The following is a 72,089-nucleotide window of genomic DNA, read 5'->3' as shown; positions in this document are numbered from 1 at the left end:
CCCCCCTGGGTATCCTATCTTTCCCCGTCACTCTTACAGATGGGAAACACTCCCGCACAGAAGATGTGGACTTTGTCGTGATGAGGAGGCCACACCATACATACGACATCCTCTTCGGGAGAGATGGGATGGCAAGGTTCAACTCCGTGGTATCCTCAGTCCACGGCATGATGGGATGGCCAACAGCTGAGGGTGTAGCGATGATCACCGGCATTCCCCAGGTATGCATCGCATCTGTCTCATCTAAACCCAAACCAAAGATGGCTAAACCAACCATCACCGAACCAGAAAGATGGGCCTTCAACGGCAAGTACCCTGACCAAGCCGTCACCATTGGCCCAACAATTGTTGATCACACACGCACCTTACTTAAGCGCTTATTACACAAGAACGCTGACATCTTCGCGTGGACACCAGCTGACATGACTGGTGTACCCCGAAGTAAGGCAGAGCATAAGCTCAAATGCGATCCGGCTGTTACGCCGATCGTACAAAAGCGCAGAGTAATGGGGCCAGAACAAACTAACGCGTGTAGAACCCAAGTCAAGGAACTCCTTGACGCAGGCATCTTACGCGTTAGTAGATATCAAACTTGGGTTGCAAATCCCGTTATGGTACCGAAGAATGACAAACAATGGCGCATGTGCATAGATTTCAAGGATTTGAACAAAGCATGCCCCAAAGATTGTTATTCGTTACCTGAAATTGATCTTAAGGTGGATTCGTTGGCACCATTCCGCCTTAAATGCTTCCTGGACGCGTATAAGGGGTACCATCAAATCCACATGGCCGTTGATGATCAGGACAAAACCGCTTTTCGGACGCCCGATGGCACATTTTGTTATCAAATGATGCCATTCGGACTTAAGAATGCCGGGTCCACATACCAACGCCTGATGGACAAAGAGTTTCATTCCCAAATTGGGAGGAACTTGGAAGTCTACATGGATGACTTGGTCATCAAAAGCCCTGACCCAGAAGCGATGTTGAAAGACATCGAAGAAACTTTCAACACGCTCAGGAAAATAAACATGAAGCTCAACCCGAGCAAGTGTGCCTTTGGAATGGAAGAAGGGAAGTTCTTGGGGGTCATCGTCACTAAAGATGGCTTCAGAGCGAACCCTGAAAAGGTCGAAGCCATTATCAAAATGGAATCACCTACTACCATCAAACAGGCTCAGACACTGAATGGACGACTAGTGGCACTTAATCGCTTTTTGGCAAACCACGCGGATAAGTCGTTTCCATTCGTGTCAACATTGAGAAACTGTTTAAAGAAAACGTACTTCCGTTGGACACCAGAAGCGAAAGCAGATTTTCAGGAGATTCGGTCACGCTTGATCGAACTCCCAACGCTGACAGCACCAAAAGCGGGAGAGGAGTTAATCCTATACCTTTCCGCAACTGATAGAGCAACCGGGGCAGTCCTGCTAGTAGAACGAAAAGGCATCCAGATGCCAATCTATTACGTCAGCCGTATCCTAACAGACGTAGAAACCCGGTACTCTACCCTCGAAAAATTAGTCTTAGCACTTATACACGCTTCACGCAGGTTAAGACGATATTTCCAGGGTCACCCAATCACCATTCTCTCCAACTTCAAACTTGCAAACGTTCTAGGCAAACCCGAGTTATCGGGACGCCTAGCCAAATGGGCAATTGAGTTGGGGGAATACGCGATAAAGTATAAGCCAAGACCAGCCATAAAAGGCCAGGTTCTGGCCGACTTTATTGCAGAAGTGCCTGCATCGCGGGAAAAAGAGTGCCAGGAAGAGGCTCAACCCTCTCCAGCACAAGACATCAATGATGTCTGGCGACTCCACACTGATGGGGCAGCCAATAACGAGGGTTCAGGCGCAGGGCTAAAGCTAACCAACCCAGCGGGCCAAGAATACACTTACGCTATTCGATTGGATTTTCCAAGTACGAATAACGAAGCCGAGTATGAGGCATTCCTGGCTGGGCTGAGAATTGCGCGTAAGATGGGAGTGAAAAACTTGGAAGCCCACGTGGATTCCATGTTAGTGGCCAATCAAATCAACGGCACGTACACGGCCGTGAACGATACAATGGCCCTGTACCTCGCACAAGCAAAATCCCTTATGCGCGATTTCAATGACTGCAAAGTCATACACGTCAAGCGAAGTGAAAACAAATCTGCGGATGCGTTAAGCAAGCTTGCATCATTAGCCTTCACCCACTTAGGAAAGGATATCCGCATTGAACTCCTCGAGACACCATCGGTCCCGCACAAGGAAATTTGTGTCATCCAAACCGGCACGGAAACGTGGATGACACCAATAATAAAATACCTTGCGGCAGGTACACTACCGGAATCCAAAACACAGGCAAGAAAACTACGCTGTAAAGCACTGAACTATCAACTCATCGATGACATCCTTTACAGACGTAACTTTCTTGGCCCACTCTTAAGATGCGTGGACAACCAAGATGCTGACTACCTCCTAAGGGAAGTACACGAAGGCATCTGTGGAGTACACGCAGGTCCCCGCGCTGTTGTAGCCAAGCTAAACAACGCGGGATACTTTTGGCCGGGGATGCATACGGATGCACTGGCATACATCAGAAAATGCAGGTCTTGCCAGCTTTACGCACCCAACACACACCGCCCGAAGAATGAACTTGTTCCAGTCACGTCTTCATGGCCATTTCAGAAGTGGGCCATCGATGTGACAGGCCCATTTCCTACAGCAGCAGGAAATGTTCAGTTCCTAGTGGTAGCCATCGACTACTTCACCAAGTGGATAGAAGCAAAACCTTTAGCCCAAACAACCGCGAAACATATCAAAAAATTTATTTGGGAATTTATTATTTGTCGTTTTGGACTTCCACAGAATTTGGTGAGCGATAACGGCACCAACTTTGCTGACAAGAAGCTACAGCAGTGGCTGAAAGAACTTCAAATCACCCACACCTTTACCTCTGTGGCACACCCGCAAGGTAATGGTGAGGTGGAAAGAGCAAATAAGAGCATCGTCGAAGGCATAAAGAAAAGACTCTTGGAACACAGATCCGGCTGGGTGGACGAGCTTCCGCACGTCCTTTGGGCAAACAGAACGCTGAAGAAGGCCAGTACGGGAGAAACCCCGTTCAGTCTCACTTATGGCACTGAAGCCATGGTCCCGGTCGAAATTGGTTTACCCTCACCAAGGATCTTGATTCAGCCAGAAGACAATGATGCGGAAAGACGGTTGGACCTTATGCTAACCGAGGAACGCAGAGACTTAGCCGCAGTGCGTGAAGAGAACTACAAGCGACAAATGCAAAAGTACTACAACACGCGGGTAAAACTCTGCAACTTCAATGAAGGAGACTACATACTGCGTAACAACGAGGCTTCGAACCAAGAACGCCCAAGAAAGCTGGCCCCGGTCTGGGAAGGGCCATACATTATCAAAGAAGTCCTGGGAAAAGGCGCATACCGGCTCGAAAGGCTCGATGGCACTCCCATCCCAAGTACATGGAATGGAGCTCAATTACGCAAATGTTATATGTAGATCAATTCCAAAACTTGTAAAGAAAAGGCCTAGAGCCACTTCTAATGGAAATGATTCTCCTTTCATAATGTGTTAACTTTACCTCTATACTTATGAACTTCCCACACTGGTGCCGGTATTCACCGCATAAATGGGGAAGAAGTAAGTCGTTACGTGTGGAAGGCGACAAAACCCGCATAAACACAACGCTAAAAATAAGGAAAACCTACACGCAGGTCAGATGTAAGTAAAGTTTAGCCATCCTTGTAAGTGCAAGTGACGGTCTTACCCGCACAATCACGAACAAGGAAGCAAAACTTCAACCTATCATCTACCACGTTCAAAGGTTATCCTAAAAAAGGATGAGGAAAACCTACACGCAGGTCAGATATGGGTAAAGTTTAGCCATCCTACTAAGTGCAAGTGACGGTCCTACCCGCACAATCACGAAAGAGGAAGCAAAACTTCACACCTATTATCTACCACGTTCAAAGGTTAACTTATTCTAAAACACTTGGAAAATTGCTAATTTAAACTAAAGTATGCAAGTCATATAACGTTTATAAAGCAAGGAATCCAATGAAAGAAGCGTTCTTAGCCGCACAAAGATTTATATTTCATAAATATTCGTTACAAGAATGGCCGGGTAACTACCCGCCTACAAGAAAGTAAATCTATACAAACTAAATCTATCCTAGCAGCGGGAAGGGATCTATCCTAGCAACGGGAAGGGATCTTCAGGATCAGGCTTCAGGGCCACTTCCACTTGGACCAGCGCCGTCAGTAGAGCGTGGCAGTTCAAGGAAAGCCTTAAGGATAGCTAGCCCATCATCAGCAGCAGCAACTTCATTCACCTTCTCCACCACCGGATGCGGGAAGGCAGCATACTGGTTCACTGCTTGGTCGTAAATAGCTTCAGTATCCACATTATACAAAGGGAAGTTGGAAGGCGGGACGCCTTTCTCAACGAACCCTAGACCAAGCAGGAAGCCGGCCCGTTCCCCATCCTCGTGAGAAGCGTTGAGGGCTGCGCTCATAGCATCGTCGTAAGATGTCTCTGAGAAGACCCGATGCACAACCTACAAAAGAAAATATACAAGTGTCAACACCCTTTCTATTTACAAAGAAAAGCGTAAAGACATGAAAGCTTACCTGAGACAACGCTTCTCGAAGAAGCCATTCCTTGGCAACCAGAGCTTCTTGGAGGGCAGCTTGAGCTTCGTTACGGGCGCGTTCGGCTTCACTCTTGTTAAGGTTGGCAAGCAACACTTCTTTAGCCGCAGCCTCTTCGACGCCCTTTAGCTTCCGCTCAGTATGGTCAAGCACCCCCCTCTGGTCCAAGATCTCCTGGAGCTTTTTGGCGTCTTCCATCGCCAAGGCATCATGAGCCTGCTGGAGAGCCTCTAATTTGGCTTTAAGTTCTTCATTCTCCACGCGCAGAGGCTCAGCAACAGCTTCAGCCTTGGTGGCCCTCTCGGTTGCGTTCCTCGCAGTTTCCTTAGCCAGCCGAAGCTGTTCATTAACAGCTTGGGCAGCCTTGGAACGGGCCTCGAGTCGAGCCTGAACTTCAACCTCAAGGGCCTTGAAGGTCTTCTCCTTCTCCGCAGCCACTGCGGCAAGTTTTTGGTTCTCCACCCGGACAGCCCGCGCCTGAGCTACTTCCTTGAGGCGAGCTACTTTTAACTTGTCGTTTTCACGACAAAGCAGCTCGACGCGCGGCTGCATCCGGGCCAGGAGAACCCGAAGCTCATTGGTTAGCCTACCCTCCTGGTAGCTAGCCATGGCTTCCCCCAACGCACCACTGGGAGCAGCGTGACGAGCCCATTCCACGCACTCCACAGGGGTGCGAAGGGTTGTTCCTCGGCGAATGTTCCATCGTGGAACATACACTTCATTGGAATCCGACACTGCAAAAAACACAAAGAAGTTAGGAAAAGATGATAAAATATATATGTATAAAATGGGCCAGAAGAACCCTACGCACCTGTAGGGTCAATAACAGGCCGATAGCCGCCGAACCCATCACCTGAACCCAAAGGAAATCCATCCAAGAGGTCAGGCAGATGGGAAGGTGGCAAAGATTGGCGGGAAGCCCCATGCGTACCTGATGGACCGGCCGTCGTTGCCGATCGCGGGGGCATGGTAGCAGCCGCCGTGGTCGCCGCCGCGGTCGCTGCCGCGGTCGCTGCCGCGGAATCCGCAACAATAATAACCGCCGGCTCGGTGAAGGATGCTGTAAAAATCGCACTCGCAGCCGGCGGTGACGTCATCTCGGCTGGAATAGTCGGCTCAAAGGAGTGAGCAACTGAACCAGCGGAAGCAGGCGTAGGCGCCTGGGTCGACGCCTCAGGTAGGCTGACCAAGCCTACCGTCATTGGCGGAGAGGTACTACTCGGCGCTTCACCCTGGAATGCGCCAACATCCACGCCTGCGTAAAGAAGAAAAGTGTTAAAAGATTAAGCTATGAAGATAAAAGCTAAAGGAAAGTTGTACTTACGGGTTTTCTTGAGCCTAAAGGTACGGAGAGGCGGGGACGGACCCGATGGAGCCGGCCTCTTTGCGCCGGTCACCGTCGTCTTCTTTGGCTCTCCGGAGGTGACAGTCGCAACCTCCGGAGCGGTGGTCTTATCACCACCGGGATTCCCCGCCACCTCTTCGCTCTCGGTCTCCGAATCAGACCGAGGCGCTGGATCGGCAGTGGAGGCCTTCTCTTTCCCCTTCCCGCCGGCAGCCTTCTTCTTCCGCACCAACGGAGGACCATCTGCGGATTCCTCATCAGAACATACGATTAAAGGAATTCCAGCAGAGGTTTCAACATTGAGGGGTCGAGGGTCGAATAACGCCTTACCTGGCCGGCGGGCACTAAGGATCTCATGGCCTAGCGGATAGACCTCCACGAACCGATCCGCAGTTTGTTCTAGGATGGGCAACTCGTTCTCGTCTAGAGCGCGAGTACCCATCCGGGCGGGACCGTCAGCCTCCCGCGGATTAAGGAGCGACTGCAGGTCGTTCCCCTCTGAAATAAACAGGAAAAAAGTTAGAAGCAATTCAGAATCAACAATAAGAGACAAAGCATACCGTAAGGAACAGAGTTCGAACCGTATTCGAGGACGATTGGGATCTTTTGCGCATCGGCAGCCTTCCACACTCGGCTCATCCCCAGCATCACCATCCCGGACTCCGCAAACTGGTAAACCGGAGATTGGACCCGAGATATCTTTGCAAACCATTCCGCCTCCTGGTAGTTGGAGGCGTGAAGGCTGGGAAGTGCTTGCCCGTTCTTGAATTTCATGGCAATGGGGATGGCGCGAGCGGATATGAAGAAAAACTCCCTCTTCCACGCGCGAAGACTGCGCTCGGTCGCGCAGATCTTTAAACCCTTAATCCGGGTTGTCAACGTGTACCACCCCTGGATGCACCTCCAAGTGTAGAAGGTCATCAGGCGGTCAACATAGGGCTCAACGCCCAGTATCCGGCACACCCACTCAAAGTGGCGAATCTTGGCGATCGCCATGGGGTGCAACTCGGTCAAATGAACACCGTGCCTCTCAAGGACACGGTAAACAAACTTTGTCAATGGGAACCTAAGATTCCCATAGACAAAGAATGCAGCATAAACCCCGATCTTGCCTCTGGGGGCATCGTATACCGTCTGGTGGGGTTCAGGAAACTCAGGCTCGAGAGACTCGAGCATGTTAGTCCCCCCGTGGCGTCGCCGATCGATACGAGACCCGCACGAGGTCTAGGAGTGCGGAATCCTCCTAGACTCGTTAATGGTGTAAAGACAAATAACACAAACACGTACACGAATATATAGACAAAACAAATACTAGAACGGGATAAACAAATCTGCAGATTCATATATAAAATAATCACGTTACATACCGTAACAAAACAGAAAACATGACTGACCCGAGGTGAGCTCTACCTCGGGTCGTCTCACACGACTCTAGTCTCTTACTCTCTCTCAATAAACAAGCTGCTCAAACACACACTGATTTCTGGATACCTAAAACTAAACAAGACACAACTATATATAGACAAAACATTCACGGGCCTGGGCTTCAGTAGGCGAAGTTGTGCTAACTTCGCCTAAGGCGAAGTTGTGATAACTTCGCCTAAGGCAGAAGTTGTTACAACTTCGCCGTTGGCGAAGTTGTTCTAACTTCGCCTAAGGCGAAGTTGTGCTAACTTCGCCTGTGGCGTTCCGCTGGTCAGAATTGCATAGCGATGGTCACAAAATGCACCAACAGTCTCCCCTTTGACCGTTGCTCTCAATTCTAACAAAACACGAAAGATCATCTGTTACAAAACATGCACCAACAGACTCCCTCTTAACTGATGATCTTCTGTTTGCAGTCAACCAGCCGTGTCAGAAACTGTCCTGTAGCTTCACAAATCTACCAATCACCCAGCGTCTTCCATATCAGATCTCCCCTTCAGTGTAAGCTTCTCCGACTATAACGATTGAGGTCTTTGTAATGCATGCATCCCCGTGCCAATAGATCATCTCAACCAATCACGTGAGTCCATCTGACTTCACCAACACATGAAGTTGGGCTTCCTCCACAACTTCACCAACTCGTCGGCATACGATAAGGTTTAATCTTCAACTACTCAACATCAAGTGATCAATTTCATCACAAAACCACCCTGACAGAATCTAACACACGACCATTAAAAAATCTGAAGCATCTTCAATCACCAGGGATAACAATCAGGAACATAAACACTTTAATTCCCGGTTAAATCCAACTTGTTCCAGAATCTTCACTCTAATAAATAAGCATCACGTTTCAGGATCCAATTCTCGAACGCCTTGAAGATAACATAAATAATATGCTCTGACCGCAATCCAGTAATGACGAAAAACCTTCAGTTCAATTTGACTTTCTTCGGTTGGTCACCACGAACAACAACAATTTCATTGCCCACAAACACCCGAATATGTGTCAATATCCAGTTACAAACAATAACCCATTCACAACCTCAACTCCAAATCAGAGTTGACACGTATTTGTTCACACGTAAAACCAAAAGATAACAAGATCACTCGTTGACGGAACAACATCTTCGGTCTCACAATAATCGTGTACACCTGGCCATACAGACGGAAAATTCCAAGATACTTTTTTTTTTTTTTTTTTTTTTTTTTTAACTTCACCTGGCTGCTAACTTCACCTGGCCATAACTTCACCTGCCTGCTAACTTCACCTGGCCATAACTTCACCTGGCTGCTAACTTCACCTGGCCATAACTTCACCTGGCTGCTAACTTCGCCTGGCCAAAACTTCGCCTGGCCATAACTTCGCCTGGCTGCTAACTTCGCCTGGCCATAACTTCGCCTGGCCATAACTTCGCCTGTTCATAACTTCGCCTGTTCATAACTTCGCCAGACCTTATATCTTTGCTGAAACCCTACGAACAGTGACGGCAACTTCGCCTGATGAACAATAACTTCGCCTGCGGCGCTGTTCGGCCAGAAACGCACAGAAACGTGCCAGAAACACCAAAACGCAGATCTCGAACCATAGCATAAGAGCCTAAGGCTCTGATACCACTTGTTAGTCCCCCCGTGGCGTCGCCGATCGATACGAGACCCGCACGAGGTCTAGGAGTGCGGAATCCTCCTAGACTCGTTAATGGTGTAAAGACAAATAACACAAACACGTACACGAATATATAGACAAAACAAATACTAGAACGGGATAAACAAATCTGCAGATTCATATATAAAATAATCACGTTACATACCGTAACAAAACAGAAAACATGACTGACCCGAGGTGAGCTCTACCTCGGGTCGTCTCACACGACTCTAGTCTCTTACTCTCTCTCAATAAACAAGCTGCTCAAACACACACTGATTTCTGGATACCTAAAACTAAACAAGACACAACTATATATAGACAAAACATTCACGGGCCTGGGCTTCAGTAGGCGAAGTTGTGCTAACTTCGCCTAAGGCGAAGTTGTGATAACTTCGCCTAAGGCAGAAGTTGTTACAACTTCGCCGTTTCGCCTAAGGCGAAGTTGTGCTAACTTCGCCTGTGGCGTTCCGCTGGTCAGAATTGCATAGCGACGGTCACAAAATGCACCAACAGTCTCCCCTTTGACCGTTGCTCTCAATTCTAACAAAACACGAAAGATCATCTGTTACAAAACATGCACCAACAGAGCATGAACTTCCTGACGACGTACCGATATAGATCGCCAGGCAGAGCATACTGGCACTCACCAGCAGTACTCTTGTCATCAGCTGTAGAATCGATATCACGAGACATCTTGTAAAAAAAGAAGAAAACGATTTCGGGAGAATGCTTGCCTGAAAAGGATGAGTATTCGCCGGAAATCGCTTAAAAGATGAAGAGAATAGTGAAAGTGTGGATTACAAAGAACCCTCTCCCCCTTTATATACTAATCGCAATTAATGCGATGCATTTAATACGGAAGAGAGAGAAAACGAAGGTACAATGAAACTATGACACGTGGCAAAAAGCAAGCTGGCAACAGCTGTTGACAGGACGCATACCATTAATTAAGCGGCCACGCGCCCGAAAAATCGCGCCCACGCGCCTGAAAAAGCGTCTGGAATGACCATGTACTGTCACGTCACCATAACTTCCTGCACGTCCTGACACAGTCAGAAGAAACCGTCGCACGACGTTTCAGATGTTTGGACTGTTCCTATCTTTCCACCAACTCTTCGAATTTCAAAATTCAAAATTCAAAAAGATTCAAAAGTGAGCGGGAAAATACCCCTTACCTTGGCAACCAAGTAACCGTAAGACGGATGCGGGTACAGTGTTAAGGCAAAACCCTTCACATACCTAGCACCCGCAGGGAATTGAAGCCAAGAATAACTTGGCAACCAAGTAACCATCAGACGGATGCGGGTACAGTGTCAAGGCAAAACCCTTCACATACTTAGCACCCGCAGGGAATTGACGCCAGGAATACCTTGGAAGTAAAGTAACCGTAAGACGAGTGCGGGTACAGTGTCAAGGCAAAACCCTTCACGTACTTAGCACTCTGCAGGGAATTCAAACCAAGAAGGATCTTCTGGGCCATGCTTGCGGAAACGTGAATAACATTCCCGCACGACGGGAACGTCGAGAACTATATTGTTTGAAACTCCAAGATGGAATCGGTGGTTTTAGCATAATTGATCACTATGTCGAAAACCACCAAGACCCCATGGAGAATCCACACGTGGGACTCAACGCTCCTGACGTGCGAGGAGGTTACAAACCTACCCGCTTCACACCCAAAGATCAAGCAGAAAAGTCGGGAATTTCTGCGTGACATCAGGAAAACCGCGGGATGAATCACCACGGAAAACCGAAAAACTAAACCCTTTTCAAAACCCCTTGCTAAGTCCAAAAGTTCACCTCACTTATTAATAATTCATGAGAAGAACATTGGACTGGGGGGACTTGAAGAGGTAGGTCCCAGCAGAGCCCAGTTGGACCCGCAAGACTCACCTTGAACAGGGACGTCTGCGCAATGACCAACTGCTCCAGCAGGACCCACCATGCTCAAAGAACCTTACGCGCAGTACGCCAGCTGTACCCGCAGGGAAAGCCTCCCAATGGTGAAGTACCCCGCCTGTTCCCGCAGCTGCGGATACAAGCCATCAGGGAAGGCTACCCGCACTAACAGCAAGGCTACACGCACAAGGCATTCGTTCAGTAGTCACATGAAGGAATGAGCAAGGCGGGAACACTCCCGCCTAAATGAGCCAGTCCGTATGCTTCTGGAAGGTCTTTCGTACTATACCTACTAAGGTATGGGCGGAACAGACAGTTTGACCAGAGCAGCCCATGAACTAATCACAGGGTGACAGCTCACCGACAACAATACGAGGAGGAGCACCCTCTAGTACTGTTTGTCACTATTAGCCGCTGCCTACTCACCAACCCTTACGATGGGACGTGCGCAGCCTACAGTTGGTGGAACAGTGCGTAGCCGGCAGTAAAGGAACAGTATACAGCCGACCTTATTACTGTTGGCCGTAATCTATCCACCAACCAGCATGGCCTGTGCGTAGTCCACTGTTGGTAGAACAGGAATACTATTCAGCCGGCTGTACCTGCTTGGAAACCTACCTTCGGCTATAAATACTCCAACACCTTGGAATGGTAAGCACATCATCTGATATTTCAATCTTATCTAGCAATCTCTTAATATACACTTATATTCAGAGCAATCTAGTCTGATTTTCACGCCGGATGGTGGTCACAAGGAGGAACCCCCCCCCTTCTCAGTGACGAGCTTACGGTGTCTGTTTTGCAGGTCCCCTGAAGAACAACCTTCTCTGCTGGACCTCATCCGTGGGAAACATTACTTAACCCCCAGATTATCTATAATCTGCCCGTGGGTTCACTTAGTGTTTCTTCAAGTTTCCACATGCTTCATCACTTCATGCCTCATTCTTAAAGAATCTGTTACTTAGCTGGAAGTTGGTTGAACATGGGAAAATAAAATGCATGTGCAATTTTGAGGTTTAGCTTAGCTGGAATATATATTAATCTTGGTTTATTTCATACCACATTTGCTTCAAATTGAATTTACTGGTGGAATTAATATTTAGGAATAGGTTAAGCCCAAAAGTAAATGGGTCATTGTTAGCAAAATAAATGGGCTAAAACACACTCTTAAAAAAAATGGCTTGAGTTTTGGAAGGACCCATACATTTTAATAGTCTTGACTCTTGAATTGAATGATTGTAAATTTTGATATTTGTTTTGGGATGAGTAAGAACCAAGAACAACTTAATATTCAACTCCAATACTAATACAATAATATATGCAACCCACTGATTTTAAATTTTTTTACCGCTATCATGCTTACATATTTGTCTTCATTATTCCTTTTGAAAATTAATTGTTTCTATATACTATCCTTTTGAAAATTAATTATTGAATAATATCTAAACTCTCTAATAAAAGCCTACAATGGTTTGCCACTTGTCACTCTCATATTAATCCTCACAATTTAAAACCAACTAAATCTACAAAAATCCTTCATTACCTTTTATTATTTGTTAATTAATAATATTAAATAGTAAATACTAATTTGAATGATGGAAATAAATGAATAAATATCAAAATTGTTTTAAACATTACTATAGCATTTGTCTCTTAATATGCATGATAAGTTTATTTTTTTGTGTTTCGCTTAATTATTAAACATTATGTTTTTTCATTAATTGTCCGTGTAATACACGGGTCTCAAACTAGTTTAACATAAAAGGAGATCTGATTTCATTAAGTCTTCAATATTATATAGTATGAAATATAGAAAAGATACTATTGTAAAAATAATAAAAAAGAAAAATTAATATCAAATTTCTTTCCACCTAAAATCCCCTTAAACTTGCATTTACAAGGATTTGAAGTTTTGAACCAACACTTTCATTTTAAAAATAGGATTTGAAGTTTTGAACCAACACTTTCATTTTAAAAAAGAGTGAACACCATACCACTAGACTATTAGATCATATAAAAAATACTTAACTAAAACAAATTCCAAACTTAAAACCAATCATATTTACATAATTACATTGTTTTTATTCACATACCAATAATAAAAAAACCGATGGTACGTAATTACTTTTCATCTGCATCTTTGGGTTACACACCAACCAAACACCTAGGGCGTGTTCGTTTCACAAAATTCGTGGGAATTCAAAGGAATTCGAATTAAAATCCCATGACATGGCGTGTTTGTTTCATTGGAATTGAAATCTTAATTTCAAATTGGTGTGTTCGGTTCAAAGAATTAGAATTGTAATTGAAATTCAATTCCTTCAGATTCTTTTAAATTAAGGAATTCCAAGTCATTTCAAAATGTGGAGAAATCTTTTCTCAAGTGGTTTTTTTTTTTGTTTTTTTAACCGAGGACAACGAATAAAACATTTTAGCTTTTTTACTCTTTTGTTTTTTATTTATATTTTGAGTTATGAATTTTTTATTACTATTTTTGAATATTTTTTTTGAGGGGTTTTTGATATTAGGGGGCGTTTGGGATTCCTTATTTTAGCTCCTTATAGCTTATAACTTATAACTTATAAGTTAGAAGGTGTTTGGGAAAATTAGGTTTTGTGAGTGTATAAGGTATAGGTTACAACTTTGTAATTTATACCTTATGCCTTAAATAAGTTATAAGGAGGTAAAATAAGGAATCCCAAACACCCCCTTAATAAAAAACCCATAATAAAAATTTAAATAATAATAAAAATAAAATCATAACGCAAAATATAAATAAAAAACAAAAAATCTAAAAAAATTAAAATGTTTTCGCCGTTGTCCTTGTTAAAAAAAATGATTCTTATTCATTTGTCAAACGAACATATTAAGAATGTAATTGGATTTCAATTCCCTCCAATTCCATTTCTTATTAGAATGTTCAGATTCCAAATCCAATTCATTCAAATTCCAAATCCTATGCAAATTCCAATTCCAATTTCATTCCGTGAAACGAACGCGCCCTAATGTTTACAATAACAATATCCGTCCTGTTTGAGAATAATATCTTTATGCTATTAATAATGTTTTTTTGAAAGGTTTTAATAAAAGTTAATGGTAATTAACATTCCTTATAATGACCGTATTTTGATAAAAATACAATCTGGGCTGGGCCTTTGAAAAAGCCCAACTTGTGGAGATCAAAATTTCTTCAGGAGCGTATTTCCGAATTTTAAATACACCAACGGTTGTTTCCCATTCTTCAACACGCTTCTATTCTTCTTCTTCATCCAAATATATTCATAAATCAGTTCACAACGAACGCTTTCAGATCTCGTAACTCTGGTATGTATGTTACAGTTTAACCATCCAATTAGTCTAGGTATTATTATTATTATTATTATCGATTAGTTCAAATTAGCATTCGAAACTGTTCGTTCTCCATGTGTATGTAATTCTAGGATATTTTTATTACGTATTTATGCAGTATGTGTATGCTTGTGACGAGTTAAGCTCCGATTAATCTAGGTTTTAGTATCGATTAGTTAAAATTAGCATTCGAAACTGTTCGTTCTCAATGTGTATGTAATATATACGCTTGTGACTAATTAAGCTCCGATTAATCTAGGTTTTAGTATCGATTAGTTGAAATTAGCATTTCAAACTGTTTGTTCTCAACGTGTATGTAATTTTACGATGATTCTGTTTTGTGTTTCCCATACACATTACATACACATTTCAAACTGTTCGTTCTCAATGTGTATGTAATATATACGCTTGTGACTAATTAAGCTCCGATTAATCTAGGTTTTAGTATCGATTAGTTGAAATTAGCATTTCAAACTGTTTGTTCTCAACGTGTATGTAATTTTACGATGATTCTGTTTGTTCTCAACGTGTATGTAATTTTACGATGAGTCTGTCTAGTTTTGTGATGAATTTAGCTTCGATTAATCTAGGTATTAATATTGATTAATTCAAATTAGTATTCTGTGTAATTTTACAATGATTTTGTTATGTGTTTTATGTAATCTGTACAAGTTTAGTTCCAATTAATTTAGGTATTAATATCAATTAGTTTGTTGTTTCTCCATGTGTATGTAATTTTACAGTGATTCTGTTACGTGTTTATGCAATTTGTATAGTTTTGTGACAAATTCAGCTCTTATTAATCTAGGTATCAATATCGATTAGTTGAAATTATTATTCTGTATAATTTTACAATGATTGTGGTATGTATTTATGCAATCTGTATAGTTTTGTGACAAATTAATATGTATATGTTTGTGACAAATTTAGCTTTAATTGTTTTAGGTATTAGTATCGATTAGTTGAAATTAGCATTCGAAATTGTTGTTTCTCCATGTGTATGTAGTTTTACAGTGATTTTATACAATCTGTATAATTTTGTGATATATTTAGAGGATACTATGAGAGAGTCGCATGATTAGGGTTATATGATTTTCCAATTTGAGACCTTGACAATGTAACTTGTTTGAGAATTTGCAGTGTATATGGCTTCTTCCTCGAGAACTCAAACTAAACCTAGTTCAAATCCTAGCGGAAAAGTCAGGGTTGTTGCGAGGATTCGAGGCTTCAGGGATCCGGAATTGGCATCTTCCTTGGCTGTAACATCTGTTCATAAAGCTGGTGATGGTGAACACTCTGAGAAAGTTACACTTTCATTTAATGATCAAACATCTAGGTATGCTTTATGTTGAAGTTGTATTTGTTTCTAATATAGGAAGCTAAGAAATTTATTATTCTAGGTTTTTATTTAATTTATGTTTTTTCAATTTGTAAGGTGTTTTGTGTTATTTTTTCAGCCGTAAACACGAGTATGAGGTTGACTATTGCTATCATCAAAACGAAGATGCTTCTGTTATGTTCTCAAAGGAGATTAAGCCTCAAATTGCAAAGGTTTTTGATGGTGAAAACTCAACCTTTATTGCATTTGGAGCAAGAGGCAGTGGAAAGACATGCACAATACAAGTAAACCTAGTCTTGTTTTTTATTTTGTATATGTTTATTTTTGGTTACCTATAGTTAGTACTTATCTTAAGTCATTTTTTGTTCTTTAAAGGGTTGTGAAGAAAATCCAGGTTTGGGGATGTTGGCAATGGCCGAAATTCTCAAAATTGTGGGAGAAAGGCATGCGGTTGCAGTATCAGTTTATGAAGTTTTACACAATCATGTTTATGATGCATTAGATTCCAAGAACCCTGAGGTTCATGTACTAGAAGGTGCTCAAGGGAAAATAATGCTTAAAGGGCTTTCCAAGGTAAGTCGAATGTTACAATATCATGTTAATGGCAATGATTAAACTTGTGTATGCGTAGGATTGGTACAATATATCAACATTCTAACATCTAAAACTTGTGACAGGTACGAGTGAAGACAATCCTAGAATTTCAAAAGTTGTACTTTAGTGGTGATACTTCAAACAAATCAACACAAAAGATGACACTTGAATTGCCAAGAAGAAGCCATAAAGCTCTAATGATACACATTTTAGCTTGTAATGAAGGAGGAAAGTCAAAATGCATTGGAAAGATGAACTTTGTTGACTTAGCAGGTAATTGTTTTACTTTTCGGTCTTTTCCACTTGATCTCCTTTTTATATTACTCTCATTTGTGTGACAATATTGTATATGTCAGGCTATGAAAATGCTAGGAGAAATAGCAGCGAGGGATCTAGCTTTATTGAGGGTACACAAATAAACAAGTCTTTGAATGCCTTCCTTAATGTTATCCATGCGGTCAATGCCAATGAGACACGTGTCCCTTATCGAGAAAGCAAACTTGCAAGAGTGCTACAAGATTGTCTTGGTGGAAATAATCATATATCCATGATTGTTTGCTTGGTAAGTTGGTTTCCTATCTTAGTCATTGTTATTAAATTTTCTGATTAAGTATTGTATATGCTCGAATTTACTAATTCCTATTTTTTGCCTTATTTCAGAACCCATTTTTTTGCCCAGATTCTATTCATGCAGTTACTTTAGCTTCAAGGTTGAAAAATGTAAAACCCGTATCCGTATTATCCTCTTCTGTGAAAAAGTTTTCCAACACTGTTATCCAGTTATCTACAAATAAAACTTCTGGTTTAAGTGTCTTCTCTACTACAAAAAGCCAAACCAACTCAAGGCTTCCTTTATCTGCAAAGAAAACCAATGTTGTGCTAAAAGGAAGGTAATATGAATTTAATGCTTTATTGCTTCTGATTCTTAAGACTTTTTTGTTTTTTTTTATCAAGTTTGTTTATTGTTTGGGCCTGAAGGAATCTTTTTGATGGCACGGAAGAAGCAAATGGTATTACGGAGAAATTATCGAGCATGGTATACTTCTATTAGTCACAACTCGTACACATATTGTACTATTTTTTGCATAGTAAACTAATATCATGTTTTGTATTATTTATGTAAATGCAGGAAAATAATCATTCAAATGTGGTTAAGTCAGATATTTCCAGTGGTGGTTCCATTCTACCTTATGTGAAGGAGGTATAGTATTTTATCTTGTGTAATTACCTTTCTGTACTAAATAATTTTATAACTATCTAACCTAAACAAAGTGTGAAAACATCTCTTGCATGTATTGTACTATTTTTTGCATAGGAAACTAATATCATGTTTTGTATGTATTTATGTAAATGCAGGAAAATAATCCTTCAAATGTAATTAAGTCAGATATTTCCAGTGGTGGTTCCATTCTTGTACCTTATGTAAAGGAGGTATAGTATTTTTTCTTGTGTAATTACCTTTCTGTACTAAATAATTTTATAACTATCTAATCTAAACAAAGTGTGAAAGTAACCACATCCCTTGCACATATTGTACTATTTTTTGCATAGGAAACTAATATCATGTTTTGTATGTATTTATGTAAATGCAGGAAAATAATCCTTCAAATGTGGTTAAGTCAGATATTTCCGGTGATGCGAAGGAGGTAAAGTATTATGTCTTGTGTAATTACCTTTCTGTACTAAATAATTTTATAGCTATCTAATCTAAACAAAGTGTGAAAGTAACCACGTCTCTTGCACATATTGTACTATTTTTTGCATAGGAAACTAATATCATGTTTTGTATGTAATTATGTAAATGCAGGAAAATAATCCTTCAAATGTGGTTAAGTCAGACATTTCAAGTGGTGGTTCCATTATTGTACCTTATGTGAAGGAGGTATAGTATTTTTTACTTGTGTAATTTTATTATCTAATATAAACAAAAGCTGTTATATATCGTTATTAATTTCATCACATTTTCCTTATTAAAGAACTAGTTATGGATTATATTTTGTAGGATGTTTTACAGATCCCAAGCAACTTCACGGAACCCGTTCATCATTTTAATGGTAAGACCTTTTGAAGATGTATGAAAACAATAACCTTTGTCTAGATATTTCATTTAATATTATAATTCTTGATTTACAGGTGATAACATAAAAAAGAATTTGCCCGCAAATGAAAGACAATCACTATCATTAACTACGCGTTTGATTAAATTACGTGAGGAGTTAAGACCCCTTTGCTCTCCAACTCCTTTGCCTGTGAGTGTAAGCAGACCCCTTGATCTGGAACCAAAAACACCCGTGACTACACATAAGTTGGAATTTTCAAATTGTCATTCGGGAACATTTAGCAAACATAACTCGGGAATGCAGGTTAGTTAACTATATATGTAACAAATATCATCTTGAAATAATTTAGTTTTATTTAACGAGTTGCTAATCATATATTATTCGCTTGTGGTTGTAGCAATCACTTGTACAAGACTACTTGCAGTTCTTGAATTCAGCTACCAAGTTAGTATTTTTTTTATTATATTTATATTGAAATTTCCATCTGTGCATTTTTAGGGATTAAAACACGCTAAACTAAAATCATTCTATTTTTTGTCTTGTTAATAGGGATGACTTGAAAGGATTACCGGTAACACTTTATTAATATTCTAAATTTTATGTTCGCTTTAATACAATTTAAGTACTAAAAACAATAGTTATTACAGGGCATTGGAGAGAAAAGAGCTACATACATACTTGAACTTCGTGAAGTATCTCCCGAACCTTTTAAATGCGTAAGAAAACAAACAAATTATATGCTATAAACTCATATCTTCATTTTGCAATTATTGTCTTAATATATTCTCTTATGTTTTTCATTTTGCAGCTTGATGATTTAGAGGAAATTGGTCTTTCAGCAAAACAGGTAAACACCACTACTACTTGTGTATGGTTTGACATTATGTTTGATTACTAATGTGTATATATTTATTCTGGCGTGCGCGCGTGTGTATAGGTTAAGACCATGATGAAGAAGGCCGCGGCTAATCTTTTCAGCTAGGAGCTATTGTCATATTCTCATATGCTAGTCAAAAAACCATTGAATACAGTTACTGCTTGAGATGGTTTTATTTTGAGTACATGCGTGCTTATATGTATGTTTGAAAATCAACTTTTAACTGTCTGCAAACTTAAAACCATATATGCGTGTAGGCATGTTTATATATATGTTTGAAATTAACTTTTAACCGTATATCTTATAATCTTAAATACCGGTTAACCTCTTTGTTTTAAAGTTACCATTTGAGCTGGTTTTATTTTATATGTTTGGAATCAACATTTAATCGTATCAAATCTTTTGTCGCACTAAAAAATATCAGGATCCGCAATTATATTTTCTAAAATTTAAGGATGAAGTTCACAAATTATCTTAAGGACGAGCAAATGGTACCGACTACTAGTATAGTCGTTACTGATTCTGAAGAGACATGAAACTAACCCGAGATAGGCATAGCTTGATATCTCAACCGAGAGTGGATAATCATCAATCTAACCCCTGGTGGGCTCAGATTAATGTTCTCTGGTCTTCATGATAAGCAAACTCACACCTCGATCTTCTTCTTCGGCGCGCTCGAGACCTGCCATGAAAGGCGGAGGAAGCGGAGGAAGTTGTGGTGACTGCTAAGAGTTTCCTCTTGTTTACAGACACACAAATATGTTGGAGGCCAAAGGTGACCATCATGAAGAAAACCCCATGGCGACCATCATGAAGCCCTATCCTTATTGGGTCAAACCCGGTTAGTGGTTACCTCCACAACCCCCAGCCCATTGGGCCTTGGTTAGTATATACAATAATAATGTAATATATACAACACGTAATGTAATAAGTAACGGTCGTACTTGGGGTCTAGTACCCTATCTCCACATATTCGGTACCAACTATTTGATGTTTTGGGATCGGTATGCTACCAGTTTGGTTTGACACTGGTATTTACTTTACCTTTGATTATGGTATTCAATTATCTTAGTAATGGTTTTGTTTGTTCGCTTTCAAATCTCAACTATTCAATTTTGGTTTTTAATGTTAAAATATAGTTACTAACGCTTTGGCTTACGGTTTTATTTGTCAAAGCCAGAGCGTGAACTCTTTAATTGTCATATATACCAAATCTGTTATTTAACTATTTACATTCATTTTTTCACTTTAACGCCCTCTTTTTCTTAAAATTTAAAACATAAATGCAAATAAATGTTTTTGATACTGGTTTAAGCTAGTAGGTCCGGTCAAGCCATCTAAACCAATTGGTTTAGTTCATTGTTTCTCGAGTCTATAATAGTGTAAACGAGTGTTTTACCCGGCGCGTTGCGCCGGGCAGGTGGTAAAAACCCGGTGGTGATAAACCATAACGTTGTCAGTCACGAGCGTTAAGGGGACAAATCGACACAATATCATTGGTTTCGGTTACAAGTTTCTATGCATGATGTGCAAGAGTGCTTAGGTGTTGTTTTTTTGTTTGTTTATGGTACGGACTTCTAATTGGGTAAAGTTTGGACCACACATTTATCTTTGTTTGTTATTTTGTTAAAACTTTTCAATGAGTGGTCCACATCAGACTTTTCAAAAGAAAGAGAGTACTTGAGGCCTAGTAATAATAAGGATATAAAAATAAGTATGTATGAATAGATGTGTTTGAATGGGGAATATAAACTTCGATTTTACAAATATTACAAAGCTTCTGCATTAAAGTAAACTTTGCATAGCGAAACCTCATGCTAACTATTATCTTGGAAATCTATAGATGTCATAACGTTGTCAGTCACGGGCGTTGAGGCGGCAAATCGACTAGTGGCGGATCCAGAATTTTTTGTCAGTGGGTTCACAGTTCGGGTGGGCTTGATGGTTCGGATTGGTTCGGGTCGTTTCGACGGTTCTGGTTGTTTCCACGGTTCAGGTTGGTAAAGGTTTATCACTTAACAAATATGATACAAAAGGAAAAACATTTTCATTATAAACTAGCTTTATACCTATCCCAATACGGGTTTTCGAAATTAATAATAGTCAAACTTAACAAACACGTTCACACAAATAAACTTAAAAACCGATTGGATACTAACAAGTGTGATAAAAACAATTAACAATGTCAATTTATGAAGCATGATCGTGGACTTCTGCCTAAATTGGTTTGGCTTACGCAAACAACTCCTCAGCCTTAACTGTTGGCTCGATTAATTATATGTACCTGGATCCCTAAAAACTAAATATTCAATATTTCGTCAAGTTACATATAGTTAATTAACAAAAATTCATATCCTACAAAACCAAAAACATATGGATTATAAAGTAAAACAAGTGTAAATGGTGTGCAGAGGTGTAACTATGTTCAGCGTTCTAGTGTGGAGAGAGGTGGGTAATAGAAACCAGTTAGAAAAATAAAAAAAGAAACTACAAGACAGAGATTCGAACCCAGGTTTTGTTGTGTGTTTACCATTAGACCATTGTTGCAATTTATTTATGGGTTCACTCAAAATTTATATGTGGGTTCACTTTCATATATTACATAGACGTTTTTTATAAAATCCGAAACTTAGTGGGTTCCCGTGAACCCGCACCCATACACCTAGATCCGCCCCTGAAATCAACGCAATGTCATTGGTTTCGGTTACTTGAATTCGACGCGAATTCGAACATTATCGGTTACGCTCGTTACAATATAGACACCGTTGGTAAAGCCTGAACAATAAAACCCAAAAAACTTAATTCGTCAAATTAACATATAAATCAATTAAATTATTCAAAATTTATCTAGTCGGTAAACCCGTGTGGTGGTAAAAGCTAAGTGTCGTTGATCCCAGACATTGAGATTGTAACTCGACACGAGTTCGGACGTCGTTTTCGGTTACTAATTTGGTTACAGTTCCAGATCTAAAACGGGATTAAAGGTATAAAAATTTGAGGCGGAACAACGGGGTGATGTCGGTTGGTAAAACCGGGCGTTGATAAAACTCGTGTGTTATCAGTTGCGGATTTTAAGGCTGTGAGTCTACACACATTCAGTTGGTTTACGTTATGTTCGTTTCGGTACCAGAAAAAAAACTATAATGTCAAGAACCAATTTGATGCCGCCAAGTGACCCAATCGACACTTAGCGACACCAAACTTGTTAAATGTTATATATAATTAATGTCAATACCAAACAAAAAAGACTAAAGTTTTAACTACTCGTAATAATACAATAGTTATTGATCCTAAATCTCAAATAATTATTATTTCATGAGTTTATTGTCAATTTTCATATAATTGAAAAAGTTGCATATTATAAGCTGTTAAAATAAATAACAAGAATAATTATTATATTATATATAATAATTTACATGTTTGGTGCCGCAAAACCCTTATTGGGCCACTTTGCGGCACGCTATTGGTAGTATTTTTTATTTTATTTTTTGTTTTTTATAGTTTCGGCTTTTAATGAACATAATGAAAATCTACCGAATGTGAATTTTGTTTTTGTTCTTTTTTTTTTATTATTTTGTTTTAGTTACGATATCGTGTCGAACGTGATGGAACACGACCGAATTCGCGTAGACTCACCGCGTTTTGTTTTAGTTCCAGTACTGTAACGAAAACCGACCGAATGCTGATTTTTATTTCTTAGCTCCGGTAGCGTAACGAACATGACGAAAACCGACTGAATTCGCGTAAACTCAACCGCCTTAACGGCCGAGATCGATAACGGTCTTTTACCAACCGGCACCACATTATTGGTCCACCCTAAGTTTTAGAATTTTTTTTGTTTTAATTTTGTTTTAGTTTCGATACGATAACGCACGTAACATAAACCAGCCGAATTTACGTAGACTTACCATATCAACGCTGGGATTACCACCACCACCCAGGTTTTAACAACCTACGTGGCGCATACTAGTTAATATTATAATGTTAATTAAGTAACGTATACCATATGATTCACATTATTATTATTATATCAGTCTTTTTAATACTCCCTGTTTCTCCTTTTATATTTATTTTTATTTATTTATTTTCTCTGTTCTATGTTTTTGTTTTCTCTCAATTAAGATTTCGCCGACTGCTTCTTCACAAACTATACATATACATATACATACATACAGCTTTCGCAATTATTATTATTATTATTATTATTATTACGATCGACTCAGATCGCCTTCAACACCTGCACACTGGTACGTTAAACTCTCTTCACCTGTTGTTAATGACAGATCACGTGATTAATTGACGTCACTTTAAGTTTGATCTGATCAATTGCCATTCTGCGTTCTTTGTTTGTTATTATTGTCTGTAATTATCATTATTATTATTATTATTATTATTTGATTCAGTTATTCTATATGTTAATTAATTAATTAATTGGATTGTAATTGATCAATTGTTGTAATGAAAGTCTCTATTTTGAAATTGCATTCTAATTATGTAGCAATGTAGGATCTCGTATTGGTGGTTAGGTTTGAAATTGGTAGGTTGGCCCGGCATTGTAATTAGGGCGTTTTTCGGTTGATTAACATTGAAGCTGCAGGATTTGCATAATTAAGTAAAAATGTAGGATCTCATATCGGTGGTTAGGTTTGAAGTTGGTAGGTTGGTTCGGCATTGTAATTAGGGTGGGTGTGTTTCTGACTTTCTGTTGATTAACATTGAAGTTGTACGATGTGCAACTGGATAGGTATGCAACATTACAAGTTTACAGCTCCATCATTTGTGCATAAAATGATGGTTGGCATGAAAGTGGGTAGCGAAATGATATTCTACTTGTAGATGCGGATGAAAGGCGTTTTTTTGGTCGGTTAACGTTCTTTTAGTTGTCTTCACAGATGGCAGTGGGGAAATGTTATTTATCTGGATACACATTTCTGTTTTGATTATGTTCTATGTTTATTTAACTGTGAAAGTGCTTCAACGTGTCATATGTTATAATTTTGAACTGTTTTAGAGATTTTTGGGCAACCATGTTTTGGTGATAGTGTTAGGTACATAGGATGGACATCATCAAGTCTTCTTTGTGTAAACAGCTGATGTATGTACATGTACTGTGTTTCTGTTTTAGGGAAATGGAGGAATCCATTCCTGCAGCAGCCTTAAATGACCGGCAACTCATTGGACTTTAGTCTTGTGGTTATTTAGTTAGCACATTTGTAAAATGAACCTAATTCCCTTGACCCTTACATCCACCTATACCTTCTGAACAGTAAATGTGCATTTATTTCATTTGGTTTTTTGGTATTGGTGTAACTGAACATGACATGACAGGGTGATTTCATATTTCTAGAAGAAGTTTAATCATTTTTTTATCCATTATTACTGTAACTTAATCAAACTACACATTTACTGTTGCATTGTCACAGATATTATGATCAACCTGATAATGTTCAATATATCTTTTATTACTTTTTGTCAAGTGCATTCATGGTTGACATTGCTAATGTATGATCTTGTTATTCTTTTATGCAGTCCCGGTGTGGAGAAAAGTTCCTTTAGCGTAAATGCCTGTTGCAAAACTTTTGGGCGCCAGTAATCCAGATGCCATGAAATCAGATGAGGGTACCGATTCCTTGGATACTTTAATCAGGCAAGCTGTTGGGAAAGAGCCGTTATTTTCATTCTCAAGGACCGGTGATAGCCCAACTCAGTGGATACAGTTGCTTCATACATTTGATCAGCCAGGTACAAAATATATAAATATCTGTCACTAAAAGTTAACAGCATTAAAGGGTGCGGTTCATAATTTATATGTGTTTGAATGCTCTTATGAATTAGTAAACCTATGAGAATGTCTACCGTCCAGGCTTACGGTTCGTGATATCTTGAAAAGAAATATTGTTATAAGCTGACAGTGTTATCTTTTTAATGTGTATAGATCTTCCTGGTTGGCCTTTGCTGACTCCTATGAAGGTTCAGTTGCAGAAGTGTGATAAGTGTTCACGTGAGTTCTGCTCAACGATCAATTATCGGAGACATATAAGAGTGCATCGCCGGTCCATGAACTTTCATAAGGTTTCGTTGTCTTACTTGAATATACACACTAATATGTCTACCTGATTATAGTTCTATTTGCCTTGCAGTCCCTTATTCATATAGTTTTCTTTCTTTATTGTTTAGGAGCCTCAGAAGTACAGGGATTTACTAGGAGCACTTTGGGATAAAGTAATCTTACATTGTTGTATAAAGGCTTGAAAATGTCTTTTGCCACTTCCACTTTACTCACCAATGTGTTTTTTGCAGCTCGATGATGACAACGCTAAGGATATTATGTCTTTCAAGGATGTTACACTTGAGGTATTGGGCTTTAAAATTTTTCCTTGTTTCAATGTTATATTTTTATTAACTTTGGCTTGTTAATATGCCTTTATATATTAGTAGGATCATGTGGTTATATAAATTAACTTTTTGTGCTATTGTTTTTTAATGCCCCTGCCATTTAGGAAGTTCCAGGCTCTTCTATAGTAAAGAATATTGCAGCTAACTTACAAAAGCCAATTTTTCTCTCTCTTCCACAAGTATATGTGAAGGCTGGCTCTGCACTAGTGGTAAAATGCTCTTTATATTTTTTAACATTTTATTTGCTGCTTTTACTAGTTTTATACGGTTTTAATGTTTTATACGGTTACTTGCAGGATATTATTCAAGGAAGACTTTCCATGCCGCGAATCACCTCTCAGGAATTATTCAGTGTTCTTGATGATGCTAGTGAGAGAACATTCCTATGTGCCGGAACAGCCGAATCATTGAAAAGATATGTTTTCGACGGGGAAGCTGGAAAAATCGGTCTTGAGATGAAAAATTTAATTGCTTGCACAAGTTTTCTTGTTGAACAAAAATTGGTATATTATTTTATTTTCTCATTTATTAGTAACACATTATCAAGATATGATCCAAAATGAAGCTTACAACATTTTTATGATTAATCGTATATTTTGAATCTTGTTAGGTAAAGGCGTGGCTTGCAGACAAAGACGTTGAAGCATTGAAATGCCAGAAGTTGCTTGTAGAGGAAGAGGAAGCTGCTCAGAGGAGGTTTGTGTATATGCGTTTATATTTTATATAATTGGGACGGTATAATAATATATAGACTGGATCCATATTTTGATGATATTGACATAGGCAAGCTGAGTTGTTAGAAAGAAAAAGACGAAGAAAGATTAGGCAGAAAGAACAAAGGGCAAGGGATCAGTCTAATGGCCTGAAGGTGGAGTTATCCACTGCATCTGATCTGTCTGAGAGCGTCCTGTCAGCAGAGAATTCCAGCCGTCAGATCTCTCCAGATATTGATCCTCTCATTCCAGATGGAAGCACAGGTTCTCCCTTCGATCATATTCAGTTATCAACCAACGAAGAAGCCTTAGATCATTCGGATCATGCTGCTCTTGAACAACAGAAGATGAATAACAGTTCACAGCATTTCTTTGCCCGACGGCAGGTTCCAAAGTCGCAAAGAACTGGTTGTAACGGTCGTCATAATAATCAGAATGGCAGTTTTGTAAAATGGGAACCAGCACACAAGCATAGGGAACCGAGGGTTAATAATAATAATAATAATAATAATAATAATAATAATAATAATAATAATAATGGCGGTAAGATTTGGACTAAGAAACCTAAACCAGAAAGCGATGTGAAATCCAGAGTTCACAATGATGCGAATAATCAAACCGGGGAGAACAGCTGTCATCTGATGATTGGTTCCATATCTGTTACTGTGAGGAACAGTGCGAGTCAGCAGCACGTCAACAGTACGGTTGCTGAGTGTCAACAAAACGACAAGACGGAAAACAATACAAAAGGTGGTCAAAATGTCCCCAACCGAACTACTCTTAAGCTTTGGAAGGCCCGAAATGACAACAGAGGTCAATTGGCAGATGTTAGCAAAAGTCAAATGTTGGAAGAGGATGTGACATCAGCAAGAGGCGTTGACCAAACTTTGACTACTGAGAGTTGTCAACAGTCGGAGTTGAATGGAAACGACAGCGAGGATACCAATGTCTCTAACGTACAAGTGGAAGGCGGTGATAAACTAATGAATCTTTCAGTTGATGCAGCAAAAGATTTTCTCTCCCAGAGTAAGCTTAATTATTATTAGGGGTGGCAATCATGTCGGATTGGTGGGTTGACGGGTTGATAGGTTTCGGGTTGGCGGGTTAGCATGTTGTGTTTCTTCAACCCTAACCCAACCCATATTTTTATTTGTGTCGTGTCGTGTCAACCCATTTAAATTCGTGTTGTGTTCGGGTTGTGTTTCGGGTCAACCCATTTTACGTTCATATACAAATAGGAGTAATATCTATTGACTTAGTAATAAATTATTAAACAATTAATTACTATTATTCATATAAAACTTGTTAATAATTTGTGATAAATATAATTTTTTTGTGTATTTATCTTTCATTCCCTAACAAACATATGTTCACATATTTAGCTCATGATAAGAACAAACGAATGAAGTAACCCGAGTACATAGAGTTAGAACTAATAAAATGAAAATGTTGGAAGTAAAAAGTTTAAATATTTTGATATATGAAAATTTAAAAATCTAAGTAGTTAACTTTACAATTTAAACTTCTTATCTCTAAAATCAAAATATTAACTTATCTAAAATTGTTAAACGGGGTAAAATTTCAACCCACTTTTTAGCGAGTTGGGTTCGGGCTGACCTGTTTTTTAAACGTGTCGGGTTCGGGTTGACCTGTTTAAGAAAATGGGTCGTGTCAGCTGACCCAAAACCTATATTTTTTTCGTGTTGGGTTTCGGTTCGTGTCGGGAATTGACACCCCTAATTATTATACCCTATTTTTCCAAAAATGTTTTGGGTCTATGTTTTTCTCACAGTTTATTAATATCTGGTGATTGATTACGAATGCAGGATGGAAAGAGGCGGTTACAGGGGACCATGTGGAGTTGGTTCTAACAACACCAGCAGCACCTGAATCACCGGTGCAACTTGGTCATCCGGAATCAGATTCTGCAAAAGGTCAAGCGGATACTTCGTCGGTTCATGCAAATGCTAAACCCAAGTTTAGGAACAAGAGTATGAAGACCAAGTACATTCCAAAACAGAGATCCGTTTACTAGGCGTTGAATTGTTTTTTAGGTTCGTCTCTCATTATATACCTAATGAAAAATCAGTGATGTGTAGTTTGATCTATTAACTTCGAGACTGTTTGTTTACATTGTTATTAGTCAGAGGTACCGGTCGGTCTCATCTTTTCAGAAAGATTTTACCATAAAAAGAGAGAAAGCGATGTTTTCTTAGTTGATTTTTTTTTTTTTTGCTTCGTGTGCTCTCTTTTTGTTGGTTTTGCTGTCGGATAATGCTGATTTTTGGGTAGCTTCAAGTCGTTTTTATCAGCGCGTTTATGGCTGTGTTTTTCCATATGCTTGAGCCTGTAGTTTTACAGATTTATGTTGTGTTTGCCTTTTAATGTGTTTGTTGACCTGCCCATTTGTAACTTAAGGTATTATAAGCATGCCTTGGCTTTTTAAAAAGGTAATGTTTAAATGTTTAACTACATTTGATTTATATACTAAATTTTTCAAACATCACTCATCAGTTAACATGTGACTGGCAAAAACCTAGAATTTATATATTGTAAAGAGACGACAAGACGGTGAAGAACGGGTCAGATGATTTGATCGTAAATTTGATTCACGATAGTCTTAATCTTCACTTTCTTTGTCTACGGCAATCTCTCTAATGAAAATCGGTTGATATGGTTCGATCATAATGTCGTAAATTATTTTTGAATGATAAGAATTTAAGAGCATGCGGAGTTACTTCTAAGGATTAGGAGTGTTATCTTGTTTAATTGCCAGATAATAGTTTGAATTACTAAAATCTAGTTCATCTATATTTTATAAATAATTAGCAAATAGTTGTATTTAAATACATGGTCCTGGCTCACTTTTACCGAAGTTATTACACTTTATGAAAAATAGTCACACAAAAAGCATTATTTTCAACAACAAAATGTGGGTGTTCCACAAGTAAAAAAGGTTTGAAAATAACATGTAACAAAATCGAAAGTACATCTCATAAATAAAAATATTCTATTTGCGTAACATGTAACAAGCCCCATGGTAGATTTGGGTTACATTAATCTTTTTTTTTTTTCAAATGGTGTATTTTTATAAACACAAACACCCGTAATAACCTCCACAACCTGGAGAGAAGCTCAACACAAAACAACTACATGAAAACAAAATTACACTAATTTGACCATTTTATTGATCTATACTGTGTCCTATTAAAGCCAAGAGATTTAATATCCCAATTATCTCTTCAACTTTCACTTCCATACCCTTAAAAACACTTTTTCGTTTCTCGCCTTCCATATACTCCAACATGTAATGTAATCCCACTCAATACCCTCAAAAACACTTTTTCGTTTCTCGCCTTCCATATACTCCAACATGTAATGTAATCCCATGAACGCCTCTTTCTCGACCTCTCCAAGCTTGATGGACTTATGAAGCTCGCGTAAATATCTAACCAAAAGCCCGAAAATTACACCAACGACTTATGTGGTCCCACAATATTGCCGCAGCCAAGCAACCCGAAAATATGTGGTAAGCCGACTCCTTTCCAAATTCACAAAAAGCACTCACTGTTAGGGGCCTTTATATATCACACACTGGGTAGGAATGATATTCATTTATGCCTTCCAAACGTGGTTGTTACACTTCGCCGAGAGCCCAATTGCTCCACCTCATTACGTAATTGTTTTTCAATAAAGTACACTGATTTTTTTTATTTTTAATAAATGAAATTAGCAGGCTAGGCTCCATGTTTCCCCTTATTGGTACATGAATCTTAAAACTGAGTTATAGACATGAGATAAAAATTAGTTAAACGAGTGCTCGTGTTTAATACTTATGTTAAGCGCGTCATCTCTAACCTATTCAACCCTATAACACCCTATTTAAATGTAATCCAATTCTACCAATTAAAGATAAAACATAAACACAAGTGAATCAAAACTGTTGCTTCAAATAAAGTTTTGCAGCTCTAGTAGACTGCAGTTTCCATGGTGAGTTTCAAAGTCTGGATAATTTTAACTCTTATAAATTAACAAGCGCCCAATCACTAGCAGTCGCGATAAACACAAGTCAGTAAGAATAAACGAGCAAAAAACAAAAGTCGTTTAAATAAACACGACGCAGAAATCATGAAAGTTCAAAAGATGTATTCGAGCTCTTAACTATCCTATGCTTTCAATGGAGCATATAATTTCTGCCTGCATGCCTACAAAATTTAGCCTCTTTAACCTAATAAAAACATCCCTACAAAAGTAGATCATGATGCATTATGAGAAATGACGGGCTCCGCTTCTCGCCCCGCCTGTAACAACATAACACTGAATAGTTAAGACTATTTTTCGAGTTTGAATATGGCAATAAAAACTAACAATTATTATACAGTTAAACCATTGCTATTACTTCACAAGGTAAAGAAAAAATACATACCTGTTAATAAATTACTAGATGGTGTAAGGTTCCTATTTTGACCAAACCGAGTTCAGTCTTTGAGCAAAATCCTCTACTTCCCTGCACCGGAAACAAATTTCACAAGATAAATAAAAAAATTGAAAAAAAAAAGAAAAGAAAAGAGTTTCTTGATATAAATTTGAGTCGTTTAAATTAAACAAACCTGTCAAGTTGTTCCCTCAGTGCAGGATCCAACCCGTCATCAAAATCAGACTCGGCAGAAGCATATCCAAGCAACTCTGAACATATGATTTGATTGCGCGCGTCTTCAATCTCACTATTATGGGAAGAAGACAGACTATCCGTTTCCTAAATCATGCAATTAAAAGTGATAAAAGCATTACAATATAACGAAAAATTTATTTACTACCAAATTAAGGATTGGATACCAACCTTATAATTATTCTTGTTCTCGGTGTTGGGAGAAGGATCCTTGCGATGATGCTTTCTCCTACGGTTTCTCTTTTTGTTCTTGGCAGGCTTAACGCCTTTGGAATCTGAAAGCAGCAGAAAGTTTATTAATTTGCAAGTATTTCATACGGGTTGAAATAAGTTAAAAAATAGTCAGGTGGAAAACTGAACGGAAGACGCATGTAAAAACAGTAATCAACCTTCATCTCCACTGTTTATGAATGACAACAGATCATCAACAGAACGATCTTCAACAGGCTCCTCTTCAACTTCAACATTCTGTAACACACAAATGGAGTTAATGTTATAATAAAGTTTTCTGGTCAACTGTCGTTGACCCAAAATGTGAAAACTCATCCGTTTACCTTTGATTTTTCTCTAGCTTTCAACTGTTTTCTCTTTCTTGCATACAACCTATTCAAAAGACGGACACGTGAATCATCCGTTTTAAACTTAATAGGCTCCAACTTCTCTTCCTGCAATAAACAGATCCCGTTAAGTCAAATAAAACTGTCTAATCTCATATTCTTTAATGAGAAAAAAAAAACATTTTATCTTTTACCTCCGTAAGATCATCAGCAATATGAAACGTCTCACGTATTTCCTCCGCAGTTTTGCCTGAAATCATCCTAGCAATTGCACAGCTAGTAAGATCAACCAGCGGCCTAACCTGAAGGCTATCTGCAGCCGACACTAAATCACACAACTTATTCGCATCCAATCGCATAAACTTTTCATCAAAAGTTTTACGCTCCTGCAGAAACACAAACACAAATAACATATTCAACATTTAATCTTCAAATCATCAAAAGCCTAAAAAAAACGAGACAAATAGAGCGAACCATAGATTTCACAGACCTTATTAGACCGGCCTGCAACTTGATGAAACCTGCAATAATCAAGTATTAATCCTAAAACCGCAGGAGTAACTCTGTCAGGAAGCTTTATAGCATGATTTTTGGAAGATCCCATGCTTTTATGAAAGACTTCTCTACGTATCATCGGACAAAACATTGCAACTTCTTCTTCCACTTGTTGAATTAAACCATCCGATGTTTCCAGCCAAATAAAAGACTTCATCTTGATTGACATAAACAGCAAACAAAACATTTATAATCACAACAAAAAAATTTCACAAATCACAACCACATGCTGAATTCATGATGTTGTATGTAGAGCTGTAAACAAACCGAGCGTTCAAATAACTTTTCGGAGGGAAGTTCGATTAACTAAATGAACAAACTCGACCAGAAGCTATGTTCGTTCACTAATGTTCATTTGCGTCAGTTTATTAATGTTTGTTGTTTACGTCTGTTCATTAAAGGTTTTTAATTTCTTTAATAGCTTTTCTAATCCTATCATATATATATATATATATGAGTATTATGTGATTAACTTATATGCAAAATGAACACTTTTGCACATGAATGTTAGAAAAGTTCATTTCTTTAATGACCGTAATGACCGAACAAAGACAATAAATCTCATTATTTTGCGTCCGTTCGATAAAGTTCGTTACGTTAACGAACCAACACGAACAATAAATTCTGTTAATTTCTTTAATGTCAAAAAAGCTCAGTGAAGTGAATTTATATTAATTCGTATCCATTCGCTTGTGTCTGTGAACCGTTCACAAACAAGTTTATTCCGTCAACGAACCAACACGAACAATAAATTCCATTCTCTTAGTTGTTCGCAAACCGTTCGCTTGTCCAATAAAAACCTTTACAAACAAACATGAACCACAAAACCTTATTCGCTTCGTTTACAGCCCTAATTATACATAACTATTACAGTAAGTAAACATAACACCAACAATAATAATAATAATAAATAACAATAATAATAATAATAATAATAATAGTAATAATACCTCTGGTTTGAGCATAGCCATAATATGCGGTTGAAATAATAATCAATCAAAGCAATGACAATGGATTATTATTATTATTATATAATAATATAATATACGCCTGGTGAAGTAAGTGATTAGCTGCCGTTAAATTCCGTCGACGTATAATCATACAAATCCCTTGCCACAATCAATGTCAATAATATTAATAAATTAGGGCAAAATATTAGGGGATGATAAAATTATTATTATTATTATTATTATTATTATTATTAAGTAAAATGAAATTAATCGATACATATACATATACATATACATACCTTGAATTGAATTGAGATTGTAAAGGTTGATCTGGTGAAGAAGGATTTAAATTATAAATATGAAAAATGGGAAATTGATTCAAGTTTAAAATTGCAGCTAGGGTTTTTTTTTTAATTGAATTTTTTTTAAAGTTTTTGGTATTTATTTGGTTTTTTTTTTTATTGGTATGAGATGATGGGCTTTAACGTGTTGTTTTTTTTTTTTTTTGAACAAAAAAGCTTGCATATATTCATTCCACCAAACCAATCTCTAAGCAAGATGCAAAAGAGAAGGCATCACCAATTACATCACCAAAGATAGAATCAAAACAAGTTTACATCAAATTTTAACCATCTATCTATTGACAAATTTTTCCACCTGGATCTATGTTTCAGATTAAGGAATGAAGTTTCCTTGATGTCATCCAATATCTTCGAGACCGAGCAGGGATTATTGTTAAAAATTCTTTGGTTGCGGTCACGCCAAATAATCCACATTCCAACCATTACAACTGCTACCATTGATTTTTTCCTCCTGTGTGAGAATGCCGAATCCTTTATCAACTGGAAAGTGTCTTTCACCGAGCTAGTAAGAGCGAGATTTGGGCACTCCAACCAGATTCCCAAATGCCACCAGATGCTTTTGGCAGCCAAACAATTAATAAGAAGATGATCAACAGTTTCATCAGCCTATCCGCATCTTGCACATCTTCTATCTTGCAGATTTATGCCCCGGCGTTGTAGTTCCGAAACCGTAGGAATTCTACCATCCCAAGCCTTCCAAATGAACATATTGATTTTTGGCGAAATCCAATTGCACCACTTCATGACCTGATTATGGACGCTGCCAACGACATTGACTGCTATATCTTCCCTTACTGTTTTAACATTAAACTGCATTCCACCTTCAGAGACCCAGCCCCAAGTGTCTGGCCTGCTTTTTATTGGAGCATTCGAGAGGCATTTCATAAGAGCCGAGAACTCCCTCCACTCCCCCCCAGTCTGCGGTAATGAGATCCAGTTCCAATCCCATTGAATTTGCTCACCCACCCGCTTGTAGTTGTTTTCAATTAGTGCATTTTTATTAAGAGCTCTACCAAAGCAAAAGGGAAATTGATCACATAAGGGGCTGTTTCCGGTCCACCGGTCAAACCAAAATCTGGTTTTGTTTCCGTTCCCCACCGAGCAGACGAGTTTATCGGTAAGATTCATGCCCTTTTTCTGAAAGTTCCCTGCAATTGCACCAATGTTCTTTCAACTTCCTGAAGCTCCTTTTTTTAGCGGGATAACATTTTTTCTCCATTTGTTACCGTGGATTGCCTTTATAACGTGTTGTGCAGGTGGCGAGTAAGCTTGGCGGCTGGCTGGTTGTGGATAATAATTTGGGGCTTTATTTTCTTTTCTTTTCTTTCTTTCACAAACATCCTACCTAGTATTATCAACTTTTGTTAATTAAATGTTATTATTATTACTAACAAAAATTAAAAGAAAATTTTTCAAAATACCCATTTTAAAAGAAAAATATATTATTTGTCTCTTTTTATTTGGAAAAACTCAAAATGTTCAGGCGGCAACACATTTACGAGTTTCAAAAGCCAATAATAGCATGTCAGTTGGATAAAAAGAAGGTGGCGTCCGAGACTATTTTAAACTCAATTTCATCGTTCATGACGTATCTCCATATTTTGAAGTTTGTAACTTGTCTATATGATATAATTTTATTTAATATTAGGGATAACTTTGTATTCAACTTTTAATTAGGTCACACAAATTTTAATGTATCTTAATTCACTCAACTAAAGATTTTAGCTCAATTAAGTCACTCAACATTCAATTAATGTTCTAAACGTGTGGTTGGGTATGATTGGTTATAACAAAACTCGTCAATAGACGGATTTGGTTCAAAACATGTATCCACCGACGCGTTTTTGATGAAAACATACGAAATATTCAAATTAAAAGGGTCCTTTGTATTTATTTAATCTAAACTAGACTATTTTGGGATATTTTTATAATGAAAGCATTTTTAGTTTTTTTAATGTATTTTAGGGGGTGTTCATCAGTGTTTTAAAAACCGGTTCAAACCGGCCGGTTGAATCGGTTAAACCGGATTTCGCACAACAGGCTGGTATTTTGAGTCCGGTATTTTTGGCTGGTTTGCCAGAACATCGTACCGGCGGTTTTTGTCTAAAATACCGGTTTTTACCGGCAAACCGGTTTTATGTCCGAGAAATTTTGGATATTTGCGGCCCATATTTTTTAATATTACTTTTAATCCAACAATTAACATTCAAACGTGTAAACTTTAGGACTATTTTTTAAAAATTAAGTGTTTTTGCATTATTTTTTTTAATATGGATTAACTTTTGGATTATTTTTTGTTACGAAATTATTTACTTTTGGGTTATTTTTAGATTGAAACATCACTTATAGGAAATTATTAGGTAAATTATTCAACCGGTTGAACCTTCCGGTATTACCCGGTTCAACCGGTTGTACCATTTTTTAGCCCAATCCGGTACAAGTAAAATACCGGTTTTTAAAACATTGGTGTTCATCGAATCGAATATGAATTTTTATGTTAAATCGAATCGAATAATCTGAATAATTATTTATTTTATGGCATTTGCATTCGATTAAATGTTGAACTATTCGATTCGTATTCGTATTATATGCCTAATTTGGATTTTGAATCGAAATCGTATTTGAAACTCGATTTCGATTTGAATTCGAATAAATTCGATCTAATTCAAGTTCACCTATGCCAAAAGCTTTGACAACCATAATCATAATTGCAAAACACGCATATAAATTTAAAGTAGCCATAATATCACATGATAATAAGTTCAAAACTAAAGTATAAATAGTCTAAAATTCAACATATTCGAAACGAGAAGTTAATAACACCCGTAATAGTATGGGCTAAGAAACAATAATATGGCTTATTGGGTTTAATTTTAATTAATTTGTAATAGACATCTATTATTTATGGATTTGACACCAATAAAAAATTTAATTAATATGTATATATATATATAATTTGAATTCGAATCGAATAAAAAATCATAAATTTGTATTCAATTTATATACTTAAATACGAATCGAAACAAATTCAAATTTTATAATAACCGAATTCGAATCGAATTTTGAATGTTTCAAATTCGAATCGAAATTTGAACACCTTAATGTTTTGTATGTGTTTGTAACTATAAAAACTTTTGTCTCCCTAGTTCCTATATACAGTCATAACTTATTTCATGTTAAATATGAAGTAATCACTTAGTAATTACTACGTTTTATACTTTTATATTGCTATTCTATTTTAAGTCACCATTTCAACGGTTACAAGAACTAGTGACAGTGAAAAAAGAAGAAAAAAAAAAACTTTTGTGGTTTTCGGCTTTTCGCATGTTGCGGTTTTAAGGATGAATTCAAACACACGTTGGGGTGTTTCTCAATTTTGTTCTTAAGACGGGTCCCACTAAAGTCATTTGTTTTGTATGGACGCTGATTCAATAGAGAAGCTAGGCACTGACGAAACCTGGGCGAAAACACGTGGGGAGCCGGACTCAAATTATATGGAGGTTTTCATAAACGAGGGGAGAGGCTCAAATTTTTGGTAAAAAACGAGTACATTTACACTACGTATATAAATTTTCGGGTGAAAAATGGACTAATTTACACAACCACGTACAAATAAAATAATAAAGAAATCTAATGACTATTAGGTGATGTATTTCTAGTGTTATTTGTATAAAGTTTTCAAAACATAGTTTAAGAAAATACCCCATAAGCTTTTACAAGCATACATATTTCTAGTAATCATTAGTTATCCTATCATCTTATTTCTATTAAAAAATATCATATACTTTTTTTTATATTCAGCTACGTGGATTAAGGGTGTTTAAAATCGAATATTTGAAATTTTGAATTCAGATTTGAGTACGATGTTGGCGGTTATTCTTCACTATTGTTTCTTGTAGTACTTCCCAATGATCCAATTTCTTATGGTTTTCATGTATTTATTTTAAGTTTTTAACAATAGCTTGGGTAATTTTTAATGCAATTAGTCTCAACTCTCATCTATATCAAGTTATATTTATTTTCACTCATTATATATATATATATATATATATATATTTGAAGTATAATATTGAATCCATTGTAAATATAAACATAGATATTACATCAATATAGCAGGTAGGCGGGCAACAAGCTGCGCCGCCACCCCTTTCTGAATTGCAAACCCTAACATGCTAAAGACATACCCCTGCCCCTTTGGAGTCGACACATTGCTATGCACAACCTGTTGGACCCTGGTTAGGAAACGGATAGCTTCCGGTGCCAAGGAGCCAAATGTATCAAAAGCCAGAGGGACAAAAACATGTTGGTTCTCTTCGCAGGCTTTAGCATGTTTCTCCACCTTCTTCGTTTCAGCCCTTTCCATTGCTTGCCCAGCTACAAACCCATTATCCCTCAAACCAGCTAAGGGAGATACCCCTGTGAGGTCAACACAAACGTGTTTTCCCCCGGCCCAACCAAAGACGAGCAAATCTGCCGGTCGTAGAGTGAATCTCCCTTCCGTGGGGTCTGTAAGGAAGTTTACGGGGGCTTCCTTTTTAGCTGATATCCCAGCTCGCCTTAAGATGTCCCAAAGAACGTCCCGCACCCAATCATGTCGGTATTTGAACCCAGGCATCTCCTTACAATGAACCGCATGCTCTCCGAATTTATCCAGGCAAGCCTTACGGCAGATCGGACATGTTTCGTCTTCTGGGTACATTGGGACCATCAAACGGTACTTAAGAATGGCCCTATACTCGACCGCAGACATGCTTTGGCCCAAGCCATCAATCGGGATAACGGTCAGAAAATCTTGGGCATGAGGACCTTGTAAGCATTCAATAACCGCCTTCTGTCGGGGGGACAATCCAAAAACTTCTCCCAGGCTCTGAGCGATTTTGCCAAAAAGGGCATTCGCCAAAGTTTTTTGAGGCTTTGGTGGGGCGGTGTCCATATTAGAGAAACCGCCAATATCAAAGTCTGGGAGAGCGTCATTTAGGCGTTCCAGGGCCTGCACGTAGTCTGAGTCCAGGTCGACAACTCCGCTATTCGTTAAGATGTGATTCTGTAGCTTCCAAGACTGAGCCCTCGACGCTACAAAAGCGTAAACCCCAACATCATGAGCCGAAAGAAGGCCTAAACCCCCTAAGCGCATTGGTAAAGATGCAAGTCGCCACTGAAGATCACCAAAGAACGGGCCTCCACATACAACTATGTCTTCGATGGCTTCTCGTAGCCCCTTATCCAAACAGGATACCGCATCATCCATCATATGGGGGTGGCATGTTCGTAACCCAAAAAGCAACTTAGCAACCCCCATGCAAGACCTAAGCAGGAGGAGTTCGCTCTGGGGATCCCTAAGGCAAGGTAAGAGTTTCATAAGATCAACCGCACGAGATGCTCTCCGCCTCGCCAACTCCTTAATAAAGTAGGGATCTCGACTAACAGCCCCTCCAAGGAGCTTTACCCCTCTCTCAGGTCTACCAATCCCACTAGGGAAGAGCCCATCTTTGACTTTCACCCCATTACACGCTGGCCAAAAAACCTCGGTTTTCTTAATATTAAGTTGCAGCCCCAATGATGGCCCTTCCGAGTTGATAATGTCTAGGGCTTTAGCGACTTCGTTGGCACCACCAATAAAAGTCCCATCATCCAAGTACCAAGCATGAAATGGGAGGTTACAGTCATTTTGTACCCGAAGAACAAGAGGGTGTAATGCTAAGGCAAAGAGGAGGGGCCCAAGGGGGTCTCCCTGCTGAACCCCAGTAGTAGCCCCTATACAGTCATCACCAACATACAACCTAGCCGGCTGGGCATAAAGGAACTGGACCCATAGATAGATAGACGGGCAATGATGATGAACCTCCCGGAGAAAGGCTGTGCGGTCGACCATATTGAAGGCGTTGGAGAAGTCCACGGTAAGCATAGCTAAAGAGCCGTCCGCGTGAAAGGAGTTAAGAAACCGGTTCGCGCTGTGAAGCACCGCCTCTGCCCCATTAGGGGTCCCCACCCCAAACTGAAAGTCCCCTAAATACTGAGTCATTTCCTTCCCAACCATCTTCATAGCCACTTTAGAAACCAACCTACGCCAGATAGCCCCCACAGCAATGGGCCGAATTCCATTATCCGGCTTTAATAAAGGGGTAAGGGGGGCCGAAGCAATAAACTCAGCGAGCACCTTGGGGCACAGACCCCCTAGCCATAAGTTGACGACTTCAGTGATGGCTGAGAGCAGACCCATGGAAGTCACTGATCCCTCACCACTAAGAGCGTCCAACAAGTGTTGCGCCCGCATCCCGTCTCTCCCGCATGAGGTCCCTTTAGGAAATGATCGGATACATCTAAGCACACAGTCCCCATCCACAGAGAGAGTAGGCAGGGCGACAGAGCTAGAAGGCAACGACGGAGGCGGCACCACTGGGTGTTTATCAATGAGGGCTTTCATGGTTGAATATCCGAGAGGGGCAACCCCACTTGAGCATAATACCTTGACTGCAGCTGTGAAATGACCATCCCTGACTTTCCTGAGACATTGTTTAATATTGAGGCTGTTTTCAGAACCCTCCTCCCCTCCCACCTCTCTTTTAGAAAAAGTGCTCCCCCCCACGTTATCAAAGAGAGAAAGAACCAAGTCAGCAAAACCAGATCCATCTTTCCACACCGCAAGTGCTTGCTGAATGCTACTACATTGCAAAGAATTTCGATTCCCTGACCTGCGTTCCTGCCTAGTGGAAGGTTTCACCACCCTTAAAGTACACCGTGGCAACAATAGTAATTTGACCCAATTCTCAATTGAGCCTAGTGAATCCACTACCTTGCGTAAAGCGCATGCCAAAGTCTGAGCAAACGCCAAACGACAACTTGGGGGGATGCTCTTAACCGTTTGAATGGGAAGGGAGAAAACCCGTTCCACAAGGGATACATCCCCAACCACTCCTACAGATGGACCTGGATCCCTATCCACAGACACACGATTAGGTTTCTGGATCCCAACGATGAATTCTCCAGCATCTCCAGGATCCACCGGAAAAGAATAGACGCCATCAGCATGCTTGCACCCCCTGCTAAGGGCATGCAACGTCATGCACCTCCCACATAACCATTTATCCCCCGCCCGAAGGGCTTCCCCAACATCTATAAAAAGGTCCAAATCCTTAGAGATAGCGTCTTTTAAAAGGATCCCAGCATATAGCGTCTTAGAGATAGCGTCCAAATCCCAACATCTATAATACTCATTATAGTATTACTAAAGTAACATATTATGAACCAAAGAATAGTAAAGATTAAAGTACTAATAATTGCTCAAAAAAGGATCCCACCACACTGCCTAAAATAGCTTGAAAATTGAATCAATAAACAGAAGATATGATTTGGTTACAAACTTAACCACACATTGAAACTAATATACACTTAACCACACTTAATAGGCATAGTTAATCCGAAAATTAAACCTACATACAAATAGACCAATAAATAACCAAACAACCCATCAAACACTTTTAGAACCAAATCATATTATTTATGAAATCTAACTCCATGATTTCAATTTCAACTTCTTTATTCATGGCTTAGGAGGAACTCCTTATCCTTCTCAAGGTTGTCCATTGCACTTGCTTCCAAACTAATCTCAACATCAATGCCTTTTCCACCATCCTTAGATGGATACAAATAAACCATACCATCAAACCGGTTATTCGCCCCGCTCCGAACGCTTTCGGGTTTACCAAACCCGAAATCCACATCGTAGACCTTGAACCGAGGGGAACTTCCCACCGCAACACAGTTCACTCCGGCGTCCTTGTACTGAAATATGATTGGGTTACTCTCCCACTCCTTGTTTCGTGCTTCGATTGCCTTCGCGTCGTGCGTATCGATCGCTTTTTGGATCAACGATGCCGCGAATTCCGGTGGATTTGCCTGCAATTAGGGTTGTTAATTTTATCCGAAAACTGAAATCCGACATAAGAAAAATCCAAACCTGAACTAACCCAACCCGAAAAACCTGAACCCGAGAAAAAACTAAAATATGATTTATGGGTTTTTGCCCAACCTAAAAAACTTAAATAGACTATTTGTTTTTTAAAAACGAAATTTTATTAAAACAAGTCTAGCAAGATGCTAGATTACACAACAAATGAAAAAAAAATCCCCAAATAAAAACATAACCACCTAAACATCAGACACCAAATAAACTTTTTTTTAATACATGATCCTATTAGTAGATTTAGGGGGTGTTTGGGATTCCTTATTTACACCAACTTATAACTTATAAACTTTTTGAAAAGTTAATAATGTTTAAAAGGTGTTTGGCAAACCATAAAGACTTATGGTTTTTAACTTATGGCCAAGGCAAAATAAGAGAGTTTTGAAAAGTTATGATTCTCTAACTTATTAACTTAAAGGGTATAATATTCCCAAACACTCCTTAAAAAACAACTTATTAACATAAGTTAATCAAAACACTTTTATACAAACTCCTTCTCAAAAAATCATAAGTTTATAATTCCTTTTCACATAAAGTCCTTTTGGACTTAAATAAGGAATCCCAAACACACCCTTAATTGAGTTTGGTTATGGTATATGCTTTATGACTTAACCGTTTAATCGATTATGGTATATTTTACTTGATCGATTATGATATTGTAGTTATAAATCTAAGTTGTTGTTTTTTCCTTAGATACTCGAAACCGAACTAACCCAAACTAAATAAATTAGTAAAAGATTTGGGTTGGTTTTCAAGTACAGATTTAAAACTTTGAAATCCAAAAATCACCCCTACCTGCAATAATCCAGCAGTGGTGACGGTAAAGATCGCCTGAATTAAATTACCAAAGTAGCTTTCCGGCATAGGAGGATCCACTCGTTTACGACAATCAGCAAACACGGTGAACACCGTGTAATCCTCCGGTTTTAAGTTACGGGCATTAGTGACGGAGTGCCATATGTGTAGAGGTGCACAAATCGGTTTTTTTAAAAAAACCGGTTCGGTTATTAACCGGACCGGTTTTTTTCGTCCTGGAAAAAAACCGGTTCGGTTAATAACCGGACCGGTTAATAACCGGTTTTTGTGCATGAAAACCATAACCGGTCAAACCGGTTACGACCGGTTTGTGAACCGGTTAGAACCGGTTAATAAACCGGTTTTTTTATTAACCGGTTTTTTAATAACCGGTCTAACCGGTTAACCGGTTTTTTTTTTATTTTTTATTTTTTAAATAACCATTATTTTTTCACAGTATAAACAAACCGGTAACTACAAGGCAAACCGGTAACTACAAGTATTAAATCGTTATCGCATATTCGTAACTCAAAAATACATAACTTTCATTTATAGCTTTTACATTAAAAATACAAACATTAAATCGTTATCGCATATTCGTAACTCAAAAATACAAACATTAAAGAATGCTTAGACACGATTACATTAACAACTTGCTGTTTCTTACTCATTATTTTCATCGCTACCCGATCCCGAGCTATTCCTTAGGTAATCGTCGTACGCGGCTTCTTCATCGGTCATTGGTTGAGTGTGTCCTTGATTGACCTCGTCTTCATACAAGCCCGCCTCATAGTCCATTTCCCCCTCGAGTGAGCGTTGATGTTGTGCCCTATCTAAAGCGTCCAAGTAATCCTTGTAGCAAATAGAAATCTCTACAGCTGGTGGAGTGAGTCGAGTCCTCCTAATCGATATAACCCTGCCAGAAACAGAAAAAGCAGACTCCGAAGCTACCGTGGAAGCTTGGACCGTTAGTAAATCTTTGGCCATGGCAGCGAGGATCGGAAACTCATCCTCCTTACCTCTCCACCAAGCCAGCAAATCAAGACTTCTAAATTCATCTGGAGTCATGTGTTTCACAAAGTTGGTACCACCATACCTTCCAAGTTCACTGCTTGGGGTGTTTACCTTTTGACGTTTACCGGCGTCTTCCCAAATCATGTAGTACATCCCCATTTCAAGGTCGGTTTGGGATTGGGATTGGGCAACAGCTCTTAACGAGTCATGAATTTGGGAAGACGACCCGTATTTTGTAAGGTAAACATCATACATGTTAGACAAGGTGGTGTTGAAAGCATTCTTTAAAGTTTGGTTATAATAGGGGTTTTGATCGTCGTTTAACTCTAGCTCATCACAAATTTTTTCTATTAAAGCTTCAACACCACCAACATTTATGCAAGGGTTTAACGCAGCAGCACATGTCAAAACAGCGGGTAGTTGTTGAAAATATTTTCTAATTTTTTCTTTCATTTTTACACCCATATCAAAATAAGGTGCACCCCTACAATGAAGTTCACTCAACTTTGTGCACATGACAGCAATTTTTGGTAAAGCAATGGGGCTTGTTGGATAGTAAACCCCGGATAAACTAGTTGTGCAAGATTTAAAAATTTGAAGGACCTCCGTAACGATCTCAATCAATAACCAGTTTCTAGGATCGTACGGTGCACATTTACCCCTACTTGACATTATTTGATGAAACGCAATTAGTGATTCTTTTTGTTGGATGGCTTTCTCAAACATATCACAAGTCGAGTTCCATCTTGTTGGACAATCCCAATTGGGCCCCAACCATTGACAATTAGCTTCATCACAAAATTTTTTGTATCTTGAAAATGTTTTATTGTTGCTAAAAACATCTCGTAACATTCTTTTAAAATTGTTTCTTTGCGTTTCGATCACGTTTAACCCATCTTGCACGGCCAAGTTGATAATATGTGCAATGCATCGGCTATGAAAAAACGCTCCATCACAAATAGGTTTATACTTTAATTTTAAATGGCCAACCGCGGCCGTATTGTTGGACGCGTTATCAAACGAAATTGAAAAGATTTTATCTTCAATCTTGTATTGTCGAATGACTTTATCCAAGAGTTTAAAAATATTTCTACCCGTGTGCGGGTAATCAAACAATTGAAACGCAACGGTTCGTTTCATCATTTGCCACGACCCGGGGTCAACCCAATGAGCCGTCACACAAATGTATGAGTCGGGCGAACCATTAGGTACCGACCACACATCCGTTGTTAAGTTTACACCAGTTTGTAAGTTTGAAAAGTATGAAATTAGTTCGGATTTAGCGTTTTTCCAAACTTTAAGACAATCTCTTCTAAGGGTCGAACGACTTACGTGTTGGTAGCGTGGTTGAACATACTTTTGCATCATCTCCGTGAATTGAGGGTTGTCGAAGTGGTTGAAAGGAAGTGTATTTTGAATCACAAAGTTTGAAAACTTTTGACGTACCGCTTCAAGGTCGTACGTAAACACCGTTCCTTGATTCGTCATCTCCGGCTGCGAACTACTTCCCGATTCGTCCTTCAAGGCCTTGCAAAAGGGCCTTTGTACATGCGCTCTTAAAGTGGAGTTTGCATCTTTGCCATAAAACTTCAAACAATGTTTGCATCGAGCTTTTTGGGTACCGTTAGACATTTCGCATAGGTCGAAATGTTGCCAAACATCTTGGTTTCGTTTCGTGGGGATGACCCGAACGACCGTTTCTCCCGTGTTCGAGGCACCCATGTTGACGGATGAAGCAGCACTTTGGGAGGCCATGATAATCGACTACGAAATAAGAGCGTATGGAGTGGTAATGTGGTATAATTGAGCGTGAGATAACAAAATAATCGCGTATGTAATAAACGTTTAGAGCGTTTGGAGTTGTATAATCGAGTGTGATCTAACCAATACCCAACCTAAGCTATATATAGATGTTTGTGGGGGTAAAATGGGGAAAAAAAAAAACGGTCAAAAATTATAAAAAACGGCTATATGGCCGTTAATCAACGGGAAAAAACCGGTTTTTAACCGGTTAACCGGTTTTTTTATAACGGTCAAAAACCGGTTTATAAAAAAACCAGTTAACCGGTTTTTTAAAAAACCGGTTATTAAAAAAACCGGTTTTTTAATAACCGGTTATTAAAAAAAACCGGTTTTTTTTATAACCGGTTATAAAACCGGTTTTGGCTCCAAATTGTGTAACCGATATATAAACCGCCGGTTTGTAAACCGGTCAAACCGGTTTACAAAAAACCGGTTTTCTTAAAAACCGGTTTCCGGTTTAAACCGGCAAACCGGTTCGAGGACCGGTTTTTTTGACCACCTCTACATATGTGTGTGGAGAGTGACTGGAAAGTGGAGAAGGGTTTAGTAGCTCCATCAGGTGGATTGGCATTGACTTTAGCTTTGACTTTTTCGATTGCCGATTCTGAGAACCTGAATGGGTTAGCAATAACTGAACCGTTAACTGGACCGAAAACCCACGGAATCGAACCAAAATTAAACTGAAACCAAATTAACATAAGATGGTTATCTGTTTTTTTTTTTTTGTACCCTCGATTAACCGAAATTAACCGAACGAACCATTCATTTTTTAATATATTTCTAGATTTTATATCACTATTTCATGTATTTATATCTCATTTCGTTTCATATATTTATATTTCCATTTTATGTATTTATGCCTACATTTCATGTATTTATGAATGATGTACTCATACCTCCATTTCCAAATATTTCTAAGTAAAAATTCTTAACCTAAGTTTTTTTGGAGGCTAATAATCAAATCGAACCGTGCACGTCCCTACCTGAAGATCTTCTCTTTTAACAGTGTGGCTGATGGTGGTGTTGCACCGTCGCCGTTTTGTTGGGCCGGTGGTGTGAGGTCCAGCTTCACTCGTGTGTTTCGGGCTTGGGTCCGGTCCAAGAAGGGTTGAACGGAAATGGATTTGGATCCGGTGCAGAGTTCGGCCCATGAGCTCATGAAGTGCCATGTTGATGTACCGTCTAAGATTGCATGGTTGAATGTGCAGCCCATTACAAGCCCATCTTTGAGCTTGGTTAGCTGAATAAGTATTAGAGGTGAAAATGTTAATAGAAGAAAATAATTCAAAAATCTACACTTTTATTTAAAATAACACTCGAATCCTCATATTAGTGAGAAAAGACATATTTCCATCATATCTTGATACCGTTAGGCTAGCGACAATTTGGTTAATATACAAATAAAGTTACACCACCATGCTATATATCAATTTACCAGTGAACATTTGGCTAGCGGTATTAATGTATTAATAGTTAAAACTATGTTTTAAAATTAATGAGGGCTCAAGTCCTTTCAATCTTTCATTATCAAGAAGATAAAGGTAGATATGCCGTTAAAAAGAATATGCATCCGTTAATTAAAGAATATTAATTTAATTATTAATTAGTTAACTGTATTAAAGTAACTTTTTTATGATGTCAAAAAAAAGTGCCTTTTTAAAAGTTGACATTTATTACGGTTTGTTTTGAGACAAAGTTGGTAGTTGTGAGAAGTCAAAATACACATTTATTGCAATATAATTTTATTTAATGAGAATTACATTTAAACTTCGAGGAATTTCATAGATGAAATTCTGAAATCCAGATCATTATCTTTTTTTTAAAGTCTTCAAAATATTTACTTCAAGACTAATTAATTTTAGCAATTTTTGCAATCAGCAAATTATTTTCTGGCATTTTTAATTGCCTAATGTGCATGATTAGTAACATAGTTATTGATTAAATTAAACGGAAAGTTAAAAAATGTGCTGTTTTATGGTATAGTTAGTTTGTTATTTATATAGAAATAAAGGTGTTAAAGACTTAAAGGTGCAAAACTAATTAAAACATAAAATAATTATTTTGAAACAAGTTTTTTTGACATAGGAGGTTAATGGTTCAATCATATCTTTGAGTGTACATTCGGTTGTTAAAAAAAAACAGAAGTAAATATATTTGGACCATATAGACCAGTCATTGTTAACAGATTTATAATTAATGAAGTGCATTTATTTAACATGCATTATATTTAATTCACTTTAACAAAAATAAATATATTAATCAGTACAAAATAAAAAATATTTAATATCTTTGAATGATATTAACAGAGTATTAATTCACATCACCAACCTTCAACAAAAATAAATATATTAATTGGTACAAAATCAAAAATAATTAGCTTCTTTGAATGGTATTTAACCGAGTATTAAAGAATAATGGCTATACGTTTGAGACAACATTCAAAAAATTATAATTAAACAAAACACTTGAAATTTATTATATAATCATTTTATCAAATATAATTTAGAATATAATCATTGTTATCTTATTCTTCCCTCTTTTACACTCCAAAGTTTCATATTATGTAAGTCAATATTTAAATGAATATAATTGATATTTAGTTTAGTTGGTAAATATAATATTATATCAAATTACGAATAAAAAAGGTATTGTACTAATCGTATATTCGTATCTCACCTTCACTCATGTTATTTGTTATATGGTTATACTCGTTCTAATTTTAGGTAAATTGGATTTTAGTAATCCTAACATAATGTAATTTACCGATAATAATTCTAACTGAGAATATTGTTGTTGTTGGTCCGAACTTTTGAAAAATTTACTCTCATAATCTCATTGGACCTATGTCAAAAAAAACTTAGCGGCATTATTTGAATTACAAACTGATGTTTTAGTTTTTGACCGGAAGGAAGATATAAGTCGATTGATGCAAAACTTATCTTGAAACGGTATCCAAATGGCTTTATATTTGTTAACCGGAAGTTCAAACACCCAAATTGAATCACTATTTTGTTATTTGGAGAACCGTTTCGATGTAATTTTACATAAATCAACATGTATCCTTATTCTAATCAAAAATTCTAAAATTAGTTTGAAATTCGGATAATACTTAACGCCGTTAAGTTCTTTTTAAAGGCTATCTAATAAGAGTAATTTTTTTAAAAGCTCGAATCATCAACATGAATATTTGTAGTTGGGATTACTATCGGCAAATAGCAAATGACATTAAGTTAGGATTATTAATATCTAATTTGTCATTTTTCAAAATAATACTGTAATAATTCTTGTTCCACTTTAAAAGATAAAAAGAAAGCACTATTGATTTGATGTTTTCTAAGAGAGATGATGTAAAAAATTTTTTTGCCATTTTTCAAAATAATAATAATTCTCTCGTTCCACTTTAAAAGAAAAAAAGAAATCACTATTGATTTGATGTTTTCTAAGAGAGATGTAAATTTGAGGTGGGTGATGTACGTGTAAGAAAGAGAATAAGTTTTCATACACCACCTCGATTTCTACGTCAATTTACTAGACATGTAAATAGCGCGTTTATCTTTTGTAAACGACTGTTTACAGTAAAAAAAATGATGTAAAATTCTCAGAAGTGATGTATGAAACAATACCCCTTAAACTAATTCGAAGATTTTTTATTAAGTAAAACTACCTGGACAGATAAAAGCGGACGATGAAGCCCCTCAAGGTTCAAAACTTCATTATAAGGAATAAACTCCTTAAGCTTCAAGGTTCCCTCCTCCTTCAACAAATCCGCGGTCTCGGTGTATTCCGCGGCAGCAGTCACCACCTCTACCCCATCCATATCATCATCATACACCACCTTGAACACCCCATCATCATCTTTTTCCAATTTCCCAGCCAATTGATAAAACTCTTCCAAAACTACCCTCAACCCATCTTTCAACTTCTCCACAATGCCCTCAAACTCCTCCACACCACCTTTATAGATCAACAATTTTTGGTTGTAGTAAAAGGCTATATATGGAAGATCAAATGTGACCAATTGACACTCTTTTCTGCCTATTAACTTTTGTGGCTTAACATGACTTTTGCTTATGGTTTCGACTTTAAAACGCGCTTCGGGTGCCATTTTCGATCACCGGTTAATAGCAAAATATGGCAAAAAATAAAAAGAAAAAAATGTCTTGTTGATGAAAGTTGTGTGTTGAAAGGGGTTGAAAATGGGGTACTTATAATTCATTTGAGTGTAGTTGAAATTGCATTAATGACCTTCATATGTGTAGTTGTGACCATTTATTGCCCCCTCTATCATTTGCAACCGAAGTATGGATGGGAGTTATACCATTTGCAACCGAAGTATGGATGGGAGTTATGAGTAAAATAAGTGTGGTCCTTTTATATCAATTAAACTTAATTTTTCATTAAAGAGAGACAAACATAAATAATGTAAATAATTGGTGGATACCATATAATTCAACATACCATTTATGTTATTTTAAATAAGAGTTAAGTGTTATTTTAATACCTGTGGTTTGTTCAATCATGCAACTTTAATACCTTTTTTGAATTTTATGCAAATGGCTACTTCAGTTTTTTAAAACTTATAATTTTAGTACTTTTTTCTAACTCCGTTAATTTTTGTTCGTTAAATTAAGAGTACTTTAGTAATTTTGTTATTTTCTTTACTTTGGAATCACATACCGTGGTTGGCAATTTTGTAAACTTTCACCTGATAAAAAATATACATTAAAAAACAAAAAAATATATTAAATGTTATTAAAAAAAAAACTAAAGAATATATTTATAATACATTTTCTCTATTTACACCTCTGTTCTTCTTTACCGTCATCATCTCTACATTTTCTTCCAACAAACCCTAAAAATTCATCACCACAGCACCTCCTCTCATCTTCACCCCACCAACTTCGTTTTCAGGCTTGGCCATAACCGACAGCCACCTCCTTTCACTACATGACAATAGCCACCGCCATCATCCCTTAGATTTCTCTCCTTCTTCCCCTCGTCTGAAATTAAGTTGTTTGATTAACCCGTCCAACAATTTCTGCCTCTAATCTTCTTTGAAGATGGTGGATGTAAGTGTTGGTGCGGTGAGCAAGAGTTGGGTGCGGTGGTGGTTGGGTGCGACTTTCCGGCAAGCAGGAGGTGTGTTTTTTTTGGCGAACAAGAGGTGCGTTTTAGTTGGGTGCAACAGTGACTGGGTGCATTTTTCCGATGAGGATCAATTGAGGAGAAAGTGTTTGATTTGAGGATTGGATTGATATGAGTTGGAGAATTAAGGTTTGAGAGAGAGAGAGAAGGGGGGGGGGGGGGGAAATAAAAAATAAATAAATAAATAAAATAATAAAATTACTAAAATGCCCCTAATTTAACGAACAAAAATTAACGGAGTTAGAAAAAAGTACTAAAATTGCAAGTTTTAAAAAACTGAAGTAGCCATTTGCATAAAATTCAAAAAAGATACTAAAGTTGCGTAACTGAACAAACCACAGGTACTAAAATGGCACTTAACTCTTTTAAATAGTCTACAACATTCAATTTGGTGTATTAAAATCTTTAACTTTGTTAAAAATACAATATATATCAGGTATGGTCTTAACAAGTTTTGTGTACTAAACAGGTTGACAAGAATCAACATGTTAATTTTCGTTTATAAACAGGTAAAATACACGTTTACATGTTAAGTACCCATTAGTACTTTATTAAATTGTTTTTATCAGTAAGAATATATAATAATATAATATGTTATATATACCCTAAATATTTAATCATAATTTTTATCCTAATCAATTGAACACGGTGCATATCATTCCAATCCAACTTCAAGCAGACGGCTCACAAAGCCTTCGCAGTCCTTCAATTTTCCAGTCTACCTCTCCACATGTCCAATTCTCCGACAGTTCGGCCTCCTTGCAGTTGCAGCGGGGTCACCGGTATTAACAAGTTCGTGTTTTATCGTGTATACATTGTATTAAAAGGTTCGCGTTTGGTTTTATGATACATGTACACGATAAGTTTTCGTGTCGTGTACATATATGCATGTTGTATGTTTGTGTCTTATCGTGTATGGGTATACACGATATGCTAACCCTAATATATATAAAATTAATCATAAACGTTGCTAGCAAAGGACTTATTGTGACATTCGTCAATTTCGGGTCACTTTTGTTATGTAAACCCGACCCGTTTGTAACCCGAACATTTCAAATATATAAAATATTGGATCTTGTCATTTAAAATATATAAAATATATATATATTTTTTATATTATGCATTGTTTGACCATTTAAACATACCCATTTTTATGCAAACCATAAAAGAATCTTTATACCCAACCCTTCACTCCTTCCCTATATATACACACCCATCTTCTTCATTTTACTCTTGCTACATCTCCAAAAACTCTCACAAACTCCATAGATTCAAGGTTGTTATTTCTTATGTATTCTTGAAGTTTTGACTTCTCAAGTCAAACTAACTATAGTCTTTCATTCTAACTTGTTCATCTAACATTACTAACTCTTGAATATGGTGGTACAACATATATATAATACACACCCCTTGTTTCCTTTATTTGTTACTTCACCGACTTTGGTTGGTTAAGTTTCGAATGTCATAAGGCAAGGCTTCATGGAGGACTTCGTGTTATTGATATATATTTACACACACATAACTTATTATACATATCACTTATGACTAACTTCTAACCCTTTATTTTGTTCATCTTATTTACAAGTTCCATGGTGTGGGTTTGTATAAGACTAACCTCGGTTTAACCGAAACTAGTCCAAACTGGAAACCGAACTTTTGTTTACTAGTTTTGTTAAAATAGTTGTTTAAACATGTTTATTGCTAGATTTGAGTTTCAAAAATCATTTTTACAAGTTCTTTGATATTAAGAATATGGAATCCATCTATGAACTCGTTGGGAGATGGAAACCGAACTAAACCGAAACTTTTGCTTAAAAGACTTGTAGTTAACTTTTTTTGTTGTAAAATTTAAGTTTTCTTCATTTATAAACCAATATACAAGTTCTATGATATTTGGGCATGTAGAAACCATCTATGAACTATTTGTGAGATGGAGACCGAACTATACCGACTTTTACTCGCTTAAGACACACAAGTGTGTTTTTAGTTATCAAGACTTGTATATTTCTTTAGAAAAATAGTTTACAAACTGATTTTAATTATTTTCTTAAGTACTTGGAATAGTTGGATCCAACTTGATCTCATAACATAGCTTGGACCGACAAAACCGAACACTCGCTTAACGTGCGTTGTTAGTTCTAAACAATAGATCTACATACTTGGTTAAGTGTTAGTATATTTTAATGAGTTATCTCATAACAATTAATATTTTGGAAAGTTGACTTTGGGTTTGACCATTTGTCAAGACCCGAACCGACAACCCGAACACTCGTTAAAAACCCGTTTTAGTATCTTTAGCCTAATGGAACTTGCATTTTAGCATTTTCCCCACCTTATTACTTAACATTGGTTAAGTAAATATTAAGGTTAGATACTTTAACCCGGTTTTGAGCAAACTTACATTTTTTAAAAGGGTTATTATTATAAATTCTTAAATAGTTACATTTTAAACCTTGAACTTTAATTGATTAGTTTTTGCAACAATTATTTTATTTAAAGATCTTCAAGACAACATTTCTAAATCCAAGACTTTCTTTTATTTAGGCTTCATACGTTAAACTCGTCGTTCCGGCAAATATCCAAATAATCAATCTTTCAAGTTTATTACTTGAATGTGAGTAACTTCATACCCCATTTTCTATCTTTTATTTTGGGGGTGACATTTTAACTTATCTAAACTAAATGTTTTATACTTGGGTCTTAAACCACAAACGTTGTTGTATACCTTACTTGAATAATTGCTCGATTTGGTGTTCTATGCTTATTTGACTATGTGTTTATCGCTTTTGGATGGTGAAACTATAAATCCTAGACCATTTGGCAACCCCTCATGGCAAGGTGTCGTTAACGTAATGCAATTAACGATAACTATAAAATCCTAAACTATTTGGCAACCCCTTATAGTTGGGTGTCGCTAACTTGTTAGCGATAACTATTTATCCAAGTTTATAGCTATTATTTATGGTTTTGTATACTAGTTTTGTGGCTTTTCATACTATATATCTATTGTTCAAACTTACGAATTGCTCACCAACCTTTGTGTTGATAAACTTTATTTTATGAAATGTTACAGGTTTGCATCTAGGTTGATTATGGAGTTCGGTGAAGAAAACGTCACAAATACCGTTAGGATATTAGCAAAACTGAACAATATTTGATTTGCTATATTTTGTTATATTTTGTTGTATTTGAGTTATGAATATTTGGTTATGTGACATTTTCGATGATGTGAAATGAAATGAGTGTAACATCCCGAAATTTCCAAGTAATATTAATTATGTTACTTAATAATAGAGAGAAAGTTTACCCGGGTTATCAGGAAATAAATAATAGAATAGGAGTTGGTATGGGTCGGGCTAGTGTTAGGTAATGGATGTGGGTTGTGGACTTGGATTAATTAGGATGGGTTAAATGAGAATGGGCCTTAGGTCCATGGGATCTCAGGGATATAAATACCCTAACACCCCAAAATATCTTCATTCTATCTTTATCCAAGCACACTCCACACACACATACACTAACTTCGCCGGAACCGGGCCGAGCCAAGGGAAGAATCGGACTGATCCGAGAGTGAGAGAGGGCGACTAGTTGCGTTAACAAGTTAAAGGAGATCCAAACAAGCTCAAAAATGTATGATTCTTGGCCTTTAAGGTTTAATGATCCAAGCTTTTTAGTGTATAAGCGACCAAAGATGGTCGGGAAGCGTAGTGGGTGATATTGAACCATAGCAAGGGTGTTAAAATCGCTCAAAATGCTGGAAAGAAACCGAACAGCGGCTGTCTGGGCAACTTCGCCTTCATCTGGGCAACTTCGCCTTCAACGCAACGAACTTCGCCTGCAAGCTAAGTTCGCCTGATGAACTCCGCCTACAAGCTAAGTTCGCCTGATGGCAACTTCGCTATAAAGTTAAGTTCGCTTGATGATAACTTCGCCTGAAGCCAAGTTCGCCTAAGGTTTAACTTCGCCTGAAGCCAAGTTCGCCTAAGGTTTAACTTCGCCTGAAGCTAAGTTCGCCTGAGGTTTAACTTCGCCTACAGCTAAGTTCGCCTAAGGTTAACTTCGCCTAGAGCTAAGTTTGATTAGAAAATAAATTAAAAAGCGATAAGTTAAGTAAGCTACTACTAGGCCACCAGATTAGATCAGGCGAATATTGATACGTGTAACTTGTACAGTCAGCCGAGCTCAGATAGAGAAGGGATTTACAGCTATCAGAAAAAGAAGCAGAATTCAGGTGAGTTTCTAGCCCCATTTATGTGTTACTTTTTCGGGGCTGTGTGCATACTCAATATGTTTGTCAATACACTTATCCTAAGAGATAAGTGTATGCCTTATATGGATAATGTGAAATATATGAATGATTGCTTGATGGTACGTGAACGATCTTCGGATATTGCACGTACTGTCAGGTTGCAGCGCTAAGAATAAGGTAAGTATGTTATGAATGTTTATGTGTATGAACATGATAGAGATAATAGAAGAAAGAAATGATAACGTATGGTTGTATGGTTACGAAGAGGGTACCGAGCCCTAGTAATACTCGAGGAATGTAGGGCGTAATGCTCTTTATAACGTAAGATATGAAAGTAAGATAATACTAAAGAAAGTAAGAAAGTATGAACGAAAGGATATAATTTTATGTGTATGCCTTATATGGATAATGTGAAATATAACAATGATTGCTTGATGGTACGTGAACGATCTTCGGATATTGCACGTATCGTCAAGGGAAGTGACTAGCTCCTTACATGGATATTAAATAATAAAGTATAGTGTCCTTTTATGGAAGGTATAGTGTTCCTTTTATGGAAGGTATAGTGTTCCTTTTATGGAAGGTATAGTGTTCCTTTTATGGAAAGTATAGTGTTCCTTTTATGGAAGGTATAGTGTTCCTTTTATGGATAGTAAAGTGTTCCTTCTATGGATAGTATAGTGTTCCTCCTATGGAAAGTATATATGGTAGGGTAATGGTAATGGTTCTTTTAAATAAATATTACGTGACAATCCTCCTATGGATATTTATACAAGGTTAAGGTAGTAATAGGTGTCTTCGGATACGGGAAGTAATATATGGGATTAAATTGTATGATACCTGATTAACTAGAACTCACTCAGCGTAGCTGACTTTTAGTATGCACGCAGGTGAGCTGATTATAGAGTTAGCATGAGGATGACACACGGCATGGATTGAACGGCTGGCATCTGAAGAAAGAAGTAACAATGTTTTGAATATAAAGTTTTGTGTTATGGTATCAAAGAAAAGATTTAATGTTTTGTAACAAATGATTGATGTTTTTTATTCCGCGAAAAGTTTTAATAAACTCTGATTTGAAGGACTGTGTTTATGAGTAAATCCGACGCTAAATTAGGGCCACCGGGTTCGGGGCCTTACAAGTTGGTATCAGAGCATAAGTTCGAGAGATTTAAGCATCCTACATGCTTAGACTCGAACAGAGAATGGGATTTAAGTAAGAAAAGAAAGAAGATGCCAGTTCAAGAATGCCATGTGTCGCTCAAGCAAAAATCAGTAAAGGTAAGGTGTATGATTAAATGATATATGTTAACGAGAAAGAAAAGATACGTGAACGATAAGGATAGAAGTAATTGATTGTTTGATTTGACTAACTGCTTAAGTAGAACCAGCACAAATAGACTCATAAAGGGAAGCGAATAGGACACGGAAAGCAACGTGATCAGCTAGTCACAGCTGGCCACTGTTATTACCTGTTAGCCTTGCTATCCTTGTACTATATAGTTCCTTGAGTGAGGATGCTTGTGTTGTCCCTTTTAGTATACTGATGGCTGGAGCTGGAGAATTTGTGGGAACTGGGGGTCACACTGGACGTCGTGGCGGGCCTCTTCTTGTCCAGCAACCCTCGGTAGAAGAAGCTTCCCACACCGAAGATGAAGGGAGCGCCGCTGGAGGAGACCAGAACAACAACGAAGAAGTTCAACTTAGCCCTGCAGTTCAAGCAGCCATTGTTCAAGCTGTAGTTGCTGCTGTGAAGAACCTGAATCCCGAGGGATCTGCTGGAAGCCGTGAACGAACCGTTGAAGGGGCAGGTGGTAATAATAGAAAGGATGACGAGAGGGAAATGGGTGACTCGAGTGAGGTAAAGTCTGTGAAAGATGATGATAGGAAGAGGGGCCGAGGCGGTTGCAACTATAAGTCCTTCAAAGGTTGTGACCCGCCTAAGCTGACTGGTTTAGGAGACGCAATCGCTACTCTTCAGTGGATAACCGCTATGGATAAGGTTATCCGCATTAGCGAGTGCCGTCCTGACCAAGCTGTCGGTTATGCCACTCAATCTTTTGAAGATGAGGCTATGTATTGGTGGGAGAGTGTGGAGCAGAGGAAGACCCGTGAAGAGATCAAGGCGATGAGTTGGAATGACCTAAAGGACATGGTGATGAAGAGGTTCTGCGCTGATACAGAAGTTGAAAGAGTGGAGATGAAGTTTCTGAATTTGAAAGCGGGAGGGATGACACAACGGGAGTATACTACTGAATTCAACCGCATGTCTAGGTTGGTACCTGACATGGTGAACACCGAAGCTAAAAGGATCAAGTGTTACGTAAGGGGACTTCCACGGAATGTTCGCACTTTGGTTAAGTCTAGTAAGCCCGCAACATTTGACTCGGCCGTGGAATTGGCCGAGATGATTTATGAGGACCTTGCCAACTGTGAAGGGGAGAAAATGGAACCGAAGAAAAAGAACCCAACCCCAGAACCAGAGGAAGCCAATGAGGTGGATCCACGCAAAAAGAAGGCAAGGCAAGAGGGGTTCACTACTTGTGAAAAATGTGGGAAGAGACACCCCGGAGAGTGCAGAAAGGGATTAGGTGTTGGCTACAGGTGTGGAAGAGCAGGACATTCCTCTTGGGAATGTGATGATTACCATAGGTGTCACAACTGTGGAGGACGTGGGCACCTAGCAAGGGATTGCAAGAAGCCAAAGGGAGGACATGAAGGAGAAAAGAGTGCTTGAGGTTTAACAGATTCCTCCGTATGCTTAGAGAAGCCATTCAAGAAGGCTAGATGCTAGCCATAAGTATTAAATCTATGTGTAACTTATTGATGACTCGATGCGTGTTGTTTTATGTTGAAATTTGGACTGGTGTTTATTAATTATGGTACAAATTGTCTGAATGCATGTTAGTCATGATAAATTGACGTGTTGTGATAGAGTGTCGACTTAGGCTTTAGCATTAATATGATTTAGGACAAAGCCTCTTGAAAATCGAAACGAGACTTGGTACATTGAGGGCCTCATGGATAAGCTACCTTAAATAGCTAAAACACATGACCACCATTCGATAACTGCAAAGTCGGAAGTAAGAAGGGTAACTCAGAAGCGAAGGCGATTCAATAAAGCGTGTAAATATAAGAAGTTTTCCTTTTATAGGGAATAAGTTAGGTTTCGGGGACGAAACCTCTTTAAGGAGGGAAGACTTGTAACATCCCGAAATTTCCAAGTAATATTAATTATGTTACTTAATAATAGAGAGAAAGTTTACCCGGGTTATCAGGAAATAAATAATAGAATAGGAGTTGGTATGGGTCGGGCTAGTGTTGGGTAATGGATGTGGGTTGTGGACTTGGATTAATTAGGATGGGTTAAATGAGAATGGGCCTTAGGTCCATGGGATCTCAGGGATATAAATACCCTAACACCCCAAAATATCTTCATTCTATCTTTATCCAAGCACACTCCACACACACATACACTAACTTCGCCGGAACCGGGCCGAGCCAAGGGAAGAATCGGACTGATCCGAGAGTGAGAGAGGGCGACTAGTTGCGTTAACAAGTTAAAGGAGATCCAAACAAGCTCAAAAAGGTATGATTCTTGGCCTTTAAGGTTTAATGATCCAAGCTTTTTAGTGTATAAGCGACCGAAGATGGTCGGGAAGCGTAGTGGGTGATATTGAACCATAGTAAGGGTGTTAAAATCGCTCAAAATGCTGGAAAGAAACCGAACAGCGGCTGTCTGGGCAACTTCGCCTTCATCTGGGCAACTTCGCCTTCAACGCGACGAACTTCGCCTGCAAGCTAAGTTCGCCTGATGAACTTCGCCTGCAAGCTAAGTTCGCCTGATGGCAACTTCGCTATAAAGTTAAGTTCGCTTGATGATAACTTCGCCTGAAGCTAAGTTCGCCTAAGGTTTAACTTCGCCTGAAGCTAAGTTCGCCTGAGGTTTAACTTCGCCTACAGCTAAGTTCGCCTAAGGTTAACTTCGCCTAGAGCTAAGTTTGATTAGAAAATAAATTAAAAAGCGATAAGTTAAGTAAGCTACTACTAGGCCACCAGATTAGATCAGGCGAGTATTGATACGTGTAACTTGTACAGTCAGCCGAGCTCAGATAGAGAAGGGATTTACAGCTATCAGAAAAAGAAGCAGAATTCAGGTGAGTTTCTAGCCCCATTTATGTGTTACGTTTTCGGGGCTGTGTGCATACTCAACATGTTTGTCAATACACTTATCCTAAGAGATAAGTGTATGCCTTATATGGATAATGTGAAATATATGAATGATTGCTTGATGGTACGTGAACGATCTTCGGATATTGCACGTACTGTCAGGTTGCAGCGCTAAGAATAAGGTAAGTATGTTATGAATGTTTATGTGTATGAACATGATAGAGATAATAGAAGAAAGAAATGATAACGTATGGTTGTATGGTTACGAAGAGGGTACCGAGCCCTAGTAATACTCGAGGAATGTAGGGCGTAATGCTCTTTATAACGTAAGATATGAAAGTAAGATAATACTAAAGAAAGTAAGAAAGTATGAACGAAAGGATATAATTTTATGTGTATGCCTTATATGGATAATGTGAAATATAACAATGATTGCTTGATGGTACGTGAACGATCTTCGGATATTGCACGTATCGTCAAGGGAAGTGACTAGCTCCTTACATGGATATTAAATAATAAAGTATAGTGTTCCTTTTATGGAAGGTATAGTGTTCCTTTTATGGAAGGTATAGTGTTCCTTTTATGGAAAGTATAGTGTTCCTTTTATGGATAGTAAAGTGTTCCTTCTATGGATAGTATAGTGTTCCTCCTATGGAAAGTATATATGGTAGGGTAATGGTAATGGTTCTTTTAAATAAATATTATGTGACAATCCTCCTATGGATATTTATACAAGGTTAAGGTAGTAATAGGTGTCTTCGGATACGGGAAGTAATATATGGGATTAAATTGTATGATACCTGATTAACTAGAACTCACTCAGCGTAGCTGACTTTTAGTATGCACGCAGGTGAGCTGATTATAGAGTTAGCATGAGGATGACACACGGCATGGATTGAACGGCTGGCATCTGAAGAAAGAAGTAAAAATGTTTTGAATATAAAGTTTTGTGTTATGGTATCAAAGAAAAGATTTAATGTTTTGTAACAAATGATTGATGTTTTATATTCCGCAAAAAGTTTTAATAAACTCTGATTTGAAGGACTGTGTTTATGAGTAAATCCGACGCTAAATTAGGGCCACCGGGTTCGGGGCCTTACAATGAGTTTGTTAAATATTGTCGCTTTAAATAGTGTCATGCGCTTATGAGCAATCGTTGCACCCCGGCATGTTCCGCCGCCTTTGGTCGGGGTGTGACAGATTGGTATCAGAGCCATGACAATTAAGATAGGTGGTTAGACGTAACGACCTAGAATTGTTATGCTTAGGGTCATATACGTGTGTTCATACGTGTTTACTCTATCTAATTGTTCATATCGCATGTTTATTTATTAACTTGTTTAAAATTCACCAATATCCTAAATGATCACATACACACACTTTCATAGTATTTCCAAGGTATCATTACCTTAAAACGCAAAAAGTAGATTTTCATTGTGTTTTATGGATTACAAGATTAACTTGGTTCCCGTTGTTTCAAATCCCTTAAAGGTTGCGTTAATTTCGGGTTTGTAGCCATCATAGGAAACGAGAAATTATAAAATGACCATTTGACAAAAAGATTCCAAGAATCGAAGGTGATTTACTTACCTGGGATGGTTGAGTTATAATGCTCGTTTTCTAGGCCATAAATCGTGTTATAAATGTCAATGCTTTAAGTAGTCAAATGCGAGCGTTCCGGTCGCCATCCTAATTTTCGGTGTTAAAACAATAGAACTACGGTGATTTCGTGGACTAGTGTTTTGACATGACGTTGTATCTCGATTTATTTTGTTATTATCGTTATTTGAGTCGAAAACATGAAAAAGTTTCGGTGGTTCGTACACATGTTTAGACTCCAATATGTTGTTTTAAGAAATCCCAAACACCCACTAATAATGTGAAAACAATCGTATCAAAACGAGGAATTGGAACTTTTTAATTATTAAGTTACTATTAACGTTTATCAAAATGTGACGTAAAAATCATATATTAAATGTAATTTTAACACAAAGGTAATCTCTTCATTTTCATTTGATTCTATTTACAAATCAATAACGAGTATGGCGCAATGCTCTTCCTAATTAGAATTATGTTTCATTATCATACATATACTCGTTCTAATATGCGCCCTACCGATACCAACCAAATGCTATTCAGAATGTTTAATTAGATTGTGCAACTACATGACAATAAATTCATAGATAAACGTAAGCCATTATCTGTTCTTGTTACCAAGAATCAAAATCGTATTAAGGTTTTTAAATTTGTGGAAGAGTAAAGTGTCATTTTCGTTCTTGTGGTTTGGCAAATAATGAATTTAGTCCAAATAGTTTATTTTTTCATATGGACCATTCACGTTTCCCAATTCTTGTCAATTACATCCAAATCACTAACCTCGTTAAATTTAATCGTTAAGTCAGGGGTAGACATGTCTTTTCACTCTTTCTTTATTATAAACTTTTTTTAGTGAATTGCGGTTTTCGTCCTTGTGGTTTGTCAAAATTTGCAGGTTTAGTCAAATAGTTTCAAGTTTGCAATTTGTGCCCATGTAGTTTCATTTCACTTGCAATTAAACCCGAATTTATTAACCTCGTTAAGTCTGGTCGTTAACTCATCCGTGTGCCCCTAACGTGCCGACCAGTTTTGTCGTTTTTCTCCCAAAATGAACCTCAGTCATAATTCGCAAGCCCCCTCACGTGAGGGGTTGAGGTGTATTTGGGAAAAAGAAAAAGAAAAAGAAGGAACAAAACTACTCCTCACGTGAAGGGTACACTGATGGGTTTAACGACCATACTTATCGAGATTAATGAATTCGGATTTAATTGCAAGTGAAATGAAATAATAGGAAATAAATTACAAATTTAAAACTACTTGACTAAAACTGCAGATTTGGACAAACCACTTGAAAATCGCAGTTTACAAGAGTGAAAAGACATGTTTACCCTTGACTTAACGATTAAATTTAACGGGGTTAGTAATTTGGATGTAATTGGAAAAAACTAGGAAACGTGGATGGTTCATATGCAAAAAATAAACTTTTTTTTGACTAAATTCACATTATTTGTCAAACCACAAGAGCGAAAATGACACTTTGCTCTTTGAGGAAACTGCCATTAGAAAAGTTAATTTTTCTAGAACGGTGACTTTTTTATATTTAGGTCATCGCACTCTTCAATTTGGAGAGCCCCGTTGCCCCATTCTAGTCAGACTATGTTGTTTTAACAAGACTCACCCTAACTTCAAAGTTTGGCTTGGGCGTTCCTCTGGAATTCATACCGCCGTCTGCCACTTGACAGACGTTGTGCCTCCACAAGAGTAGAACTCTCTGACGTAATATACGGTGGGACAAAAACACAGGTATGCTTGGGTTTCAAACTGACAACCTCGCAAGGTCTAGCTCAAATTCTTCAATCAGTAATTACACCTACCGCCATTTTTTTTCTAATTCACTTGATACTTTGATAGCCCAACCTAATACACTTCAGCCCAGATTATTTAAGCCCATAAATTTAGCCTAATTACGTAATTAAAGTGCAGCCCACTTTTGGACTTACAATTGATGAGAACGACACGTCAACACGCCATGGCGTCATGCTACTTTTATTCATATTTTTTTTTTCCTTCTAATTCATTTCACAACATTATAAATAACATCTCATAAAAGCTTTTATGGGACTGTTGCCTAGTGATATCATGCTTTAGATTGACATTTTGCATGATTATGATCACCTTATATATTATAAATTTCATAAAGATTATTCTTTTATGTAGAATTGTTAGGTGAGGCTGATCTATTTAATTTTTATTCTATAATGGTTTTAATCCGAATTAAATTAAAGACAACTCTCTAATAGATGATGGTTATTTGATTTATGATAAAGTAGAGAAAACTCACATAACCAAATAAGACAATAATCTACAATTAACATTTATCTAACATATTGCAAGATAGTCAAACAAACTGATATATATGTATATATCTAACAATACTACTAAAACAAAACATATTGTGCACATGTTATTCAACTAGCATCTTCACATCAATTGTTCACATGTCATTCAACTAGCTTCTTCACATCAATGCCACATAATTGTCAAGTCATCTATTTTCTTTCCTATTATTGTCAAATCCTCTCACACACTATATTTAAACCTTAAGATTTTTCACCCTAATTATTTTAATCTCTCTCTCTCTCTCTCTTACTAACTCCGCCATTCACCATCTTCTATATTCCGGTAATGTAGATTGGGATTAATCGTTTTCTGGTAAGGTTATATATTATACTATAATGGCTAACAATGTTATATGATTTTCCGGCAATGTTATATCTTTTTCTGTTAAGGTTTTCCGATATTGTTTTATATTATTTTAATTTTTATATGATTTGTAATAATCTCTTTAGCTTGTATATCAAAATCCAAGATTGAATTGATATTTTGAAGTTATTACGGTTTTCCGGTAAAGTTTCCGGTAAGATTTTTGTTTTCCGTTTTTGTTTGTATTTATATTAATTATTATATGATTTTCCTATATAAAAATCGAAGATACAATGGAGATTTTCTCTATTTCGTTTTTTCCGGTAACGCGATTCAAATATATTGGTTATCAATTAGAACATCAATTTTATTTGTTTACATAATTCAAATATTTCATAATTGGTAATTTGTTTATTATATGATATTAATATTAATATTTAATTTTCTCATTTCAGGTTATGTTCCCAACTTGATATAGCTAATTTCGTGGGTTGAAGATTTGTTGATAAGATATCTTATTTTTTGTTTAATATGATGTATATTTTTGTTATTATTCATGTATTTTTCGCAATTCATGTAATTTATTTGATTTTTATATAATCAATCATATATTTTTGTTGGTCAAAGTTCATTCAATATATTTTAATCAGAACCAATGTATTAAAGAAAAATTTATTTGTATCTTATATTTATCTATTTACTAATGATAATCTCTATAATTTATAATAATTATTATAAGTTTAGTAATTTTGTTATTATAATTTATAGTAATTAGTTTTTACATCTTATTTTGACATAAATAATAACATTTACACCTTACTATTTTTATATTTCAATACATTTGACTTAAACATTATTATGTTATTATATTGTAAGATACATTATATTTTCTATATATAACCAATTACATTATATATGGAAAACCCAATAAATAAGTTATAAAGTTTTCATGATTTTAATTACAAGATTTGCAATATAATAATGGACTATTGGATTTAAATAATTCCACCTTTAACGTGTTGCCCAATAATAATCTCACCTCATTTATTTCCCTTTGGCAGTCACACCTTTTCCATATTTTTTGTTTTATGATCCCCCATTAAAAAAAATTAATGGGGCTAAGTTTTTGCTGATGTGGCTAATGACTTGGCATTTTTATTTTCCTACATGGCTTTTACCTATATTTTTATTTTCCTACATGGCTTTTACCCACTTTCCAATTTCAATCTTTCTTTCTCCTTCATCAAACAAACCCAGATTCAGATTCCAATTCCAATTTCAATCACACCATGAACGACCTGCTGACTAAATCCTTCACCAGCTACGTCGATATTAAGAAATCCATCATGAAAGACCGAGACCTCGAATCCGGACCCGACCCCCACCTCTAGGTGCAACCCATCCAGCAACCCGATCACCGCCTCACCGAATTCCTCCACGAAGCCGAGCTAGTCAAACAAGAGATGAACTCCATCCGTCAAACCCTAGCCCAACAATCCGCCAACCAGGACTCAAATCCCTCCACAACCCGGACGCCTTGAAATCAAACCGACGCTTATTATAGCTGAAATTTTAGTAATTAATCAGAGAAGGGAAATATATAGGATTATTTTGATTGATGAAAGAGGGAAATAACTGTTAAAAATATAGGATTATTGATTGATGAATGAGGGAAAAAATAACGGGGTTAAGTTTCTGGGTTTGATTGATGAAGGAGAAAGAAAGATTGAAATTGGAAAGTGGGTAAAAGCCATGTAAAAAAATAAAAATATAGGTAAAAGCCATGAAGGAAAATAAAAATGCCAAGTCATTAGCCACATCAGCAAAAACTTAACCACATTAATTATTTTTAACGGGGGATCATAAAACAAAAAACATGGAAAAGGTGGGACTGCCATAGGTAAATACCTCAGGTGAGATTATTATTGGCCAACACATTAAAAGTGAGATTATTTAAATCCAATAATCCTATAATAATTTATTGCAAATAAGCATTTATATTATATTTTCTATATTGAATGTATTTCCATGCTTTTAATTACATAAATACAGTAATTAAGTTTCCATGATTTTCACTTATTTTCACATTTTCATGATTTTCATTATTGGTCAAGTTTTATTTAAAAGTTTCTTCAAAAGTTTTTTGTATTAAGTGAAGTTCCTTTGGTGTTTTACAAATTTATATATCTATATATTATTTCTAATTAATTTTACATGTATTTTATTAATATAATCGTTTATTAAGTATTAGTTTTTATTTGGTTAGTTTTTTGGTATGGTAACCATTATTAAATTAAAAATGTAATAACCAACATTTAAGTTCACGTAAATCATTGCAAATTAATTATCTTTAATTCAATTTATGATAGTTGATTTTTGTTTAAAAATATTTAAGGTAATTAATTAATTTACAATATGATTTCCATTCTTAATTGTGGAAGTCAAATTAAATTACTTAATTTTAAAAGTAAAATTATTGAATTATTAACGCTTTCCAAAAGACCCGAGTAATTATGGAAGTCAAATTAAATTATTTAAACTTAAATTTATTTTAATTACCGTAATAATATTATTACAAAGATTTATTTATTTTAAGAATGATTTCAAATATTGTGATAACTAACTATCACTTGACTAAAATGATATAACTATAATTAATGATATTATATTTTACCAACTTCAAAACAATTAATACTTTTTATATATGTAAATCATTTGAATATAATTTTTTGCAATATATGATGATCACTAGTTAATTTATTAGTTATGATGTCTTTGACCTTAACACTTTATTTGTTTTACAAATACAATTATTTGATAAATATGAATGAACATTAGCTCCATGTGATAGCTAAAAATTAATCAAATAGAAAAGAGTTTAATATCAAGTTTATAACCAATAATGTCTATATAAACGTATAAATGAATGAATATATACCAATTACGTTGTTCTGTTAGATAAATTTATAAATGTTATTTTTATGTTTTACTTGCATATTATATATTTAGGTTATGAAAAATGACAAGGTTTTGTTGTCCAACTCATAGTATAGGTAGATATGTATGTTTATTTAAATTTTTGTAATTGTTTATAACATATGAATCCATTTTTTTATAACATATTAATTGTATTAGATACATTTAATTTCAAATGATACAGTTATCATTTTATTAATATATGAATAATTTTAATTACGTATAAATATCAAGATTAATGTATGCAATTAAAAGAAGAATTATATAATAAAATTGATTTTAAATAAAGTAATGATGTTAACAATTACTGTATGTTTTTTTCTTCCTATATATTTTTATTATATTTTTATTTAATAGCAATATTTGTCATTTGTAGTATGTTTGGATTGCTAAATGGCAATGATTTGAACATTCGCAGACCAATTCTATTGAAGTTGTTGTCATCTCTTGATGAATAGTTTTTGAAAGCAACATCTTTCTATATTATTTGCAAGATTTGCATAATAATCTTGGTAACTTTTTGATTATATTTTTTAAAGTTTCTTATTGATCTCTTATACCCTATTGTATTAAGATTAATAATTAGTTTATTACTTTTGCCAGCCGAAAAGTATCATCTTGCTCGAAACATATTTGTGTTGGTTGAATATGTTGTCTATATTTATATGATTTGTTGATATGTTTTTCTGCATGTGTGTAACATGGGCTATACCCTAGTATATATACTAAAAACATGAGATCACATATGTTTGGAAAAGATAGGGTACACGTGGCATTGAGTAAGGCTAATCTAAGATATCACACACCCTATTCGTTATCTCATCATATGCACTTCCACATTTTTCTCTTCCTTTTCTTTGTCATCATCACCATCACCTCTTTAATTGTGTTAAATAAAAAGTTAACAAACATATAAAAATATATGTTATGTTAAAAACAATTAGGGCAACGGTAGTGGGGCGCGGCTGGCTCAACGTGGACGATGTGGCCGTCGCGCACACCACTACACCATTCTCGGTCAGGGGTGCGGACGAGGGGGTGGCCGGGACTGCAAGGCTTGAACGAGGGTTGAACAAGGGTTTGAGCAAGGGTTGAATCAAAAACTTGGGGGTGGATCAATCAAGCCCCACTACACCCTATGGGGCTTGATCCATGGGCTTGATCATGAGCCACGCCAGCGCCTACGTGTCGTAAATGTATTAGATCACTTGATGCTTGATCAAGCCCCACTACACTTAGCATTAGTCATATAGTTACTTTATAAATGTATGTTTTATTATCGTATAGAAGTATACGTGTATACATTAAACATTTAGGTAGGTTTTATGTCTAAAGCCACACATTTCAATGATGATATGTTAGCAGATTAAACAAATAAATGAAAATGACGGTAACAATTTAAAATTCATATCAAAATCATTATTCTCTTAATCATATGCGTAAATCACGTAAAGCATATTCATTTGGTCATGAAAATGATGTTTATGAAGAAAGAAAAGATAAATCAATTCAAAATTAAATACATCTAAATACGTAATAAAAAAATTTAAAACTTTTATGGATGTGATAACCAGACGCTAGCTCCTTGCAAACATCAACTTGTTAAGGTTTATACGACTCATACATGCCTACACGAGTTGAATAGACATGACAATTGTACGAAAAAGGTCATATTTTCAGTTTGACCCGCCAACACACCTCATATAGCCTTATATGGGTCGTATATACTACGACGGATTGCATACTACGAGATGCATATAGTTCATCACTGAACTATAGAACTATATGTATATGAAGAAACACTAAGTGACCCTGGGCAGATTACGGATAATCTGGGGGTTAAGTAATGTTTCCCACGAGGATGAGGTCCAGCAAAGAAAGTTGTTATTCAGGTGACCTGCAAAACAGACACCGTAAGCTCGTCACTGAGAAGGGGGGGGGGGGTTCCTCCTTGTGACCACCCTCCGGCGTGAGAATCAGACTAGATTGCTCTGAATATAAATGTATATTAAGAGATTGATAGAGAAGATAAGATAATGAGATATCAGATGATGTCCTTACCATTCCAAGGTGTTGGAGTATTTATAGCCGAAGGTAGGTTTCCTAGAAGGTACAGCCGGCTGAATAGTATTCCTGTTCTACCAACAGTGGACTACGCACCGGCCATGCTGGTTGGTGGATAGGCTACAGCAGACAGTGACAAGGTCGGCTGTATACTGTTCCTTTACTGTCGGCTATGCACTGTTCCACCAACTGTAGGCTGCGCACGTCCCATAGTAAGGGTTGGTGAGTAGGCAGCGGCTAATAGTGACAAACAGTACTAGAGGGTGCTCCTCCTCGTACTGTTGAGCTGTCACCCTGTGATTGGTTCATGGGCTGTTCTGGTCAGATCGTCTGTTTTGCCCATACCTTGGTAGGTATAGTACAAAAGATCTTCCAGAAGCATACGGACTGGCTCATTTAGGCGGGAGTATTCCCGCCTTGCTCATTCCTTCATGTGACTACTGAAGTAACAAGAGTTAGTGCCTTGTGCGTGTAGCCTTGCTGTCAGTGCGGGTAGCCTTCCCTGATGGCTTGTATCCGCAACTGCGGGAACAAGCGGGGTACTTCACCATTGGGAGGCTTTCCCTGCGGGTACAGCTGGCGTACTGCGCGTAAGGTCTTCTCTGAGCATGGTGGGTCATGCGGAAGCAGTTGGTCGTTGCGCAGACGTCCCTGTTCAAGGTGAGTCTTGCGGGTCCAACTGGGCTCTGCTGGGACCTACCTCTTCAAGTCCCCCCAGTCCAATGTTCTTCTCATGAATTATTAATAAGTGAGGTGAACTTTTGGACTAGCAAGGGGTTTTGAAAAGGGTTTTTAGTTTTAAGGTTTTCCGTGGGGATTCTTCCCGCGGTTTTCCTAATGTCACGCAGAAATTCCCGACTTTTCTGCTTGATCTTTGGGTATGAAGCGGGTAGGTCTGTAACCTCCTCGCAAGTCAGGAGCGTCGAGTCCCACTTGTGTGGATTCTCCATGGGGTTTTGGTAGTTTTCAACATAGTGATCAATTATGTTAAAACCACCAATTCCATCTTGGAGTTTCAAACAATATAGTTCTCGACGTTCCCGCCATGCGGGGATGTTATTCCCGTTTCCGCAAGCATGGCCCAGAAGATCCTTCTTGGTTTGAATTCCCTGCGGAGCGCTAAGTATCTGAAGGGTTTTGCGTTGACACTGTACCCGCACTCGTCTTACGGTTACTTTACTTCCAAGGTATTCCTGGCGTCAATTCCCTGCGGGTGCTAAGTATGTGAAGGGTTTTCCCTTAACACTTTACTCGCACCTGTCTTATAGTTACTTGGTTGCCAAGGTAAGGGGTATTTTCCCGCTTTTGAATCTTTTTGAAATTTTGAAATTCGAAGAGTTGGTGAAAGGATAAGAACAGTCCAAACTATTGAAACGTCGTCCGACGGTTTCTTCTGACAGTGTCAGGACGTGCAGGAAGTTATGGCGGCGTGACAGTATATGGTCATTCCAGGCGTTTTTTCAGGCGCGTGGGCGCGAATTTTCGGGCGCGTGGCCGCGAAATTACTGGCACGCGTCCTTTCAACAGCTGTTGCCAGCTTGCTTTTTGCCACGTGTCATAGTTTCATTGCACCTGCGATTTCTCTCTCTTCCACATTAAATTCATCGCATTAATTGCGATTAGTATATAAAGGGGGAGATGGTCCTTTGTAATCCACACTTTCACTTTTCTCTTCATCTTCAAAACGATTTCCGGCGAATACTCACCTTTTCAGTCGAGCATTCTCTTGAAATCGTTCTCTTTTTCACACCTGCAAGATGTCTTCTGTTCATGATCTTGAGGCTACAGCCCAGGAGGCTGGGGTGTACGTCGAACACCCGTCATCCACGTCCGACAAGGATGACAAGAGTACTGCTGGCGAGTGCCAGTGTGCTCTGCCTGTCGATCTATATCAGTACATCGTCAGGAAGTTCATGCTCGAGTCTCTCGAGCCTGAGTTTCCTGAGCCTCATCAGACGGTGTATGATGCCCCCAGAGGCAAGATCGGGGTATATGCCGCATTCTTTGTCTATGGGAATCTTAGGTTCCCATTGACAAAGTTTGTGTACCGTGTCCTGGAGAGGCACGGTGTGCACCTGACCGAGGTGCACCCGATGGCGATCGCGAAGATTCGCCACTTCGAGTGGGTGTGCTGGATTCTGGGCGTTGAGCCCTTCGTCGACCGCCTGATGACCTTCTACTCTTGGAGGTGCATCCAAGGGTGGTATACTCTGATAACCCGGATCAAGGGTTTGAAGATTTGCGCAACCGAGCGCAGTCTTCGTTCATGGAAGCGGGAGTTCTTTTTTATCTCCGCTCGCGCCATCCTTCTTGCCATGAAGTTCAAGAATGGGCAAGCACTCCCCATCCTTCACGCCTCCAACTACCAGGAGGCGGAATGGTTCTCAAAGATATCTCGAGTCCAATCTCCGGTTTACCGCTTTGCGGAGTCCGGGATGGTGATGCTCGGGATGAGCCGGGTGTGGAAGAATGCGGATGCGCAAAAGATCCCGATCGCCCTTGAATACGGTTTGAATTCTGTCCCTTACGGTACGGTCTGTCTTCTTTATTTATATATGTTTGTCTTCTAACTGTTTTTCTTTTATTTCAGAGGGGAACGACTTGCAGTCGCTCTTGTATCCGCGGGAGGCTGATAGTCCCGCTCGGATGGGTACTCGTGCTCTAGATGAGAGCGAGTTGCCCATCCTTGCACAGACGGCGGATCGGTTCATGGAGGTCTACCCGCCAGGCCACGAGATCCTGAGCGCCAGGCGGCCAGGTAAGGCGTTATTCAACCCTCGACCCCTCAATGTTGAAACCTCTGCTGGAATTCCTCTAATCTTGTGTTCTGATGAGGAATCCGCAGATGGTCCTTCGTTGGTGCGGAAGAAGAAGGCTGCCGGCGGGAAGGGGAAGGCGAAGGTGGCCTCTACTGCCGATCCGGTGCCTCGGTCTGATTCAGAGACCGAGAGCGAGGAGGTGGCGGGGAACCCCGGTGGTGATAAGACCACTGCTCCGGAGGCTGTGACGACTGTCACCTCCGGAGAGCCCAGGATGACAACGGTGAGCGGCGTAAAGAGGCCGGCTCCATTGGGTTCATCCCCGCCTGTCCGCACTTTCAGGCTCAAGAAAACCCGTAAGTACAAACTTTATTTTTAACTTCATATCATTCCATCATTAATACTTATCTTCTTTGTGCAGGCGTGGATGCTACCGCATTCCAGGGTGAAGCGGGGAGGAGTACCTCCGGACCCATGACGGCAGGCTTGGTCAGCCTACCTGAGGCGACGACCCAGGCGGCTGCGCCTGTTTCCGCTGGTTCAGTTGCTCACTCCGTTGAGCCAACTGTTCCAGCTGTGACATCACCGCCGGCTGTCAGTGCCATATTTACCGCATCTTTCACTGAGCCGGCGGTTACTTTTTCTGCGGACTCCGCAGCGGCGACCGCGGCGGCCTTCACCATGCCTCCTCCGTCATCGGCAACGACGGCCGATCCTTCAGGTATGCATGGGGCTTCTCGCCAACCTCTGCCTCCTTCCCATCTACCTGATCTCTTGGACGGATTTCCCTTGGGTTCAGGTGATGGGTTTGGCGGCTATCGGCCTGTTGTTGACCCTACAGGTGCGTAGGGTTCTTTTGGCCTATTTTTTATTTTTTTTTATCATCTTTTTCTAACTGCTTTTTGTTTTTTGCAGTGTCGGATTCCAATGAAGTGTATGTTCCACGATGGAACATTCGCCGAGGAACAACCCTTCGCACACCTGTGGAGTGCGTGGAGTGGGCTCGTCACGCAGCTCCCAGTGGTGCGTTGGGGGAAGCCATGGCTAGCTACCAGGAGGGTAGGCTAACCAATGAGCTTCGGGTTCTCCTGGCCCGGATGCAGCCGCGCGTCGAGCTGCTTTGTCTTGAAAACGACAAGTTAAAAGCAGCTCGTATTCAAGAAGTAGCTCAGGCGCGGGCTATCCGGGAGGAGAATAGGAGGCTCTCCGCGGCTGCTGCGGAGAAGGAGAAGGCGTTCAAGGCCCTTGAAGTTGAAGTTCAGTCCCGTCTCGAGGCCCGTTCCAAGGCTGCCCAAGCTGTTAACGAACAGCTTCGGCTGGCTAAGGAAACTGCTCGGAACACAACTGAAAGTGCCACCAAGGCTGAAGCTGTTGCTGAGCCTCTGCGCCTCGAGAATGAGGAACTTAAAGCTAAACTAGAGGCGCTCCAACAGGCTCATGACGCCTTGGCGATGGAAGACGCGAAGAAGCTCCAAGAGATCCTGGACCAGAGGGGGGTGCTTGAC

General features: G+C 38.0%; 4 protein-coding genes across 5 annotated transcripts; 2 read left to right on the top strand and 2 right to left on the bottom strand.

Moving 5' to 3' along the window:
• Positions 1-14,102: 14,102 nt before the first annotated feature.
• LOC143627040 (kinesin-like protein KIN-10C) lies at positions 14,103-19,532 on the top strand. The gene is made up of 20 exons (XM_077096941.1): positions 14,103-14,108; positions 14,278-14,311; positions 15,476-15,671; positions 15,793-15,958; positions 16,050-16,247; positions 16,352-16,541; positions 16,625-16,830; positions 16,929-17,158; positions 17,247-17,304; positions 17,398-17,469; positions 17,625-17,699; positions 17,861-17,914; positions 18,076-18,150; positions 18,271-18,322; positions 18,402-18,631; positions 18,726-18,772; positions 18,878-18,899; positions 18,976-19,044; positions 19,137-19,175; positions 19,266-19,532. The coding sequence occupies exons 1-20, from the start codon at positions 14,103-14,105 to the stop codon at positions 19,308-19,310; spliced, it is 2,064 nt and encodes a 687-aa protein (XP_076953056.1). The 3' UTR covers positions 19,311-19,532.
• Positions 19,533-24,652: 5,120 nt separating this feature from the next.
• LOC143627071 (uncharacterized) lies at positions 24,653-28,707 on the top strand. Its single transcript, XM_077096966.1, has 9 exons — positions 24,653-24,947; positions 25,141-25,277; positions 25,383-25,427; positions 25,506-25,559; positions 25,706-25,810; positions 25,898-26,104; positions 26,212-26,297; positions 26,385-27,340; positions 28,141-28,707. The coding sequence occupies exons 1-9, from the start codon at positions 24,767-24,769 to the stop codon at positions 28,347-28,349; spliced, it is 1,980 nt and encodes a 659-aa protein (XP_076953081.1). The 5' UTR covers positions 24,653-24,766; the 3' UTR covers positions 28,350-28,707.
• A 2,021-nt stretch (positions 28,708-30,728) lies between these two features.
• Positions 30,729-33,470, bottom strand: LOC143627012 (SKP1-like protein 21). 2 transcript variants are annotated; one of them, XM_077096920.1, is made up of 9 exons: positions 33,345-33,470; positions 33,046-33,204; positions 32,031-32,252; positions 31,735-31,926; positions 31,538-31,648; positions 31,373-31,451; positions 31,155-31,258; positions 30,925-31,070; positions 30,729-30,821 (listed from the first exon to the last, which is right to left on the bottom strand). In XM_077096920.1, exons 2-9 carry the CDS (start codon positions 33,064-33,066, stop codon positions 30,773-30,775), a joined length of 924 nt encoding a protein of 307 aa, XP_076953035.1. In that variant the 5' UTR covers positions 33,067-33,204; positions 33,345-33,470; the 3' UTR covers positions 30,729-30,772. The 2 variants fall into 2 exon arrangements, with proteins under 2 accessions (XP_076953035.1, XP_076953034.1); XM_077096919.1 differs by lacking the exons at positions 33,046-33,204; positions 33,345-33,470 and having other exon boundaries at positions 32,031-32,331.
• Positions 33,471-40,755: 7,285 nt separating this feature from the next.
• On the bottom strand, positions 40,756-49,265 carry LOC143627070 (BAHD acyltransferase DCR-like). Its single transcript, XM_077096965.1, has 5 exons — positions 48,647-49,265; positions 45,966-46,222; positions 45,492-45,594; positions 42,166-42,330; positions 40,756-41,303 (listed from the first exon to the last, which is right to left on the bottom strand). Exons 1-5 carry the CDS (start codon positions 49,085-49,087, stop codon positions 40,944-40,946), a joined length of 1,326 nt encoding a protein of 441 aa, XP_076953080.1. The 5' UTR covers positions 49,088-49,265; the 3' UTR covers positions 40,756-40,943.
• Between the last annotated feature and the right edge of the window lie 22,824 nt (positions 49,266-72,089).

Source organism: Bidens hawaiensis, unplaced genomic scaffold, assembly GCF_021521415.1.
Source record: "Bidens hawaiensis isolate Kalapana, Puna unplaced genomic scaffold, B.hawaiensis_p1.1 tig00004595_1, whole genome shotgun sequence".
NCBI classification, from domain to species: Eukaryota; Viridiplantae; Streptophyta; class Magnoliopsida; order Asterales; family Asteraceae; genus Bidens; species Bidens hawaiensis.
Note: the sequence above shows the minus strand (reverse complement) of the source record. Positions and strands in the feature narration are given on the sequence as shown.

What these genes read in the sequence shown, in the direction of transcription:
- LOC143627040 (XM_077096941.1), top strand. An exon ending in TATCCATGATTGTTTGCTTG is followed by an intron (nt 16,831 to 16,928) that starts GTAAGTTGGTTT and finishes GCCTTATTTCAG; the next exon opens with AACCCATTTTTTTGCCCAGA. An exon ending in ATGACTTGAAAGGATTACCG is followed by an intron (nt 18,900 to 18,975) that starts GTAACACTTTAT and finishes TAGTTATTACAG; the next exon opens with GGCATTGGAGAGAAAAGAGC.
- LOC143627071 (XM_077096966.1), top strand. Translation starts at nt 24,767, where the DNA reads ATGCCTGTTGCAAAACTTTTGGGCGCCAGTAATCCAGATGCCATGAAA. An exon ending in GGTCCATGAACTTTCATAAG is followed by an intron (nt 25,278 to 25,382) that starts GTTTCGTTGTCT and finishes TTTATTGTTTAG; the next exon opens with GAGCCTCAGAAGTACAGGGA. An exon ending in AGGCTGGCTCTGCACTAGTG is followed by an intron (nt 25,811 to 25,897) that starts GTAAAATGCTCT and finishes GGTTACTTGCAG; the next exon opens with GATATTATTCAAGGAAGACT.
- LOC143627012 (XM_077096919.1), bottom strand. Translation starts at nt 32,282, where the DNA reads ATGTTTTGTTTGCTGTTTATGTCAATCAAGATGAAGTCTTTTATTTGG. An exon ending in TTGCAGGCCGGTCTAATAAG is followed by an intron (nt 31,927 to 32,030) that starts GTCTGTGAAATC and finishes GTGTTTCTGCAG; the next exon opens with GAGCGTAAAACTTTTGATGA. An exon ending in CATAAACAGTGGAGATGAAG is followed by an intron (nt 31,259 to 31,372) that starts GTTGATTACTGT and finishes TGCTGCTTTCAG; the next exon opens with ATTCCAAAGGCGTTAAGCCT.
- LOC143627070 (XM_077096965.1), bottom strand. Translation starts at nt 49,087, where the DNA reads ATGGCACCCGAAGCGCGTTTTAAAGTCGAAACCATAAGCAAAAGTCAT. An exon ending in TTAAAAGAGAAGATCTTCAG is followed by an intron (nt 45,595 to 45,965) that starts GTAGGGACGTGC and finishes TAACCCATTCAG; the next exon opens with GTTCTCAGAATCGGCAATCG. An exon ending in CCACTGCTGGATTATTGCAG is followed by an intron (nt 41,304 to 42,165) that starts GTAGGGGTGATT and finishes CCCTAATTGCAG; the next exon opens with GCAAATCCACCGGAATTCGC.